The 69622-nt window shown below is 34.5% G+C and overlaps 8 protein-coding genes, 1 long non-coding RNA gene, 2 other non-coding genes and 1 pseudogene across 21 annotated transcripts; 10 read left to right on the top strand and 2 right to left on the bottom strand.

Moving 5' to 3' along the window:
* Positions 1-5886: 5886 nt before the first annotated feature.
* On the top strand, positions 5887-7134 carry LOC125575364 (pentatricopeptide repeat-containing protein At1g06140, mitochondrial-like). Its single transcript, XM_048750683.1, has 2 exons — positions 5887-6086; positions 6316-7134. The coding sequence occupies exon 2, from the start codon at positions 6332-6334 to the stop codon at positions 6896-6898; it is 567 nt and encodes a 188-aa protein (XP_048606640.1). The 5' UTR covers positions 5887-6086; positions 6316-6331; the 3' UTR covers positions 6899-7134.
* Positions 7135-14448: 7314 nt separating this feature from the next.
* LOC111212851 lies at positions 14449-17038 on the top strand (annotated as a pseudogene).
* Positions 17039-17939: 901 nt separating this feature from the next.
* Positions 17940-20467, top strand: LOC106348043 (fatty acid amide hydrolase-like). Of its 2 annotated transcripts, none has more exons than XM_048750682.1 (10): positions 17940-18108; positions 18391-18471; positions 18557-18640; positions 18733-18836; positions 18950-19042; positions 19333-19401; positions 19559-19623; positions 19701-19762; positions 19875-19985; positions 20160-20467. In XM_048750682.1, the coding sequence occupies exons 2-10, from the start codon at positions 18415-18417 to the stop codon at positions 20244-20246; spliced, it is 732 nt and encodes a 243-aa protein (XP_048606639.1). In that variant the 5' UTR covers positions 17940-18108; positions 18391-18414; the 3' UTR covers positions 20247-20467. The 2 variants fall into 2 exon arrangements, with proteins under 2 accessions (XP_048606639.1, XP_048606638.1); XM_048750681.1 differs by having other exon boundaries at positions 17945-18186.
* Positions 20468-20670: 203 nt separating this feature from the next.
* LOC106377247 (phosphoglycerate mutase-like protein 1) lies at positions 20671-38902 on the bottom strand. 6 transcript variants are annotated; one of them, XM_048750679.1, is made up of 11 exons: positions 38679-38902; positions 38155-38223; positions 37912-38019; positions 37740-37819; positions 37331-37493; positions 37170-37244; positions 36946-37034; positions 36600-36719; positions 36481-36525; positions 36349-36399; positions 20671-20835 (listed from the first exon to the last, which is right to left on the bottom strand). In XM_048750679.1, the coding sequence occupies exons 2-11, from the start codon at positions 38212-38214 to the stop codon at positions 20805-20807; spliced, it is 822 nt and encodes a 273-aa protein (XP_048606636.1). In that variant the 5' UTR covers positions 38215-38223; positions 38679-38902; the 3' UTR covers positions 20671-20804. The 6 variants fall into 6 exon arrangements, with proteins under 6 accessions (XP_048606636.1, XP_048606637.1, XP_048606633.1 ...); XM_048750680.1 differs by having other exon boundaries at positions 38155-38216; positions 38679-38887; XM_048750676.1 differs by lacking the exon at positions 36349-36399 and having other exon boundaries at positions 20671-20887.
* Positions 33733-36020, top strand: LOC106377249. 3 transcript variants are annotated; one of them, XR_007320570.1, is made up of 6 exons: positions 33734-34460; positions 34567-34660; positions 34944-35011; positions 35133-35292; positions 35421-35496; positions 35676-36020. It is a non-coding gene; the product is annotated as an uncharacterized LOC106377249 (long non-coding RNA). The 3 variants fall into 3 exon arrangements; XR_007320569.1 differs by having other exon boundaries at positions 34340-34460; positions 35231-35292; XR_002657128.2 differs by having other exon boundaries at positions 33733-34460; positions 34944-35292.
* Positions 38903-38982: 80 nt separating the features above from the next.
* Positions 38983-41039, top strand: LOC106377246 (protein trichome birefringence-like 12). 2 transcript variants are annotated; one of them, XM_048750675.1, is made up of 4 exons: positions 38983-39786; positions 39985-40104; positions 40211-40460; positions 40574-41039. In XM_048750675.1, exons 1-4 carry the CDS (start codon positions 39245-39247, stop codon positions 40607-40609), a joined length of 948 nt encoding a protein of 315 aa, XP_048606632.1. In that variant the 5' UTR covers positions 38983-39244; the 3' UTR covers positions 40610-41039. The 2 variants fall into 2 exon arrangements, with proteins under 2 accessions (XP_048606632.1, XP_022555489.2); XM_022699768.2 differs by having other exon boundaries at positions 40551-41039.
* Positions 41040-41167: 128 nt separating this feature from the next.
* On the top strand, positions 41168-41897 carry LOC106377248. Its single transcript, XM_048750684.1, has one exon. It carries the CDS (start codon positions 41239-41241, stop codon positions 41791-41793), a length of 555 nt encoding a protein of 184 aa, XP_048606641.1. The 5' UTR covers positions 41168-41238; the 3' UTR covers positions 41794-41897.
* Positions 41898-42338: 441 nt separating this feature from the next.
* On the top strand, positions 42339-45664 carry LOC106348039 (probable sphingolipid transporter spinster homolog 2). Of its 2 annotated transcripts, XM_048750674.1 has the most exons (14): positions 42340-42593; positions 43063-43194; positions 43318-43419; positions 43503-43607; positions 43707-43782; positions 43898-43972; positions 44051-44153; positions 44244-44378; positions 44473-44549; positions 44626-44739; positions 44807-44926; positions 45022-45150; positions 45234-45312; positions 45409-45664. In XM_048750674.1, exons 1-14 carry the CDS (start codon positions 42487-42489, stop codon positions 45504-45506), a joined length of 1452 nt encoding a protein of 483 aa, XP_048606631.1. In that variant the 5' UTR covers positions 42340-42486; the 3' UTR covers positions 45507-45664. The 2 variants fall into 2 exon arrangements, with proteins under 2 accessions (XP_048606630.1, XP_048606631.1); XM_048750673.1 differs by having other exon boundaries at positions 42339-42593; positions 44051-44378.
* A 74-nt stretch (positions 45665-45738) lies between these two features.
* TRNAV-AAC lies at positions 45739-45812 on the top strand. Its single transcript has one exon. It is a non-coding gene; the product is annotated as a tRNA-Val (tRNA).
* Positions 45813-45992: 180 nt separating this feature from the next.
* LOC106377243 lies at positions 45993-48248 on the top strand. The gene is made up of 3 exons (XM_013817443.3): positions 45993-46240; positions 46411-46749; positions 47260-48248. Exons 1-3 carry the CDS (start codon positions 46115-46117, stop codon positions 48076-48078), a joined length of 1284 nt encoding a protein of 427 aa, XP_013672897.1. The 5' UTR covers positions 45993-46114; the 3' UTR covers positions 48079-48248.
* A 6926-nt stretch (positions 48249-55174) lies between these two features.
* LOC125583072 lies at positions 55175-57844 on the top strand. The gene is made up of 4 exons (XM_048749619.1): positions 55175-55251; positions 55321-55483; positions 55538-57352; positions 57461-57844. The coding sequence occupies exons 1-4, from the start codon at positions 55175-55177 to the stop codon at positions 57842-57844; spliced, it is 2439 nt and encodes an 812-aa protein (XP_048605576.1).
* LOC125584631 lies at positions 55640-55746 on the bottom strand. Its single transcript, XR_007321542.1, has one exon. It is a non-coding gene; the product is annotated as a small nucleolar RNA R71 (small nucleolar RNA).
* Positions 57845-69622: the final 11778 nt, after the last annotated feature.

Raw genomic sequence — 69622 nt, 5'->3', positions numbered from 1 at the left:
CCTTCGGCTTGTTACTCACAGCTACGCGCTGTATAACTTCATGTTGTACCCTTGTCGCACGTCCCGGCGTGCTTCCTGACAAGCTTCTTTGGCTCCACTTTTTGATGTGCCTCTTTGATCAACCAACTTGGAACAATCACGTCGAATATGTCCTTGAACTCCACAAGAATAGCATGTTGGACCATGAGTCCTCATATCATATACTCTCTCAATATGTTGCTTCTCCCCCAATAGCCTGAAACACTTTGGCCTAATATGCCCAACAACTCCACAATGATGACATACATGTATGAAGGGTCGCTGAGATACACTCTTTACCTCTGGAATTTTTCTTGTAGCAGACGATGAAGCAGTTCTCGTTGCAGTTGCAGTCTTCACTGCAGTCTTTCCATATGAAGTAGTCTTTGCATACATCTTAACTACTGGCTTCATTGCAGACATGGATACACTCTCTGTTTTTCCTTTATGAGTTTCATCAGGTTTGATACGAACTTGTTTTGTTTCTTCTTTCTCTACTTGCAAGTCCTTCTGTAGAACTTCAATAAGTGCTTCAAGACGTCTCTGCTCTTTTACTAGCACCATATTCTCTTTTCCAAGCTTTAGTAACGTTCCACACACTTGTTTGTAGCACTCTTTGAGATCATCATCTTGTCCTTCATCATATTTTCCCTCCTCAGATTCAGAATTTGATTCAGATGATGTACTTGCTTCATCTTTGTGTGCACCAAAAGCAACTAGGTTAAGCACTTCGTCTTTTTTCTGATTCATTATCATCTTCCCTTATGGAGGATCTCTCTTTCTTCTGAATCTCACTGTGTCCAATTTTTCTCCACCTAAAGACTTTGAATCTTCTTCTCTTGGCCATTGGACATTCCCTTTTGAAATGTCCATATCCTCTGCATTTATAACATTTCACCTCTTTATTACCGCATGGCTCACCATCTTCTTGCCCTTGTTTGCTCACAGCAACTTTCTCACGTCCTTGCCACTGTATCACTTCCCATAGGACTTGGTGAAGCACACAAATCATCTTAACCATCTCATCTTCATTCTCTGATTTTTGACTTGTCATTTCAGAAACTTCCAGGTTGACTTCAGTATGATTGCCCACACCATCAAGCTCCATCTCATGAGCTTTTAACATACCCACAACTTCGTGAAAGCTGAATTTATCTATGTCAAGAGACACAAACATTGCTGCCTTATAACCTATAAATCTTTCTGGCAGACACCTTAAAAACTTTTTCACCAGTTTCTTGTCCTTGTATTCCATGCCCAGAACACGAGCCTCTTGTGCTAACGCACTGAGTTGAGAACTAAAATCTGATACTGATTCATGTTCTTCCATCTTCAAGTTCTCAAATTTTGATTTGAAAAAATCCATCCTTGAACTCTTGACCTTCTCAGTTCCTTCAAAGTGTAATTGCAGAATATCCCACGCTTCTTTTGCATTCTTGCAGCCTTGAATCAGATCAAATTGCTTCTTTTTGACTGATGTAAAAATACCACATAAAGCTTTTGCATTATACTTTGACATCTCCTTCTCACGCTTTGTCCATTTAGCCAATGGTTTGTTGACCACAACATCATCTTTATCTACTGTTTTGGGAACTTCATAGCCATCTTCCACTGATGCCCAAACATCCTGATCAATATTTTGTAAGCTTGCCTTCATCTTCACTTTCCAATGCCCATATTGTTCAGGATCAAGCATAAGCTCAGCCACCATGCTTCCTACTTTACTATGTCTTTCCTTCTTTTCTCTTGCCTTCGGGATCTTCACCAGTGACTTAGGTAACCCGCTCTGATACCAATTGTTAATGTAAAAGAGACACCACAGTAGTACTGCAGAAAGTAAACCGAGAGACAAAACACTACAAGCAAATACTTATGCTTTATTAGAATCTCTTTTAAACAATCTATTACAAGATCTGTTTAATTCAGCTTTTACACGTCTAGTGTTAACACCCTAACACACATTACTTAACGATTCCTAAGCTACAAAGCTTATGTCTCTCTTCCGCCAGTACTTCAACAACTGCTTCAGCACGACCAAGACAACACTCAAGAGCTTTTCACTCTCTATAAAATCAGCCTCCGTGTATCTGTCTTTTCCGACGATCCTCAGAGCTATTTTATCATTAACTCCACGTTCTGCAATGCCTTTTCTCCAAGGCATCAAGAATATGAACATCTTCCAAAACAACAAGTGCAACTTTCCTTTTCTTGGAATTGCACTTATTCCACTTTCTTTAGGTCGTAAACTTGCTACCCAAGTTTATTCCTCTTGCATTTTCTCCAAGATACTCTCTTGCTCTCCAAGTCTACACGACTCCAGCTCAGCACCTTGACTCCACATGGTCTTCACCACTCAATATGACGTCTGCTTCAGCAACTACGCCAGTGACTACTTCAGGGCAGACATCTTACATCTTCACGGAGTTGGTGCAGAACATACGTAATGATTTACCTATGTAATTATATAGTAAAAATGTTATATCTGCGCATTTTTAATCATATTTCGGGTTACTGCAGTTATTGTTGCATGGTTGTAGACTTGAGGATGTTCCCGAAAGATGGTCTTGCAATGACTGTGTTGAGGTAATCCATAGTATAAAAAAATTCAAAAATTTAATTTTCAACAAAACGTTTTAAAATCCTATTATATCTCATAATAACTTTTTACAGTGATATGATTAAGTTTGTCACCATCACCGCTATGTCAAAAGGGTTCAAGTACTTTTCATTTTCAAATTTTAATTCTAAATTTTTGATTTTTTTTTGAATTTTTATTTGTTTCCATATTTTTTTTTTATATATTTCCTATTTTCTATTTTTTATAAATTTCTACAATTTCTTAGTTTTGTTTTTGAATTTTTAAATTTTTATTTGTATTTTACTTTCTGTTTTTTCTTACTTATTTTTTCTTAATTTTTAATCGGTTTTTACAGTTTAGTTTTATTTTTTAATAGTTGTTTTGAATTTATATAATTTGTTTTTATTTTTATTATTATTATTTGAATTTATGAATTTTATTTTATTTTTCTTAATTTTTCCTGCATTTGTATCAATTTTTAGAATTTATATTGAATTTTATCTAATTTAATTTGTTTTTGTTAATTAAAATAATTAAAAATATTTTTTTTATAAAAAGTAAACTTTCATGTCACCGATTTTTACCTCGTAATGAACAGTATCCGGTCACAATTTTGACGTGTGCAATAAGTAAGTTAGTTTCGATGTTTATATGTTATTTAAACAAGTTCATTGTTTAAATTTTTATTAGTTGAGCTTTAAAGTTTAACTAGATTTTGATCCGCGCGCCCGCGCGTGTGTATTTAAAAAAAAACGATGTTATTTGTTTTTTATGTCACTATTTTGGGGTTGGGCAAAAAACTCGAATTCGAAGAACCGAACCGATCCCAATCCGAATAAGTAGTACCAAATCCGAACCGAAATTGATTAAATATCCGAATTATTCAAAATTTTGGTATTTGAAGAACTGAAACCTAGTCCGATCTGAACCGAAGTATTTTGGGTATCCAAAATAGATTTATATACTTATATATATTAATTATTTTTAGATTTAATATATATAAAAACATCCAGAATATATATGATACTTTTAAGTTCGTTTAAATACTTGAAAATATATACAAATAATCAAACGTAAATATCTAAAATAGTTTAATATACTCAAAACTCTAAAAATACTTAAATAGTTATTAATTCTCTATCCAATTTAAATTGGTTATCCAAAATTCGAACTTAATCCTTAAAGATCTGAACCGAACACGAAATCCAAAACAGATCCGAAAACGAACCCGAACGCCCACCCCTAATCACTATTATATATCTTATATGTATCATCATAGGTTACAAAAATATGTGTTATCATATAATTAATCTCATTTTATACGTCCCATCAAATAAGTAATCTTATAATTAATAATATTTTATACATACAATCATATAAATAATCACATATATTATATTTTTAAATTTCAGTGTGAAATATAAAAACCATAATTTAAGTTGGTGTTTTAAATTGAGCTTTGTATTGTATTTTTCTTATATATATTGAAAATATTTTTATAATGGTTATTGAAAAATATGTTAATAAAAACAAATTTTGAATATATGTATATTTTTGAATGAATTTTTGATATAAATCCTTTTTTAATTATTATTTTGATTTGAATATGTATATCAAGTAGCTAGGGGTGTCAAAAAAGATAAAAATTAATGGGTCAATCCAAACCAATCCAATCCATGGATCTTAATGGATACAAAAATTGGGTACAAATGGATTAATGGATTAAATGGGTTGATAGACTTAATGGATTGAGTTAAAATGGATTGGATTTGTAATGGGTGATGAGTTATCCATAACCAAACCAATAACAATTCATAACAAACAAAAAAATAAATCAAATATATTAAAAAATAACCAAACCAAATTTCTAAACCAATTTAACTACACCAAACTTTATTTATTTTCTCATATATAAAATTATATTTTAATAAACTAAATCTAACATAATTCTCATATATATTTTTATTAACACCCAATTCCTCATAATAAGCCAAATTTAGATTATATTTTGGTCTTTTATTAAATATATTTTGGTTTCTCATAATATATTTTGGTTTTATATTAAATATATTTTTCATAACATTAAATTTTTAATTATATTATATGTTGGTTTTTTAATAAGCCAAATTTAATCTTAATTTTTCTAAAACCTTAAAATCAAGTTTTTCTACCAAAATCGTAAAATTGAGTTTTGCCACCCGAACCACAAAATCGAGTTTTCCCACCAAAACTGCAAAAACGTGTTCCCACCAAAACCACATTTTTTCCGCCAAAACAGCAAAATCGACTTTTTCCGCCAAAACAAAAAATCAGGTTTTTTTGTTAAATATCAGGATTATCACAAAAATCACAAATTTTTTGTGTTCCGCCAAATATCAAAATTGTTTTTTCCACCAAAACATATAGGTGTGTTTTTAAAGTCTAAAAAATATTTTTATTTTCATCCCTAAAATAATATTTTTATTTAATAATTATTTTTCTTTTGTTTTTGTAATCCACAATAACCATTTAAACTATAAAATTATTGTTCATAGTTTAACCATTAAAACCGTTAACTCATTAATATAAATGAGTTATGGATTAACTCAATCCATTTGTCAAATGGATTGGTTTTATCCATTACCCATATATAAGACTAAAACTATTTGGATATGGTTTGGTTTGGATTGATTTACCCATTTTTACACCCTTACAAGTAACATAAACCCATTATTTTTTAATATAATGTGATGAGACTTCCAATTTTTTTTAATAGCATAAACCCATTACTTTTTTTTCCTAACTTATTGCTATACATGTTTTCAAACAACACTATTTTTTTTAACTGCTATCTATGTTGCCAAACAAATCTTAAAGTACTTCTACTTTAATAAGAAAGAAGTGCAAACTTTCACCAACTTCGTGGTTTTTTACGCGATTTTACCAATCCATTTCGGCCAAAACTTTTCACTTTCACTATTGATATTGTAGACTAGATAATACACATACTTTGATCTCTACTAGATCTTGAGCATGCTGATGAGTTTCTCAATAAGTAACAAATAGATCCTATAAATTCTAGTAGGGACTATACCAAATTCTGATTTAGTTCAGCTTAAGTAAACCAATACTTCATGGAAACCAAAAATCCAACTCGAATGCAATTTTAAAAATCTGCACCAAATCAAACTGACTAAACTAGTTTATGTATCCTAAGAAACCCCGAAAGGGAAGTAAACAAACCGATTATCGATGCTTTAGATTACCGGGGCCAAAATTATATTTTTATAGGATAAGGGGATGGTTTTGTTAATTTGAAATCTCGTTTCAACAATTCTTCTATTATTGGGTCGTTGGCTAAAGAGACAAGTTCATTTAAATCACGTAAGTACAGTATAATGCAAAAATTGGGTTACAAGTCTCCTACAACTTCAGCGCTCATCCGCACGACTCTGCGGCGAATCAAGTTGGTGGTGGTAAGCTTCATTACCTAATCCTCCGCCGATTACAGGTAATTTCGCAAGCTGAATTCTCCGTTTGTTAATCAGCTTGTGGAGTTTTTTTTTGTTCTACCTGATTGCTCGTAGCTTCTTTAGTTTCATTGCTTAGATGATTCGAACCAGGTTTTGTGTTTTCTCGGAAATTTCATCAGTTTCTGAAATTGTTCTGATTGTGGAATCTGGGATTCTTATGAGATAGTTGATGACTTTTTTTTTTTTTTTTTTTTTTTTTTTGGGGAGGCGCACTTCACCACCGATGCTTCCGGTGAACAGAACCAACGCTCTTCTAACCATCCTTACCCAAATCAAAGCACTGCGCCATACTCAACAGCTCCACGCGAAGGTTATAGTCCATGGACTCGAAGAAGAAGTCGTTCTAGGATCCAGTCTCACAAACTCCTACATCCAATCGAATCGTCTCGATCTCGCCACCGCTTCCTTCGATCGAATCCCTCCCCGGAAGAGGAACCGTTACTCGTGGAACACGATCCTCTCCGGTTACTCCAAATCCAAGAATCACTGCGAAAGCTTGCGTCTTTACAATCGCATGAGGAGGGATTGCGATGGCGTCGTCGCCAGTTTCAATTTAGTGTTCGCGATCAAAGCTTGTGTGGGGTTAGGGGTTTTAGAGAATGGGGTTCTGATTCACGGATTGGCGATGAAGAATGGGTTGGATAAGGACGCTTATGTGGCTCCGTCTTTGGTCGAGATGTATGGAGAGTTTGGTCGTATGGAAGATGCGCAGAAGGTGTTCGACGAAATTACTCTGAGAAGCTCGGTTCTTTGGGCGGTTTTGATGAAAGGGTATTTGAGATACTCGTGAGACTCTGAAGTGTTTCGTTTGTTTTATCTCTTGAGAGAGGCGGTTTGGGGGTCGATAATGCGCTTACGTTGATATGTTTGGTGAAGGCTTGTGGGAATGTCTTTGCTGGTAAAGAAGGTAAGTCAGTGCACAGTTTATCCATCAGAAGGGGGTTTATAGATCAGAGTGGCTATTTACAAGCCTCTGTTGTAGATATGTATGTGAAATGCAGGTTGTTGGATAATGCTAGAGAGATGTTTGAACGATTGATAAGACAAAGCTGATGTCTCTCTTTGCAAATTCAGCAACTGTTGAGAGACCAGACAGCACTCAAGATCTTTTCATCTCTATAAAATCAGCTTCCGTGTCTCTGTCTTTTCCGACGATCCTCAGAGCTATTTTATCATTAACTCCACGTTCTGCAATGTCTTTTCTCCAAGGCATCAAGAATATGGACATTCCAAAACAATAAGTGCAACTTTCCTTTTCTTGTAATTGCACTTATTCCACTTTCTTTAGGTCATAAACTTGCTACCCAAGTTTATTCCTCTTGCATTTTCTCCAAGATACTCTCTTGCTCTACAAGTCTACACGACTCCAGCTCAGCACCTTGACTCCACATGGTCTTCACCACTCAACATGACGTCTGCTTCAGCAACTACGTCAGCGACTACTTCAGGGCAGACATCTTACATCTTCAATCTCCCCCTTTTAGCTTTGTGTGCCAATCAAGCACAACAATCTTCTGGTTCAGCAACCACGTTGCAACCACGTTCCTCTCCTGGAAACTTCCACACCAAATGTGCTTTTCTCCCCCACGAGATGTGCACCACACCATGCTTTTCTCCCCCATGAGATATGCATTCTCTGTACCAGAACATCACTATTCTCCCCATGCTTGATTGCATACTAAGCTAAAACAGATGCTTAGATGTCAACCCTTACAGACCCAGCCATCTGCTTCTTCATGTATAATCATGACACAGCCCCTGCTGCAGCGGAATAACAAGTACTGCATCATGACCTGACGCACCTGTCGAACTACCTTTCGACCAGCTTCTGTTGAGGACCTGGCTTCCGTCATGTGTCGTCTTCTTGACCATGAGCCCTTCCCCATCCACGCCGAGTGCCCTCTGCACTCATTGCTATTGCCTTGGAGTGATTTCACTATCACCCTCCTGAAGATCATCTCGCATCACTTCCTGACGCACTTCGATCTCCTTCCCCTTTGTGCCACCAACAACCTCGTGTCCTGGCTCCAGACTTGATGCTCTTTGATCAACCTCAAGATCACTCCTACTTGAGCTGCATCCTTCTTATGATGTCTCTTCCTTGATCTCATCAAGTAAGCCACTCTTGGCTAAGAACACCTCCTCAACCCTCTTGGGTTTAGTGAACGTTTTGTTCACCTTTTTGGCCATGTTTCTGCTCTTCTCACGAGCAAAACACTCCACCTTCTTGTGTCCAACCTTCCCACAGAACCAACAGCACATCTGATGTTGCTTCTTTCTTGGCCTGACACAGTTGCTGACGCACCGATCAGTTTCCTTCCTTGTACCAGCTGCACAACCATGCTTCAGAACCTCTTGTCTGACTTTCATGTTGGTGCACTGATGTACAACCTTCGGCTTGTTACTCACAGCTACGCGCTGTATAACTTCATGTTGTACCCTTGTCGCACGTCCCGGCGTGCTTCCTGACAAGCTTCTTTGGCTCCACTTTTTGATGTGCCTCTTTGATCAACCAACTTGGAACAATCACGTCGAATATGTCCTTGAACTCCACAAGAATAGCATGTTGGACCATGAGTCCTCATATCATATACTCTCTCAATATGTTGCTTCTCCCCAATAGCCTGAAACACTTTGGCCTAATATGCCCAACAACTCCACAATGATGACATACATGTATGAAGGGTCGCTGAGATACACTCTTTACCTCTGGAATTTTTCTTGTAGCAGACGATGAAGCAGTTCTCGTTGCAGTTGCAGTCTTCACTGCAGTCTTTCCATATGAAGTAGTCTTTGCATACATCTTAACTACTGGCTTCATTGCAGACATGGATACACTCTCTGTTTTTCCTTTATGAGTTTCATCAGGTTTGATACGAACTTGTTTTGTTTCTTCTTTCTCTACTTGCAAGTCCTTCTGTAGAACTTCAATAAGTGCTTCAAGACGTCTCTGCTCTTTTACTAGCACCATATTCTCTTTTCCAAGCTTTAGTAACGTTCCACACACTTGTTTGTAGCACTCTTTGAGATCATCATCTTGTCCTTCATCATATTTTCCCTCCTCAGATTCAGAATTTGATTCAGATGATGTACTTGCTTCATCTTTGTGTGCACCAAAAGCAACTAGGTTAAGCACTTCGTCTTTTTTCTGATTCATTATCATCTTCCCTTATGGAGGATCTCTCTTTCTTCTGAATCTCACTGTGTCCAATTTTTCTCCACCTAAAGACTTTGAATCTTCTTCTCTTGGCCATTGGACATTCCCTTTTGAAATGTCCATATCCTCTGCATTTATAACATTTCACCTCTTTATTACCGCATGGCTCACCATCTTCTTGCCCTTGTTTGCTCACAGCAACTTTCTCACGTCCTTGCCACTGTATCACTTCCCATAGGACTTGGTGAAGCACACAAATCATCTTAACCATCTCATCTTCATTCTCTGATTTTTGACTTGTCATTTCAGAAACTTCCAGGTTGACTTCAGTATGATTGCCCACACCATCAAGCTCCATCTCATGAGCTTTTAACATACCCACAACTTCGTGAAAGCTGAATTTATCTATGTCAAGAGACACAAACATTGCTGCCTTATAACCTATAAATCTTTCTGGCAGACACCTTAAAAACTTTTTCACCAGTTTCTTGTCCTTGTATTCCATGCCCAGAACACGAGCCTCTTGTGCTAACGCACTGAGTTGAGAACTAAAATCTGATACTGATTCATGTTCTTCCATCTTCAAGTTCTCAAATTTTGATTTGAAAAAATCCATCCTTGAACTCTTGACCTTCTCAGTTCCTTCAAAGTGTAATTGCAGAATATCCCACGCTTCTTTTGCATTCTTGCAGCCTTGAATCAGATCAAATTGCTTCTTTTTGACTGATGTAAAAATACCACATAAAGCTTTTGCATTATACTTTGACATCTCCTTCTCACGCTTTGTCCATTTAGCCAATGGTTTGTTGACCACAACATCATCTTTATCTACTGTTTTGGGAACTTCATAGCCATCTTCCACTGATGCCCAAACATCCTGATCAATATTTTGTAAGCTTGCCTTCATCTTCACTTTCCAATGCCCATATTGTTCAGGATCAAGCATAAGCTCAGCCACCATGCTTCCTACTTTACTATGTCTTTCCTTCTTTTCTCTTGCCTTCGGGATCTTCACCAGTGACTTAGGTAACCCGCTCTGATACCAATTGTTAATGTAAAAGAGACACCACAGTAGTACTGCAGAAAGTAAACCGAGAGACAAAACACTACAAGCAAATACTTATGCTTTATTAGAATCTCTTTTAAACAATCTATTACAAGATCTGTTTAATTCAGCTTTTACACGTCTAGTGTTAACACCCTAACACACACTACTTAACGATTCCTAAGCTACAAAGCTTATGTCTCTCTTCCGCCAGTACTTCAACAACTGCTTCAGCACGACCAAGACAACACTCAAGAGCTTTTCACTCTCTATAAAATCAGCCTCCGTGTATCTGTCTTTTCCGACGATCCTCAGAGCTATTTTATCATTAACTCCACGTTCTGCAATGCCTTTTCTCCAAGGCATCAAGAATATGAACATCTTCCAAAACAACAAGTGCAACTTTCCTTTTCTTGGAATTGCACTTATTCCACTTTCTTTAGGTCGTAAACTTGCTACCCAAGTTTATTCCTCTTGCATTTTCTCCAAGATACTCTCTTGCTCTCCAAGTCTACACGACTCCAGCTCAGCACCTTGACTCCACATGGTCTTCACCACTCAATATGACGTCTGCTTCAGCAACTACGCCAGTGACTACTTCAGGGCAGACATCTTACATCTTCACGGAGTTGGTGCAGAACATACGTAATGATTTACCTATGTAATTATATAGTAAAAATGTTATATCTGCGCATTTTTAATCATATTTCGGGTTACTGCAGTTATTGTTGCATGGTTGTAGACTTGAGGATGTTCCCGAAAGATGGTCTTGCAATGACTGTGTTGAGGTAATCCATAGTATAAAAAAATTCAAAAATTTAATTTTCAACAAAACGTTTTAAAATCCTATTATATCTCATAATAACTTTTTACAGTGATATGATTAAGTTTGTCACCATCACCGCTATGTCAAAAGGGTTCAAGTACTTTTCATTTTCAAATTTTAATTCTAAATTTTTGATTTTTTTTTTGAATTTTTATTTGTTTCCATATTTTTTTTTTATAAATTTCCTATTTTCTATTTTTTATAAATTTCTACAATTTCTTAGTTTTGTTTTTGAATTTTTAAATTTTTATTTGTATTTTACTTTCTGTTTTTTCTTACTTATTTTTTCTTAATTTTTAATCGGTTTTTACAGTTTAGTTTTATTTTTTAATAGTTGTTTTGAATTTATATAATTTGTTTTTATTTTTATTATTATTATTTGAATTTATGAATTTTATTTTATTTTTCTTAATTTTTCCTGCATTTGTATCAATTTTTAGAATTTATATTGAATTTTATCTAATTTAATTTGTTTTTGTTAATTAAAATAATTAAAAATATTTTTTTTATAAAAAGTAAACTTTCATGTCACCGATTTTTACCTCGTAATGAACAGTATCCGGTCACAATTTTGACGTGTGCAATAAGTAAGTTAGTTTCGATGTTTATATGTTATTTAAACAAGTTCATTGTTTAAATTTTTATTAGTTGAGCTTTAAAGTTTAACTAGATTTTGATCCGCGCGCCCGCGCGTGTGTATTAAAAAAAAACGATGTTATTTGTTTTTTATGTCACTATTTTGGGGTTGGGCAAAAAACTCGAATTCGAAGAACCGAACCGATCCCAATCCGAATAAGTAGTACCAAATCCGAACCGAAATTGATTAAATATCCGAATTATTCAAAATTTTGGTATTTGAAGAACTGAAACCTAGTCCGATCTGAACCGAAGTATTTTGGGTATCCAAAATAGATTTATATACTTATATATATTAATTATTTTTAGATTTAATATATATAAAAACATCCAGAATATATATGATACTTTTAAGTTCGTTTAAATACTTGAAAATATATACAAATAATCAAACGTAAATATCTAAAATAGTTTAATATACTCAAAACTCTAAAAATACTTAAATAGTTATTAATTCTCTATCCAATTTAAATTGGTTATCCAAAATTCGAACTTAATCCTTAAAGATCTGAACCGAACACGAAATCCAAAACAGATCCGAAAACGAACCCGAACGCCCACCCCTAATCACTATTATATATCTTATATGTATCATCATAGGTTACAAAAATATGTGTTATCATATAATTAATCTCATTTTATACGTCCCATCAAATAAGTAATCTTATAATTAATAATATTTTATACATACAATCATATAAATAATCACATATATTATATTTTTAAATTTCAGTGTGAAATATAAAAACCATAATTTAAGTTGGTGTTTTAAATTGAGCTTTGTATTGTATTTTTCTTATATATATTGAAAATATTTTTATAATGGTTATTGAAAAATATGTTAATAAAAACAAATTTTGAATATATGTATATTTTTGAATGAATTTTTGATATAAATCCTTTTTTAATTATTATTTTGATTTGAATATGTATATCAAGTAGCTAGGGGTGTCAAAAAAGATAAAAATTAATGGGTCAATCCAAACCAATCCAATCCATGGATCTTAATGGATACAAAAATTGGGTACAAATGGATTAATGGATTAAATGGGTTGATAGACTTAATGGATTGAGTTAAAATGGATTGGATTTGTAATGGGTGATGAGTTATCCATAACCAAACCAATAACAATTCATAACAAACAAAAAAATAAATCAAATATATTAAAAAAATAACCAAACCAAATTTCTAAACCAATTTAACTACACCAAACTTTATTTATTTTCTCATATATAAAATTATATTTTAATAAACTAAATCTAACATAATTCTCATATATATTTTTATTAACACCCAATTCCTCATAATAAGCCAAATTTAGATTATATTTTGGTCTTTTATTAAATATATTTTGGTTTCTCATAATATATTTTGGTTTTATATTAAATATATTTTTCATAACATTAAATTTTTAATTATATTATATGTTGGTTTTTTAATAAGCCAAATTTAATCTTAATTTTTCTAAAACCTTAAAATCAAGTTTTTCTACCAAAATCGTAAAATTGAGTTTTGCCACCCGAACCACAAAATCGAGTTTTCCCACCAAAACTGCAAAAACGTGTTCCCACCAAAACCACATTTTTTCCGCCAAAACAGCAAAATCGACTTTTTCCGCCAAAACAAAAAATCAGGTTTTTTTGTTAAATATCAGGATTATCACAAAAATCACAAATTTTTTGTGTTCCGCCAAATATCAAAATTGTTTTTTCCACCAAAACATATAGGTGTGTTTTTAAAGTCTAAAAAATATTTTTATTTTCATCCCTAAAATAATATTTTTATTTAATAATTATTTTTCTTTTGTTTTTGTAATCCACAATAACCATTTAAACTATAAAATTATTGTTCATAGTTTAACCATTAAAACCGTTAACTCATTAATATAAATGAGTTATGGATTAACTCAATCCATTTGTCAAATGGATTGGTTTTATCCATTACCCATATATAAGACTAAAACTATTTGGATATGGTTTGGTTTGGATTGATTTACCCATTTTTACACCCTTACAAGTAACATAAACCCATTATTTTTAATATAATGTGATGAGACTTCCAATTTTTTTTAATAGCATAAACCCATTACTTTTTTTTCCTAACTTATTGCTATACATGTTTTCAAACAACACTATTTTTTTTAACTGCTATCTATGTTGCCAAACAAATCTTAAAGTACTTCTACTTTAATAAGAAAGAAGTGCAAACTTTCACCAACTTCGTGGTTTTTTACGCGATTTTACCAATCCATTTCGGCCAAAACTTTTCACTTTCACTATTGATATTGTAGACTAGATAATACACATACTTTGATCTCTACTAGATCTTGAGCATGCTGATGAGTTTCTCAATAAGTAACAAATAGATCCTATAAATTCTAGTAGGGACTATACCAAATTCTGATTTAGTTCAGCTTAAGTAAACCAATACTTCATGGAAACCAAAAATCCAACTCGAATGCAATTTTAAAAATCTGCACCAAATCAAACTGACTAAACTAGTTTATGTATCCTAAGAAACCCCGAAAGGGAAGTAAACAAACCGATTATCGATGCTTTAGATTACCGGGGCCAAAATTATATTTTTATAGGATAAGGGGATGGTTTTGTTAATTTGAAATCTCGTTTCAACAATTCTTCTATTATTGGGTCGTTGGCTAAAGAGACAAGTTCATTTAAATCACGTAAGTACAGTATAATGCAAAAATTGGGTTACAAGTCTCCTACAACTTCAGCGCTCATCCGCACGACTCTGCGGCGAATCAAGTTGGTGGTGGTAAGCTTCATTACCTAATCCTCCGCCGATTACAGGTAATTTCGCAAGCTGAATTCTCCGTTTGTTAATCAGCTTGTGGAGTTTTTTTTTTGTTCTACCTGATTGCTCGTAGCTTCTTTAGTTTCATTGCTTAGATGATTCGAACCAGGTTTTGTGTTTTCTCGGAAATTTCATCAGTTTCTGAAATTGTTCTGATTGTGGAATCTGGGATTCTTATGAGATAGTTGATTTTTTTTTTTTTTTTTTTTTTTTTTTGGGGAGGCGCACTTCACCACCGATGCTTCCGGTGAACAGAACCAACGCTCTTCTAACCATCCTTACCCAAATCAAAGCACTGCGCCATACTCAACAGCTCCACGCGAAGGTTATAGTCCATGGACTCGAAGAAGAAGTCGTTCTAGGATCCAGTCTCACAAACTCCTACATCCAATCGAATCGTCTCGATCTCGCCACCGCTTCCTTCGATCGAATCCCTCCCCGGAAGAGGAACCGTTACTCGTGGAACACGATCCTCTCCGGTTACTCCAAATCCAAGAATCACTGCGAAAGCTTGCGTCTTTACAATCGCATGAGGAGGGATTGCGATGGCGTCGTCGCCAGTTTCAATTTAGTGTTCGCGATCAAAGCTTGTGTGGGGTTAGGGGTTTTAGAGAATGGGGTTCTGATTCACGGATTGGCGATGAAGAATGGGTTGGATAAGGACGCTTATGTGGCTCCGTCTTTGGTCGAGATGTATGGAGAGTTTGGTCGTATGGAAGATGCGCAGAAGGTGTTCGACGAAATTACTCTGAGAAGCTCGGTTCTTTGGGCGGTTTTGATGAAAGGGTATTTGAGATACTCGTGAGACTCTGAAGTGTTTCGTTTGTTTTATCTCTTGAGAGAGGCGGGTTTGGGGGTCGATAATGCGCTTACGTTGATATGTTTGGTGAAGGCTTGTGGGAATGTCTTTGCTGGTAAAGAAGGTAAGTCAGTGCACAGTTTATCCATCAGAAGGGGGTTTATAGATCAGAGTGGCTATTTACAAGCCTCTGTTGTAGATATGTATGTGAAATGCAGGTTGTTGGATAATGCTAGAGAGATGTTTGGAACAAGTGTTGATAAGAATGTGGTGATGTGGACAACGCTGGTTTCTGGATTTGCAAAGTGTGAGAGAGCTGTTGAAGCCTTTGATCTGTTCAGGCAGATGCTGAGAGAATCTGTTCTTCCGAGTCAATGTACTTTAGCGGCTCTTCTTGTTTCTTGCTCGAGCTCGGGGACTCAGAGGCACGGGAGAAGTGTTCATGGTTACATGATAAGAAACGAGATTGAAATGGACGATGTAAATTTCACGTCTTTCATCGACATGTACGCTAGATGCGGGAACATTCTAATGGCTAGGAAGGTTTTCGATATGATGCCAGAGAGAAATGTGATATCTTGGAGCTCTATGATCAATGCTTTTGGGATAAATGGTATGTTAGAGGAAGCTCTGGATTGTTTTGGTAAAATGAAGTCGCGGAACCTAACTCCAAACTCCGTGACATATGTCTCACTTTTGTCGGCCTGTAGCCATTCAGGAAACATCGAAGGACGGAAGCAGTTTGTGTCGATGACAAGTGACTACGGGATTGCACCAGAGGAAGAGCACTACGCGTGTATGGTAGACTTGCTAGGTCGAGCTGGTGAAGTTGGTGAAGCTAAGTCTTTTATCGATAACATGCCTGTGAAACCAATGGCCAGTGCTTGGGGAGCTCTTCTGAATGCATGTAGAATCCATAAAAATGTAGACTTAGCAGAAGAAATAGCAGAGAAACTCTTATCCATGGGATCCAATGAATCAAGCGTCTACGTGTTGCTTTCCAACATATATGCTGATGCTGGGATGTGGGAGATGGTGAATAGTGTAAGATCGAAAATGGGCATGAAAGGATATACGAAACCCATGGGACTATCTGCTATAGGAGTCGCCTAGAAACATTCAGCTATTGATCTTGCAGCCTAGTCAAAATAATACAAATCGGGTATAAGTGAGCGAGCATTTAAGTTCCCAACCACTTCACCGCTCATCCGCACGGCTTCTTCAAATCCGCGTCGAAGCAAGTTGATAAGCTTCACTACCTAATCCTCTGCCGATTCAGATCACCGTCACAGGTAACTTCGCAGTCTGAATTCTACGTTTGTGAATCAGCTGAAAGAGGTTTCTGTTCAACCTGATTGCGCTTAGCTTCTTTCGTTTGATTGCTTGGATTCTTCTGTTTTCTCCTGAACTTTTTCTGATTGTGGAATCTGGGATTCTTATGAGATAGTTGAAGAAACTTTCATCAATTTTGTGTGTTGTGATTTTGCCTCGTTTTTGCAAAATGTTTCTCAGTGTTTAACGTATACAATAGTGACGTGTGACCTATTAGATGAATCGAAAGTTGATGACTTTAGTGCTTGCTTGTAGAGATGGGTAAGTATAAGGTCATGAAACCGGCGCAGGAGGTTGATGTTTCTGCTGTCAAATATAAAGAAGAAGACATCAAAGGTTCGTTCGTTACACAATGCTGATTTTGATTCTATGGATTTTTGTGACAATCAAGGACGATATTGATTGTTTTCCCCATACTACAAAGGGTGAGTATGTCATTCTTATATTTTATTTAAAACACCTCCAGATCGAGCAGACCTGTCATAAGGTTTTCCATGATAGGGGGAACAACATGGCTGCACGAAGATCGTTCTGTGGAGAATGATTCAGTAGTTGTTTGAAGACTTCGCAGTTGTGGTGCAATCTTAATTGGAAAGGCTAATATGCATGAGATAGGCATGTGGACAACAGGGAACAATTCGAATTACGGGTAAGCAAAGCATCAGAGAACACAAACCTCACTTGTATGAAAAATTTCAAACTGTTTTGTTACGATCATCGTCTTTTTTTTCCTGGTATGTTTCATTGCAGAACCACAAGAAACCCACACGCACCTGAAAGGTACACAGGCGGATCTTCCTCAGGTTCAGCAGCTATTGTTGCCTCTGGACTATGTTCAGCTGCTCTAGGAACAGATGGCGGAGGTACCAAAGTTATTTTGATATGACCTATGATATGCGTTGTCTGTTTAACGCGTGCTGGGTATGCAGGTTCTGTCCGCATCCCTCATCGCTTTGTGGTATAACTGGACTGAAAACAACATATGGTCGGACAGATATGACAGGGTAAGAGTTAAGATTCACTATTCGTAACAGTATTAACAGAAAACCATTGGTACTAGTAAAACTATCTGGCATGTTAAAACAAAATCTGAACTATGTGTAAGGCATGTGGTTTCTGTTTGACCACTGTCATATCTACAGGTCATTATGTGAAGGTGGAACAGTAGAAATTATTAGTCCACTTGCTTCATCGGTGGAAGATGCTCTCTTGGTGTAAGTTTTCTCTATTTTTTTAGCCTGGTGAATGACTAAGCTGTTTCAATCTTTCCATCATTGACATATTTGTAAAGCATTCAACAATAGTGAGTGGAGGTGCAACGGAAACCGTTCAATGCAAAGCAGACATTTGTTATTTCAGATGTTTCATTTTCGATAAACCTGAATTTTAGGTAATCTTCCTTTGTGTGTTTCTCATGTATGCAGCAATCTTGGGTTCTTCGTCTTCTGATAGACTTAACTTAAACCCGGTAACTTTTTCAGCCATAACATATTCAAGACCTCACTCTGAAAAAAAAACTTAACGAAAAAGCATAACAGATAGTCGTTTCTGGAAACGTCTCATTATCATGTGATGGTCATTGTATGCCATGTATTCATTTGACCATGGCAAATATTCCTGCACTGTATCCGTATGACTTGGTCTTTGATTTTTTTTTTTTTTGTGTGTGTAGACGCCACCCTGTTTCCCGAAGTTAATGTCTCACAACGGAGGCAATGCTATGGGATCTCTACGACTAGGGAAATATACAAGGGTGGGTTTTGTATCCCTGCTGGTTTACATGAGTTGGATTCTGTTATTTCAGTGGTATATCTAGTGTATTGTTTTTATTCATGCAGTGGTTCAATGATGTTAATTCAAGTGAAATCTCTGACAAATGCGAAGACATCCTTAAGCTCCTATCAAACACTCATGGTTGCGAAGTAAGCTGATCATTTGAATAGGTTTCTCTCATTATACAGGTTGTCTATCATTATCTTCTTTCAACGACAATCTCTGTATGATACTATCGCAGGTAGTGGAAATAGTGGTTCCTGAAGTAGAAGAGATGCGTGCAGCTCATGTTGTGTCCATCGGATCTGCGGCACTGCGTTCTCTTACTCCTTACTGTGAGGCTGGGTATGTCTTTACGCATCTTCTGATTTCACTAGCTGTACACCTTCGATTACCATCACTTACAAAACAAATTAGAACGTTGGTCTAACCATTCTCTTCGCTGTCGTACGTTTCAGGAAAAATTCAAAATTATCTTATGATACTCGCACCAGCTTTGCGATCTTCCGGTCTTTCTCTGCTTCAGACTATATTTCTTCTCAATGTATTAGGTAAATGACGACCAACAAGCTGTTCAATCACATGAGTGTCTAAAGTTTATGCATGCTTAAGGAGTTAATAAGTTTAACTAAGCGAGATCTCATAAGTCTTTGCTAGAGTAGCCATGACCTGGAATTGATTTATTAGCAGATATCTACCGACAAAATCACATGGTCTAACCAGAAAACGGATCAAGAATCTGTAACTGTATACAAAAGTCTGATTTGTGGCAAAGTAAAATGTTAGTACATATGATTGACACTATAGAGGCTGCTTGCTTGTGTAAAACTTGTTGTTGCAGGCGAAGATTGATGGAGTATCACATGGATATCTTCAAAGACGTTGATGTTATTGTGACCCCTACAACTGGGTACGTAAAACCATTCCATGAATAGACAGTTCATCTCCTAGCGACAAGATTTGTTAACAAACATTTGCTTCCAATGTCTTCAGATACATTACTTGTATATGAATGACTGATTGAACTTCTCTTACCTGGTTGGTGAAATGTTTACTTGTACAAACAGCATGACAGCCCCCGTGATACCCCCTGACGCTCTGAAAAATGGAGAAACCAATTTTCAAGTGACAGGTTTGCCAAACGAAACTCTTTAACTTCTTAACTTTTGGTTCAACTTGTAATAATAGAGATTGTTGATTTCTTCTCAGCTTATTTGATGCGATTTGTTGTAGCTGCAAACCTCCTGGGCTTCCCAGCCATATCTGTACCCGTAAGCGATGTTTTTGTATTTTTGGTTACTCTCTAAGCCGGCCGTGTACATATCAAAGGAACACGGTCCTATTCTTTGCAATAATCATTTTGTCTTTTTAACATATGGAAAGAAAAAAAAAACGCAGGTTGGGTATGATAAGGAAGGGCTTCCAATAGGATTACAAATAATGGGAAGACCTTGGGCTGAAGCTACCGTCCTTGCTTTAGCTGCTGCTGTTGAGGTACTCTGTCTCTCTCTGTTTCCTTCTATCATCTATCTGTAATGGTCCATCAATTTCGATGATGTTCTTCGTTTAGAGTTTTATCTATGAAAGTCTGATGTCCCTTTTGATGCTATAGCCGGTTATCGGGTCAGGTTTCTTAACCGAATCTTGAATTTTAATGTGGCATTTCAGGAACTTGCTCCAGTTACCAAGAAGCCTGCTGTGTTTCACAATCTTCTCAATACAAACAGAGTCCATACTGATTTGTCAGAGAAGTGAAAAGGCAAAGAGTTCTCTCTGAATGGGATATCATTTATCTCCATTACATTTGATTGATTGGTGTGTATTTTCAGGTTAAGTAACCTGACATTGTTTATAAAGATTAGAAGCAATAAGTTGTCTTGTAGCTGCAGATAAGACCAATGGACGATTGTTTTGCTATAAAACGTGTTGTATATTTATGATTGATAAATTTGAAAAAGAGATGTATACTGTGCGTATTGGTTTTTGTTTGAGTTGATGATATTGCGGTGGTATCCTCCAGAGTCCAGATTACACGCTTTCATAATAAACAGAAGAGGACAAAGTTTCAAACATGTCATCTATATCATTTAGAAAAGTTGCGAACAATCTTATCACACAAGTCTCAATTTAGCAAAGAGAAATCAAGTTTCCCACAAAGTAATCTTAAAGATCTTTTTTCACTCAAAGCGAAAGACTAATAAGAAGAGAGTTGCATACAAGAAAGAAGCTTGTTTTTGGCATGGGATGGAGATAGAAAGTTGGAAGACAATGCTTAAACAAGAATCATTGATTAACCTTTGATGTTATTATCCTCTACAACAGCATCACTTGGAAGATCAACCCCCTTTGGAATCTTCCCTGGATAATCAGTCACTGATATGTCCGATCCCAACATACTGTCAATTTCAACATGAAAAACGCATTATGATATATATGGTCACCTTTGATTGTATTTTTATATTTTTAAAACAACATTGCCAAAATTCCAAACCTTCTATCAACGATTATCATTGAACGTAGCTGGCAATTCGCAAAGCTGCAGACCAAATGCAAATCATAAACGCAGTAAATTTCACTCACTCACAAAAGGTTAGGGGAGCTTACTGGCTGCAAATTTCCTTTTTGACATCTGGATGGCACTCATTATGTAGAGCATTCAGGGCCGTCTGTAGAGCATTCAGGGCCGGTTGAGGACAAGCGGTGCGACCGGTCCGGGCTTGGTCCTCTCTCCGAGTATATTAATAGTTAAGGAGTCTATTTTTTTTTTATAAATCTATATTTTTATATTAAAAAAATTATAAATATAATAAATAAAATTGAAAAGAATCCAAAAATATTTAATATGCATAAAGTTTTATTTTCGTCACAAGATATCTAATATATTAAAACTGAAGTACAAATTGAAATTGACCCTTAGACTTACAACTTATTTACAATCCTATGCCATATGCCATTGAAGTAATTAATAGATTCTAATCTTATGTTTTATTTTTTGTCTTTTTTAATTTATTAAATCATTTCCTAAATCTAATATACAACAAAATCTGTATAAAATCTTTAAATTACTTATTGCACATCACCACTATGAACATTAATATGTAAAACACCTCCTGCCATAAATTCGTGGATAGCATAAACCGGGAAATCAATGTTCAAAACCAAACACTTATTGTTTTTTTTTTCAAATGACTAAAATTTTCAAGTCAAACCAAAAAATGACATTTTTTTAACTTTTTTTTTCTTTATTCATCCTAGAAGTTTGAATTATTCACAAAAATGCCATTACTTTTTTTTTTTGAAAATGAGTCTTTTACCTTATCATCCTCATATTCACCAAGTATTTTCAATATTGTCATTGCCATCAATACACTAACCACCATGAACAACCAATTTGAAGCTCTTAATGCATCAAAGTTTTGATTTTTACTCTTCATATCTCATTATTTATGCACACAAATCACATCTCTTTCACTTTCTCTTCAAATTCTTCCAAAAGAGAAGATTTTGATTTCAAGCTTTGTAAGGTTCATAGAGACATTGAAGCTTATGATTCACGGTCATTAACAACTTGGTAGCTTTTGTAGTGAAGTTCTGGGTGATTAGAGAAGCTGAGCAAGTCATCTCACAGGTTCAAGGTATGAAATCATTTTTTTCTCAGATCTGTTCGCGAAGACTTTCAGAAGACTTCGGGAAGACTTTCAGAAGACTTCGGGAAGACTTTCAGATGGCTTTGCTAGATGCGTTCTCCACCAAGAAGACTTCCCTAGAATTATTCTCAGATAAACATGTTAGTTTTGCAATTGACCGAAGTTTGTCAGAAATTTGACTTTTTATAGAAGACTTCCCGATCTCGGGAAAAACTTCTATAGAAGTCTTCTGAAAGTTTTCCCGAAGTCTTCTCACTGTCACAAGAAGTCTGCGTGAGTTACTTTTACAATTGAAAAATAGTAGTAAAACATTTAATATTAATGAGAATACTTTTTTAGAAGTCTTCTCAAATTTTATTTCGGGTTTTGGTCAAACCTTTAGTCACGAGAGAAGACTTCTATATAAGTCTTCTGACGGAAAACTTTTAGAGAAGTCTTCTCTGGAAAAGTCAAATATAGCCAACTGGAAAAGTATCTCAGGTAGATTTCTTGTGACATTGAGAAGACTTTCAGAAGACTTCTATAGAAGTCTTCCCCGAGAAGACTTCCCGAGAAGTCTTCTATAAAAAGTCAACTGACAAACTTCGGTCAATTGCAAAACTAACATGTTTATCCTAGAAGAGAAGTTTTCTCTAGCATTTTCGAGAATTTTATAAATTCAAAAGTAAGTCAATATTTACAAAGGAAGACTTCTCAAGATGTCTTATGTAGAGTAGACTTCCTAAGAAGTCTTCCTTCGTAAATTTGCAATTGCAAAATTGACCTAAATAGAAGACTTCTACGTCAATGTTTAATAAACTTTCATTTTCTCTACAATTAAAATGACTTTTTAATATTTTCTTATTAATTCATGTGTATTAGTCAATTTTGGGTCTCCTGGATGAAATTCCTAACTTATTTGGTGATAATTATGAGATTACAAATATTTATGTTTACTAATGTTTCTAGCTAATCCGAGGAGACTTCTTAAGAAGTCTCTTAAGAGATTACTTCTGGAGAAGTCTTCTACGTTAGATTTTCAAGAGCATTAAGTAACTTTAAGGTATGTTTTGAACTTTCAAAAGTGTCACGTAACTTCAAGAATTCTAGTCATGTGGTTTAATGTGTCTTTTTATATCATAAGATATACTTTTTAACTTACATGAGATTTAAAATTTCAACTTTCACTTAAAATTCAAATTTGAGCTTTTGTGAATTTGACTAAGTTTTCTTGTGAAGTTTTCTCTCTTAGTTTTAGTAAATTTCACTAAGTTTTTGTGTTGTTTTGTTTTATTATGAGTGGGTAGAATGATTAAAAAAATTTCTTGATATGTTGTATCATTAGCTTTAATAATGTCAAGTATGTTTGACAAAACATGAACATATTTATCTATTTCTTTTGATTAACATCTCTTCAAATTTACAAAATAGTTCACAACTAAAACAAGAGGTCTGAGTTACATGTGGAAGCCCCTTTGGTCCAGTGGTTTGACCAAGGGTTCATTAATGCTTCTACACCAAGAGGTCTGAGTTTCAATTCCCGGAGAATGCAGAATTATGCAGATTAAGGGAGAAAAAACTTACAAGAGATCTGCAGCATGGCGCAAGGAGTACCGTCAAACGTGGATCCCATAGGGCGGCTCTAGTGATGCAGTCAGACGTGAATCCTCATACGACATGTAGAATTGTCGACTGTAGAATCGTCTGTAATATTTCTCATGGTTGTAGTAGCATAATTATCCAGCGTTAAAAAAAACAAAACTATTACACATGGAGCTAGATATCATTTCTCAACATAGATAAGTTTGGACTCCACTTGACATCATTCATTTTACCACTTTGGTCAGAAGACTTCGGAAGACTTCCCGAAGACTTCCACAAAGTCTTCTAGCATAAAATACATTAGAAGTTTTCCAAGAGTCTTTCGAGAGTCTTTCAAGAGTCTTCTGAGAAATCTTCCAAAGTTTGACTCAGATCTGAAAAATATGCATATTCAAAAGCATTCAAATGGCTTCAAAACAAAGAAAGCTTCAAAAATAAAATTTTATGCTTAAATAATAAACAAAACAATCACATTAGGTTGAATCTATAACTTTTTAGAATCTAATATATAAAAAACACAAAATACATATCCAAAAATTGTACCACTTTTGGCAGAAAACTTCGGAATACTTCATGAAGAATTCTTGGCATGTCTTCTAATGCATTCCAAGAGTCTTCCAAGAGTTTTCTGATAAGTCTTCCAAAGTCTGACTCAGATCTGAAAAATTTGCATATTCAAAAGCATTCAAATGACTTCAAAACAGAGAAAATTTCTAAAATAATATTTTTATGACAAAACAATCATATTAGGTTGAATCTATAACTTTTTAGAATCTAATATATAAAACACACAAAATACGTATCCAAAATTTGTACCACTTTGGGCAGAAGACTTCGGAAGACTTCGTGGGAAATCTTCTATCATAAAATGCATTAGAAGACTTCCCAAGAAGTTTTCTGAGGAGTCTTCCGAGAGTCTTCTAAGAAGTCTTTCAAAGTCTGTCTCAGATCTGAAAAACTTGCAAATTCAAAAACATTCAAATGGCTTCAAAACAGAGAAAAACTTCAAAAATATAATTTTATGCTTAAATAATAAAAAAATAATCACATTAGGTTGAATCTATAACTTATTAGAAACTAATATAAAAAATACACAATAATACATATTCAAAATTTATAGATTTACCTTTGAAGGAGTGAAAGATAAGTTAGTGAGAAGACATAAGAAAAAGATGAGAAATGGATTTAAATTTTGGTGTTTTGATGTTCAAAGAGATTAAGGGGGGGGGGGGGGGGGGGGGGTTACTGGCAGTTAAATTTTGAAGGAGTTATAAAATTTAGAGATTTTATTGTTATTGGTTTATGTATTCTTACAATCTTGTTAGAATCCTTTGTTATTGGTTTATTGACTTTTAAATTTCATATAAAATCCTTTGTTATTCAAAAAGTCTAGTTTTTATTGATTTTGTAATTCTAGTAAACTCTCTTGTTATTGGGACATAAATTCTCTTTAGTTTTACTCATAACAATCAACTTTACAAATATCATATATACTCATAAGATTCTTAGAATCTATGTAACAAAAAACACAAATATACATGCACAAAAAGTTTTGTATTACATTCTTGTTGACTTGTAAAAGATAATTGTAAAAAGAAATTTAAAGATAACAAAAATTTTAAAGATAACATGATCAAGAACATAGGTTGACTTTAGAAAAGTTTAAAAAATCAAACAAGACAAATTCAAATATTAAAAAATCAAAAAAATTATTTTAACATCAAATACTATATTTCTTGAAATAAAAAAATTAGAAGTATTTTTATAGAAAGATAAATCTGGAAATAAAAACATATATGGGAATTCATGCTAATCAATCATAATCAATGAAAATTTATACAATACATATGGCAAGAATTCATCAAATCTACTTAACTCTTAAAAAACTTTGAACTTCAAAAATTTTCTGATTCCACACAAATTCCATTTCCAATAGGCCCCCCTAAAGAGAGATGGAAGAGTTTTGGAGTGAGAAACATTACATTTTATTGCAGCCATTTGAGAGGAAGAAAGATTTACATAAATTTTCTTTATATATGGAGACAAAAATTTCAATTAGGTTAAATATTTTCGATATAGAAGACTTCCCAAGAAGTCTTCTAGACTCTAAAATCAAATACATGAAAAGACTTCTAGGTCAATTTTTTTTTAAATTTAAGATTCCAAAATCTAACCCTAAATACAAACAATACTATAACATATGTTATTAAACCCTAAACTAAAGTCTTCTCAGAGTCTTCCAGATCATATAATAAAAAAACAAAGCAAAAAACACTTCCTTAAACTTAAAATAAACTTAGAAAGTGTTTAAATTAAGTTATTCGACAGTCAATAACCACATATATGTCAAATTAAAAGAAAATTAAAAAGAAAAAAATTTCAAAATCTAACCCTACAAATAACAACAATATTATAACATGTTACCAAACCCTAAACCAAAGGCTATCATGACTCAATCTACATTCACTCATCTATATTAAAAATAATTTAATTTTAGTAAAACTAAATTTTCATCATTTAGAAATGTTTATTAATACATGATTTCGATTTTTTCTCTTTGAAGTTATTTTTTAATAAAATTTCTTAATTACTTTTAAGATCTAGTACATGAGAAGACTTCCCTTAGAAGACTTCTAGAAGACTTCGATTTAGGTGGGAAACCTAAATTCTTCAAAAGTTTAGGCGGGAACCTAAATTCTACTAAAATTTAGGCAGGATATGTCAGAAGACTTCTCAAGAAGTCTTATGTGAGTCTTCCGAACCATATAATCAAATAATTAAGCTAAAAACATTTTCTTAAACTTGTAAGATACTTAAAAATTGTTTATATCAAATTATTAGATAGTCACTATATGTCACATTTTTTTTTTAAAAGAAGAAGGTAAGATTTAAAAATATAAGCCTAGATATACCAACAATACTATAACATATATTACCAAACCTTAAACCAAGGATTAATCTACATTCATTCATCTATGTTGAAAATAATTCAATTTTAGTAAAACTAAATTTACATCATTTAGAAATGTTTATTATTACATGATTTTAAATTTTTTCCCATCAAAATATTTTTATAATTTTTTTAATTATTTTAAAGATATACTGAACGTGTAAGTCTTCTCACACGGAGGGTTATAATGGTAAAACTCAATACAAGTTTTTTGTTAGGTCATAAGAAGATTGTTGTAATTTCACTAGACTTTTGGGTTATTTTTACATTTGATTGAATTTGGGGTATACTTTTGTATTCAAAATCAAGTTTTTAGTTATTTTTTGCAATTTCTCCACACTTAAATTTCCCAAGAATTGATATATTAGTAATAGTAGCTATAATAATTATGCCTGGCCAAACTAAACCAAGAAATTTAAATGAAATAACCAGAACAACACACATAAATTTGTGGGCACTTATTTAGTTAATGTAACATATAATAGATTAACAAAACTATCACCACAAGACTAAACCATGAAACTATAGGTTTTATACATTTTAATAATCAGTATGTTAATATATATGATTTAGATACCGTAACCGTTAAAGTGAATAACCTCTATTACATCACAGTTTTTTTTCTCAGTGACATAAACTTAAGATAGTTAAAAGAATTAAAGATTGTAATCTACATTCAGTAACAAAAATATTTGTTTTCCTAAATATAATGAAATTCTACAACAATGGTGATGATTGGTTCGACCGTAGCGGTAAGAATTTAGCTGTAAAAATTTAGCTGTAGTTAAGTTGGCTGTAGCTGTACAGTTGTTATTGTAGATGTTCTTGCAGAGACTTTTGCTGTACTTAAATTTGTTGTAGCTGTAAACTATAAATATTTCAAAATAAAATATGTGATGTATATATAAAATAATTAAATTTTGTCAACTAAAATAATTTTTATTAATGATTTTTATAAATTATAAAATTTTACTGTTATTTAAAATGTGATATGTAAATAATATTTATGTTTTTTTTAAAAAATCGATAATTTAAAAAACAACCAGAATTAAACTAAAATATTTATAGATGTTTTTATTATGATTTTCTAATTTATTTGATATTATAGATAGTTTTTCATTGTACAGTTTCTACAGCCTATAAAACAAAGATGTACGTTTTTTGCCTAAAATACGTAAGAAAAAAATTGCTTTAATTTTTTCTCTGTAGCCTTAAAAGTAAAAGTAAAGCATGATTGGTAAAAGTTAATAGAAATATGTTGTAGTTAATTTTTTCTCTGTAGCCTTAAAAGTAAAGGTAAAGCATGATTGGTAAAAGTTAATAGAAATATGTTGTAGGATTTAACTTACAAAAATAAAGGTACAACATAATTAGTAAAATTAAGTGCTTTAAAAATAAATAAAGCTAAAGTAGTGAGATAAAACTTAACCAATCACCTCCAATATCTTAGCTAGAAGATAATAAAATCACGTATTGTTTCTTTAAATTATCATTATAAATTTACCCCAAAATATATGATTATCATTATATTATTCCAGCCAAAATATAGTATTATCATTATATTATTCCAGCCAAAATATAACTATTATTCCTGCCGATGGCCAATAACAATGTTAAGCCGGCCGTGAGTGCATTCATCGTATGAAACAAGAAACCACTGTGTCACAATCGCTATCTCTTTTTTCTTTCCTTGTCCATAGCCTACAAAAATTCATCATACACAGTTTTGAATCATTAAGACTAATTGAGATTTTCACATCCAACACATAACGATATAAGAACGAAAAGTTACAAAACTTCTGAGAGCTACACAATCTTCTCTTATAAGAGATAGATACTATTGGATGCTTTCCCAAGTTTCAAGTTCTAACTTTCCTACATCTTCAGTCATGGTTAGTTAGGTTATAGGCACAGAAGAAAATATACCAGTTGAGGAATTTTTTGCCTCTAGCAGCTAGTTCTTCGATTGTTCTCTAACATCAGCCTTCCACAAAATATGTTCGTCGCTTTCTATCTGAAGACAAATTTAAATGTGAGGAGTCATTTGATACACATATGAGCCACCTTGTTGTACACATATGAGCTAATAGTCTGGTTGAGCTAGTAATAATCAATGTCAGACACATCTAATAAGACTCAATATTTTTTACTCGCCGGTGAAAAGTCAACTGTATGAGATTTTAACAAGTAGGAGAATAGATCGAAAGATCAGAGAGATTTAGAGAGAGATTTTCATGAAGAAGAGAACAAACTCCATTAATTATTTCTGTAAAACAAAGAGCTCATTGGCCAGAAGATTACTAGTAATAATTATCAATGTCAGACACATCTACCAGAAATTTTTTTTACCAGAAAATAGTTTTAACCATCCTTATGAAACATGCAAAAAATCAGATTCAAATTCGAAATATACTTTTTTTACATTAAAAATACTCCAGGAACACAACCAATGTCTACTGGTGACAGACTAAAAAAAATCGTTTGTCTATATAAAGGGTAGGCACTCTTCTGTGCCTACGCTGAGGGTGGGAGTCCGAATGGGTATGGGTAATGTCCGAGTGTTTGGTGCAACACAATCGATTGTTGGGTTGAGGTGACTTTTCCGGGGACATGTCCGATGGCCGGACTGTCTCCGGTGACTTTTCCGGGGAATTTTCCGGTGACTTTTCCGGCTGACCGTTTTGTCCTTAACATCAAATTTTCGTGCTTGTGTGGTCTTGGCCTGGTTTCATCCGTCTTCCAGCTGCTCTTTTGATTACATCTCGAGAATGGTTGGAAAGATTGATGTTAGCGGGGCAATTGAACGTGCGGCGTATGAGTGGTGATTGTATAGCTAGTGTTTGTAGGCTCCATGCTCGCGCATCCAACTACAGACCAACTATCCTTCTCAGTTTCTTCACTAGCATAGTTATGCTTGTTGAACTGATCAGAGGCATGTGTTGTGTACCTATCTATAAGGAATTGTTAAGCTTTGCTTAAAATGTTGTTAGCGGCATCTCCTTCAGTGGGGGAAGTCGTGAACAAATAAGCTGGCACTTGTGATCCTTGCGTCTTTGCATAATTTATGCATCGTTCACAAAGGTGAATAAGCTGTTTGCTGAGATCTCGGTTGCGGAAAGATTATGGCGGTGACTCGAAGAAATTTTGTCCCGCTAAGCATGTTTGTCTACGGACAAAAGATGACGGTCAAGTCTTCGTCTATTCACATTTTCCTTGTGTTTGAGAGAATATGACGTGGTATTGCCCTGATTTATGAATGCTACCTTGTTGATCCTGCCAGTAGTCATATACTTGTCTCAAAGATTAAGCCGCACATGTGTAAGTATGAACAAATTCAGACTGTGAAACTGTGAATGGCTCATTAAATCAGTTATAATTTGTTTGATGGTAATTAATACTCGGATAACCGTAGTAACTCTATAGCTAATACGTGCAACAAACCTGACTTATGGAAGGGATGCATTTATTAGATAAAAGGTCGACGCGGGCTCTGCCCGTTGCTCTGATGATTCATGATAGCTCGACGGATCACGCCAATATCTTCAGCTAAAAACATATATGACAGGAACAGTGATGAACTGAATGATACTGATGAGGAAGAAGTACATAAAGATTTTTGCTTATAGTCAGTTAACTAGGTCTATAACTTAAGCTATTGGTACCATGTTACATAGAATGATTTTTTTGGGCAGGTGAACGTATGTGATACCTGTGGTGTTCAAGGATTTACAAATAAGCTTGTCATTTGTGATAACTACGGAGTTGGTGCAGAACATACGTAATGATTTACCTATGTAATTATATAGTAAAAAAGGTTATATTTGCACATTTTAATCATATTTTGGGTTACTGCAATTATTGCATGGCTGTAAAACTTGAGGATGTTCCCGAAACAAAGTTATTGCATGGTTGTAATCCATAATATAAAACAAAGTTACGGAAAAAATAAACCATATTGGTAACTAAAAATAAAATAAACAAAGATCACTTTTGATTTGTTTCCTCTTGCAGATGGGAGAAAGTGGATTTCGAAAACAAAATGAATTAATCACTCAGAAGTCTTCTGAAACTGTAGGTCTAGACTTGAACATAGAGCCTAACCTAAACCTGAATCCTAACATAGATCTCAATCGAGATCCTTCCATAGATCTGAATGTGAACCCAAACCTAGACCTGAATTTGGATATGACCCTGGATCCAAACCTAGACCTGAGTGTGGATAATAACTTGGACCTTTCTTTAGATTGTGGTTCATATTATCAGTCGAGTTCTACTAGTAACTTCCAAGCTCATACCCGAATAAGAACATCTTCGAATCCTTTGCTTGGGCAAGGGTCCCTTAAGACGACGTGTGGATACACGACTCAAATGGATTTGAAAAACCAATATTTTAGTATTTTTCTATTATTCTGCAAAAGAAATGCTTTTTATTTGTTGATACTTTAAATTATAGTTTTATATATCTATAAAAACTGGATTTTATATTTATCGTTATAATAAAAGTAGTTTATAAAATTTCAAAAAAAAATATATAATTTAAAAAAAATTCAAAAATTTAATATTCAACAAAATGTTTAAAATCGTATTATATCTCATAATAACTTTTTACAGTGATATGATTAATTTTGTCACCATCACCGCTATGTCAAAAGGGTTCAAGTACTTTTCATTTTCAAATTTTAATTTTAAATTTTTGAATTTTTTTGAATTTTTATTTATTTTCCATAATGTTTTTATAAATTTCCTATTTTCTATTTTTATTCAATTTCTTAATTTTATTTTAATTTTTTGAATTTTTATTTTACTTTCTGTTTTTATTCTTATTTTTACATATTTTTTCTTAATTGTTAATCGGTTTCATAATTTATTTTTATAATAAGTTTTCGAATTTATAAATTATTATTATTATTTGAATTTATGAATTTATTTTATATTTCTTAATTTTTTCCTGAATTTGTATCAGTTTTTTGAGTTTTATATTGAATTTTTATCTAATTTTTTTTTTGTTAATAAAATAATAAAAATATTTTTAAAAGTAAATTTCCACATCACCGATTTTACCTGCTAATGAACAGTAACCGGTCATAATTTTGACGTGTGCAACAAGTAAGTTAGTTTCGATGTTTAATATGTTATTTAAACAAGTTTCATTGTTTAAAGTGTTATCACTTGAGCTTCAAGGTTTAAAGTGCAAACTTTTGCCAACTTCATGTTTTTTATGTGATTTTCCCGTTTTAAAGTTAAAGAACTAACCTTTTACCTTTCCTTGTTAATGGTGTTGGATATTCATCAATAGTTTTTTTCTCTAATTTAGGGATCTGGACTGCAAAAAACATCTTTGAAACAAGAAATTATATCAATGGTTTCAATCACTCATAAGGATGATCAGATTGTGGAATCCAAAGAGATCACGCCAATATCTTCACCTAAAAACACATATGAAACGAACAGTGATGAACTGAATGATACTGATGAGGAAGAAGTACATAAAGATTTTTGCTTATAGTCAGTTAACCAGGTCTATAACTTAAGCTATTGGCACCATGTTACATCGAATGATTTTTTTTGGGCAAGTGAACGTATGTGATACCTGTGGTGTACTGGTGTTCGAGGATTTACAAATAAGCTTGCCATTTGTGATAACTGCGGAATTGGTGCAGAACATACGTAATGATTTACCTATGTAATTATATAGTAAAAAGGTTATATTTGCGCATTTTTAATTATATTTCGGGTTACTGCAGTTATTGTTGCATGGCTGTAGAACTTGAGGATGTTCCCGAAAGATGGTCTTGCAATGACTGTGTTGAGGTAGGTAATCCATAATATAAAATAAAGTTACGGAAAAAATAAACCATATTGGTAACTAAAAATAAAATAAACAAAGATTACTTTTGATTTGTTTCCTCTCGCAGATGGGAGAAAGTGGATTTCTTAAAACAAAATGATTTAAGCACTCAAAAGTCTTCTGAAACTGTAAATCTGGACTTGAACATAGAGCCTAACCTAAACCTGAATCCTAACATAGATCTGAATGTGAACCCTAACCTAGACCTGAATTTGGATACGAACCTTGATCCAAACCTTGACCTGAGCGTGGATAATAACTTGGACCTTTCTTTAGATTGTGGTTCATCTAATCAGTCGAGTTCTACTAGTAACTTCTAAGCTCATACCCGAATGAGAGCATCTCCGAATCCTTTGCTTGGGCAAGGGTCCCTTAAGAAGACCATTGTGCAAAGAGACGTCGTGTGGGTACACGACTCTCTGCTCTGTATGAAATGGATTTGAAAAAACAATATTTTAGTATTTTTCTTTTGTTCTGCAAAAGAAATGCTTTTTATTTGTTAATACTTTAAATTATAGTTTTATATATCTATAAAAACTGGATTTTTATATTTATCGTTATAATGAAAGAAATTTCAAAATAAAAAATAATAATTTAAAGAAAATTTCAAAAATTTAATATTCAACAAATTGTTTTAAAATCCTATTATATCTTATAATAACTTTTTACAGTGATATGATTAAGTTTGTCACCATCACCCCTATGTCAAAAAGGTTCAAGTCCTTTTCATTTTCAAATTTTAATTTTAAATTTTTGATTTTTTTGAATTTTTATTTGTTTTCCATATTTTTTTTATAAATTTCCTATTTTCTATTTTTTATATATTTCTACAATTTCTTAATTTTATTTTTATTTTTGAATTTTTTAAAATTTTATTTTATTTTACTTTCTGTTTTTTCATTCTTATTTTTACTTATTTTTTCTTAATTTTTAATCGGTTTTTATAATAATTTTTCGAATTTATAAATTACTATTATCATTATTATTTGAATTTATGAATTTATTTTATATTTCTTAATTTTTCCTGAATTTGTATCAATTTTTTGTGATTTATATTGACTTTTTATCTAATTTAATTTGTTTTTTTAATTAAAATAATTAAAAGTATTTTTTTTAAAAGTAAACTTCCACATCACCGATTTTTACATGCTAATGAATAGTAACAGGTCACAATTTAGACGTGTGCAACAAATAAGTTAGTTTCGATGTTTAATATATTATTTAAACAAGTTTCATTGTTTAAAGTGTTATCAGTTGAGCTTCAAAGTTTAAAGTGCAAACTTTTGCGAACTTTATGGTTTTTTATGCAATTTTCCTGTTTTAAAGTTAAAGAACTAACCTTTTACCTTCCGTTGTTAATGGTGTTGGATATTCATCAATAGTTTTTTCTCTAATTTAGGGATCTGGACTGCAAAAAACATCTTTGAAACAAGAAATTATATCAATGGTTTCAATCACTCATAAGGATGATCAGATTGTGGAATCCAAAGAGATCACGCCAATATCTTCACCTAAAAACACATATGAAACAAACAGTGATGAACTGAATGATACTGATGAGGAAGAAGTACATAAAGATTTTTGCTTATAGTCAGTTAACCAGGTCTATAACTTAAGCTATTGGTACCATGTTACATCGAATTATTTTTTTTGGGCAGGTGAACGTATGTGATACCTGTGGTGTTCAAGGATTTACAAATAAGCTTGCCATTTGTGATAAGTGCGGAGTTGGTGCAGAACATACATAATGATTTACCTATGTAATTATATAGTAAAAAGGTTATATAATGAATAAGTCCTCTATCAATATATAGTTTCATCTAATATCTCTATATGGTACTATCGCAGGTAGTGGAAATAGAACTAGAAGAGATGCGTGCAGCTCATGTTGTGTCCATCGGATCTGCGGCACTGCGTTCTCTTACTCCGTACTGTGAGGCTGGGTATGTCTTTACGCTTGCTCTGATGTCAGTAGCTGTGATTACTACCACGTACAAAACAAATTAGAATGCTGGTCTAACCATTCTCTTCACTGTCGTAACGTTCCAGGAAAAAAATCAAAATTATCTTATGATATTCGTACCAGTTTTGCGGTCTTCCAGTCATTCTCTGCTTCAGACTATATTTCTGCGCAATGTATAAGGTAAATGACGACCAACAAGTGTAAACCTTCCAGATTTGCCTTCAATCACATGAATGTCTAAAGTTTTTGCATACTTAAGGAGTTAATAAGTTTGACTAAGCAAGGTCTGTTAAGTATTAGCAGATATCACTTATGATCTACCCACAAAATGACATGGTGTAACCAGAAAACGGATCAAGAATCTGTTACTGTATACAAAAGTCTGATTTGTAGCAAAGTAAAGTGTTAGTACATATGAATGACACTATTTCGGCTGCTTGCTTGTATAAACTACTTGTTGCAGGCGAAGATTGATGGAGTATCACATGGATATCTTCAAAACGTTGATGTTATTGTGACCCCTACGACTGGGTACGTAAAAACATTCCATAAATAGATAGTTCATTTCAAATACGTTATTTGTATTTTGTATATGAATGACTGCTTGAACTTCTCTTACCTGGCTGGTGAAATGTTTGTCTTGTAAAAACAGTATGACAGCCCCTGTGATACCCCCTTTTGTCAAGTAACAGGTTTGATTGTTGATTTCTCTTCAGCTTCTGATAATAGAGATTGTTGATTTCTTTTCAGCTTATTTGATGCGATTTGTTGTAGCTGCAAACCTCCTGGGCTTCCCAGCCATATCTGTACCCGTAAGCGATGTTTTTGTTTTTTGGTTACTCTGTAAGCCGGCCGTGTACATATCAAAGGAACATGGTCCTATTCTTTGCAATAATCATTTTGTCTTTTTGAGTAACATATGGAAAGAAAAAAAACGCAGGTTGGGTATGATAAGGAAGGGCTTCCAATAGGATTACAAATAATGGGAAGACCTTGGGTTAGCTGCTGCTGTTGAGGTACTCTCTGTCTCTCTCTGTTACCTTCTATCATCTATCTCTAATGGTCCATCAAGCATTTTATCTTTGAAAATTTTGTTGTCTCCTGACCCGGGAAAATATGGTAGCACTGTAGCTGGTTGGTTCTCGGGTCAGATTTCTTACCCGGATATTTGTATTCTATTTGTGGTGTGTTTCAGGAACTTGCTCCAGTAACCAAGAAACCTGCTGTATTTCATGATATGCTCAATACAAACAGAGTCCATACTGATTTGGCAGAGAAGTGAAAAGGCTTCGATCATCTCTGAGTTGGGGTCAAATATCTGTGTTACATTTTCATCGATTGCGTGTATTTTTCAGGTTAACCTGACATTACATTTTCATTGAGTGTATTTTCAGGTTAACCTGACATTAGAATCAATAAGTGGGTCTTGTAGTTGCAGATAAAACCAATTGACGAGTGTTTTGTTATAAAACGTGTTGTATATTTATGATTGACAAATTTTAAAAGAGATGTATACAATGTGTATTGGTTGTTGATAATATTTGCGGTTCTTCTACCAGATTAGACCCTTTCAAAACAGAGGGCACAACGTTTCTAAAATTCTTCATCTACAGCATTTAGAAAAGTTACAATTTTATCATTCAATTCTTAATTAAGCAAATACTTTTGTATAAATCAAAGTTTGTCACAAAATATCTTAGAGATCTTTTTAACTCAATGCGAAAGACTAATAGGAAGAGAGTTGCATACAACAAAGAAGCTTGTTTTTGGCATGGGGATAGAGAGATAGAAAGTTGGAAGACGTGCTTAAATAGAATCATTAACCTTTGATGTTATTATCCTCTACAACAGCATCACTTGGAAGATACTTTGGAATCTTCCCTGGATAATCAGTCACTGATACGTCCGATCCCAACATACTGTTGAATTTCAACATGGAAAAACATTAGATTTATATACGAAATGTTCTATTAAGAAACAACATTTTTGAAATTCCAAACCTTCTATCAACGATGACCATTGAACGTAGCTCGCAATTCGCAAAGCTGCACATCAAAATGCATATTATCAACGCAATAGATTTGAAGTTTTTCACTAACAAAAGGTTAGGGGAGCTTACTGGCTGCAAATTTCCTTCTTAACATCTGGATGACACTCATTCTGTAGAGCATTCAATGTGTGAAACAAGAATCCACTATGTGTCACAATCGCTATCTCTTTTTCTTTCCTTGTCCATAGCCTACAAAAATCCATCATACACAGTTTTGAATCTTTAAGACTAATTGAGATGCTCACATCCAACACAACGATATAAGAACGAAAAGTTACAAAACTTCTGAGAGCTACAACAATCTTCTCTTATAAGAGATAGATACACTATTGGATACTTTCCCAAGTTTCAAGTTCTAACTTTCCTACATCTTCAGTCATGGTTAGTTAGGTTATACACACAGAAGAGAGTGTACCAGTTGAGGAATTTTTTGCCTCTAGCCGCAAGTTCTTCGATTGTTTCTCTAACATCAGCCTTCCACAAAATGTCTTCGTCGCTTTCTATCTGAAGACAAATTTAAATGTGAGGAGTCATTTGATACACATATGAGCTAATAGTCTGGTTGAGCAGAACCAGAAGATTACCAGTAATAATCAATGTCAGACACATCTAATAAGACTCAATGTTTTTTTTACTTGCCAGTGAAAAGTCAACTGCAGGGAAAAGAAACTGATAGTCGCTGATGCTTCTTCTCTGATCGCATGGATGCACACCCTGTGTCCACAATTAAATGGAATTCAAATGTTAAAACCGGATGCAGCTACAAGTTACCAAGTATGTAGTAAGCTGAAATGGCATACCAAATGTTCTCTGCAGGACTCCTCTGTAATGATTGGTGGGCAGTTTGAACTCGATATAGCTGCACGGTTGCTGTTTCCTGCATTTGCTACCATTAGAGGTAGTACATCGCTCATATCCGTGTAGCCATCTCCACCAAAAACACCAACAGCAGTCTGCATTGTTCTACATATCAAACAAAACATTTGTTACAATGTTAGCATCTTCAAAGTTTTATCAAAAGGAAGTTTTCTGTTCAAAATAGAAAAAAAAAAGTTAGTGCAAATGAATTGCAGGACACAAGTCTCACACAATGTATTAGTTAGTATAAGAGGAAGTTAATAACCAGTAACTCTATTAGCCACATGATAAAACCACAGGCCATTAATAACTAAAGATCTTTGGTAATCACACATTGTCTAAAGGGGGTACCTCATGAGTGGAGACGAGATGACCAACTCAATCTTCTTGTGAAGTCCACTGGAACGAACATGCTTACGCAAATTATCTACCTGTAACCAACAGAAACTACTAATATTCAGGGAACTAAAACTGAAGTGTTAGATGTGTGTTTTACATCAGCTAAAGAGGTGTTTCATGGAACCTGTTGCCAGCCAAGTTGGGTTAACTCAGCATCAAAGTAGTCATGAGACATGTAAGCCTTATAGTTCTTGTCCCCATCAACATTGTGAATCCCTTGAGCATGTCTCACCTGATGAAGAAGAAAAAAAACAAGTCAATACTTCTGATCCGGAAACTTAGATACAGGCTAACATTATATCATCTTGAATCTTTTTTTTTTTTTTCTGCATAATCAAAAAGAAAAACAAAAAAAACAAAAACTCACTAGGTAGATGTTTTTGCAGCGGTGAAGCGGGTACAAACCAATACCAGCGCCAGCCTCCATCTCTGCAAACTGATTCAAACATTAATCTCAGATACGAGGCGCAGAAACAACAAAAAGGACATGATTCAGTATCAACCGTAGAAAATGACAAGCAAGCAGAGTGTTCTAAAAACAAAAGTTTCGCCCTTTTCAGACAAAATCAAATCCAAGACCTAAAAAAGGTAGAAGAATCAAGTAACTTTGTCCAGAAAAAAAAAAAAAAAAAAGTCAAAACTGAATCAACACAAAGGGAAAGATAAACAACATTTGAAAAGAACTCAATTCAGAGATGACCAGAATCGGATAAGATCTTGTGGCTAAACCAAGATTTGAGCTAAATCTAACGCCAAAAAACACAAACAAAATTGAAGAAGAAAACAGGAGACAATGCAGGAGATTATGATTACAGATTTCCAGAAAGTAAGCGACTTTCAGACAACTACTAATTCATTATAGGTAGTAGATGCATACACATGTTGACTTACAGGAGATTGGTGGAGGAGATGAACCAAAGGAGATTGAGGGACGAGAGAAGATGGGATTATGAAGTAGGAGAAGGAGAATATGGATTAGCGGATCATTATTATTCTACTAATCACTTATTTGATCTACAATTATCATTTTATTGTAGCAAGAAAAATAATAAAAATAATGTCAGGAGAAGAAAAATCGTAAACCACGGATTCAAACCAGCTGGGTCCGCTTCTTATGATTACGTACAACGAACCAAGCCAAGCCAAGCCAAAAACAAAACACTCTACAATAACCAAACTTGAACCATCCATTTCTATTATCCACATCTCTATCCATTTAATTTAATTTCAGTTTCCACCTTCAAAATATCTTTTCTTTTCGGTTTACCTAATTAATTCTGTAGATAAACCAATAAACCCTTCTGATCGAAATCAATCGAAACCGTGAAACTAAAACCAATTTTTAAACCAAACCAAAAACCGAAATCGAATTTTAAACGGAGAAAACAAAGAACCGGTTTAAACGCGAGATAGATCGCAGTGAACACACACACTCTCTTCTCCTTCGTGTGATCTCGATGGAGTTCGGATCCAGACGAACCTACACGACGATGCCGTCCAAGCTCCGATCCTCACGTCTCTTACTCATTTCTCTCCTCCTTCTCCTCTTCTATTCCACCACCCTTCTCCGCCGTCCCACCACTCCAAACCTCGTCTCTCCTCCGCCGTGCGATCTCTTCTCCGGCCGATGGGTCTACACTCCAGAAACTCCGAAGCCCCTGTACGACGAGACGTGCCCGTTCCACCGAAACGCTTGGAACTGCTTAAAGAACAGGCGAGAAAACATGGGTGTCATCAATTCGTGGAGATGGGTCCCCGATGGGTGCGGGCTGAGTCGGATTGACCCGACCCGGTTTCTTGAGAGGATGAGGAACAAGAACATCGGGTTCGTTGGGGACTCTCTGAACGAGAATTTCGTGGTTTCGTTGCTGTGTATACTTAGAGTGGCTGATCCGAGTGCTGTCAAGTGGAAAAAGAAGAAAGCTTGGCGTGGTGCTTACTTCCCTAAGTTCAACGTCACTGTGGCTTATCACAGATCCGTTCTTCTCGCTAAATACAAGTAAAGATCTCCCACTCTTCACTAAAGTTTGTGCCTTTATGCTTTGAAACAGGCTCTTCAAAGGACCAAGTTCTAGTCTTGTCCCAAGTTATAAGCTTGTTAGGTGTCTTTGAATGCCATTAAAGTTTAATGTATAATGAGAATGTGTATTTGTATGTGTTGAATTGTTGCTCTAAACTGATATGATAAAGGTCGCAGCCGAGAAGCTAATGAAGACGGGGTTAAAGGAGCTTATCGAGTTGATGTTGATGTTCCTGCTGATGAGTGGATCAATGTCACTAGCTTCTACGATGTTCTCGTATTTAACTCTGGCCATTGGTAAACATATAATATCCTCAAGGACCTTAACCTATTGGATTTTGTTTCTTACAACTTTGTGAAGAATAAGCATTAAGCATTCAAAGTGTATTTGGTTGGTTGTTAGGTGGGGTTACGATAAGTTTCCTAAAGAGACACCTCTTGTCTTCTACCGAAAGGGAAAGCCGATACATCCTCCTCTTGATATATTGCAAGGGTTTGAAGTTGTTGTTCAACAAATGGTTTCGTATATCCAACGACAAGTCCCGGCGAAGACCCTTAAGTTCTGGCGCTTGCAATCACCGAGGCATTTCTATGGCGGTGATTGGAACCAGAACGGTAGTTGTTTGCTCGATAAACCACTCGACAAAGACCAGGTACTACGCTAACTTGTTTTATTGAGGAAGTTCTGTTTATTTCAATCTTGCTTATTATCTGGATTCTCTGTGATGCTAAGACCTAGACAGCTTGACTTGTGGTTTGATCCCAGGAACAATGGAGTGAACAAAGAAGCAAGAAGGATTAATCAAATTATCAAGAGCGAGCTGCAAAACACAGAGATCAAGCTACTTGATCTGACCCATCTAAGCGAATACAGAGCTGATGCTCATCCTGCTATCTGGTTAGGGAAACAGGACGCGGTGGCGATATGGGGACAAGACTGTATGCACTGGTGCCTACCTGGTGTTCCAGACACATGGGTCGATATCTTAGCTGAACTCATTCTCGGTAACCTAAAAACAGAGTAAAGACTGAGAGACTTGCTTGGGCATGGAAAGTCGAAATATATCTAAAAGGATTCACTTTTTAGTTTTTACTGTAAAAATGATGAATTTTGTAGGGTTTCTTTGTTCTTTTTCCAAGATACACACCACCTTCACAAAACACAAACATTTAACCTGTACTGTGAATCTGTGATGGTTCTATATTATAGAGTTTTAAATTTGTTTTTCTGACTTCATGTGTCAGTTACTTGGGGCTTGTTTGTGCTGTGGAACGGTAACTAAGCTCCCAAGTATCCTAAAGGGTTCCACCTTTGGCTTAAGACAGTAAGTACTAGTCCACGTGGATGTCATAAACGGCTTAAAGGATTAACCTTTATAGGATAAAGCCATAAAGGTCAGAAGAGAGAGAGAGAGAGAGAAGAGCAGAAAGATGTCGCTGAGGTTACTTCATCTCCTTCCTCAAAACACTTCCTTTAACCGGAATCTCGAGTTTCGCTGTCTATTAACCCGACCCGTAACCCGGATTCAGTGCATCAGGAGAGAGGATGAAGACGATGGCATCATCAGCAACAGGAGGACGAGGAAGGCCAAGAATAAGAAGAAGAAAACAATGAGCGATTCGGAGCTGGCGAAGGATCTGGCGAGAGAGATCGGGAAGGCGAACACGGTGTCGGAACAGAGAAGAGAAGCGATGAAGAAGAGCGGTGAGATTCTGTGGGGAGAGTTCTGTAAGCATGTGGGTTTGAAAGAAGAAGAGATGAGGGTTAAATGGAGGAAGATTGGAGAAGAAGAGAAAGTGGTTTTGGTTAGAGAGTTTGTGGATGAGTGGGGTGTTGATTTCCAGCCTTTGTCTGTTAGATCTGTTAAGGAAATGGTTGAAGAAGAGTGTTTGGTTGCTGACAAAACAATCGAACCTTCTTCTTCGGCGATGTCTTCGTTTTCTGGGTTGTTTCCTGGTCTAAAGAGAATCATAGGCTTTGAGTAAAAAAAGCTTCTTCAATCTTTTTTTTATAAATCATGTTTTTGTTTTGCATATTTTCAGTAAAGATGGCAGCTTTTGTTGCATATATGATCATGTTCTTTAGTGTATATTGTCTGTTGAGCTGAAATCTAAAGCAACAACTCTGGCATTGGGCATAATTAAAATTGTATATAAATGTTTAATCCTGCAAGAAATCCTTCTGACATGTTTTTTGTTGGGAGGGTTATGTGCATCTAAATGGGTAAGGTTAGTTGTTGTTGATGATGAGATTGTTCATCTAAATGGGTAACGTTTGAACAAAGGAGAGAAGTGACATAGTTCTATGGTGAAATGGGTTATCTGTCATCTACTGAAAACTATTATAACTTCCTCATGTTTTAGTTCCAAAGGCACATTGAGCAGATAACAACAGCTCAGTTTTCATCTAAAACCTTAGCCACAACCATGATTCAAATTGTCATTCCTAATTAAATGAATTATTGAAACAAGAAAAATTCAAAATGTGAGAGAGATGGTTTGAATAATAATAACAAAATAACTAGAATTTTTTTAAAAAAATTAAATAGATAAGACGGGAAAAAAAAATCGAAACTTGAGAAGACCGACTTGTATCTTGCCTTTGAATTCAGTTAATTACAAGAATAGCCTCCTGGGAATATCCGAAATTCGCATCTTTTGGAGCTTCCTCCCGTCCCAATGGATGTTGTAGACGGAGGAGTTGATCGGGGACAAAACCCTAGAGCAACTATGGAGAGGGATTCAGATGATAAGATCGCTGAGCCTTCTTGGTTCTCTCCTAAAAAGTAATCCTTCTCTTCTTTCTTTATTCTTCATTGTATATGTTTCTTAGGTCAACATCATACAATTTAGGGCCAAAGGTAGAAGCTTTGACTTCATGGTCTCAATGATGTGTGAAACATTACAATCTGCTGATTAGTTCTATTTAAGGGAAGTGTTATGTACATTTAAGGATCGGTCAATCTTTTTGATTGAAAGCAGTCTACTTTCTTAGTATATGTTGTATAATCAAACTCTGGGTCACATTTTAGTTTTCTGGAATTAGCAGAGACCAGCCGATAGTACAGATCAGAATAAGAATTTGCTGTTAAATGGGAATGAAGATTCCACTTGTTGTTGTTGTTGCTGCTGGATAAGATAAAACTCTTTAATGTATATTGTTAAAAAAACAAGAAAGCTCAAGTGGCTGTTTGATTGATGAGTGTTTTTATTTACTTAGCATTGATTTTGTCTCGTTTGTGTGTTTATATGCAGGCTTCTCTTTGTGTTTTGTGTAGTCAACTTGATAAATTATATAGATCGAGGAGCTATCGCAAGTAACGGTGTGAATGGGAGTCTTGGTACTTGCACCTCGACTGGTACATGTTCAGCTGGCAGCGGAATACAGTAAGAATAGTCTGACTTTGATCGGATTCTAATTTAAGCTCGACCTGACCATCTATCAAGAATATTAGACTATTCTGTGAAAGCAGTTTAGTTATAATAAATGCCCATGGTTGTGCTACACAGGGGGGATTTCAACTTGAGCAATTTTCAAGATGGAGTTTTGTCTTCTGCTTTCATGGTTGGCCTTCTTGTCGCCTCTCCTATCTTTGCTTCTGTAGCCAAGAGGTGTGTAGTACTGGTTTCCCAAAAAGTTTTGAGTACATAGGCTTTGAATATACATTTCAATATCTTTATGCTCTGTGTTGCAGTGTTAACCCGTTTAGACTTATTGGAATTGGATTATCCATCTGGACTCTGGCTGTGGTTGGCTGCGGTTTATCCTTTGATTTCTGGTCCATCACATTCTGTCGAATGTGAGTGTATAAGTTTCCATTTACTTCTCAATTATGTATCTTTCCTGTCCTATTATTATTTTTCAAAAATCATATACTTAGATTTGTCACCTTATTCAGGTTTGTTGGTGTTGGTGAGGCATCATTTGTAAGCCTTGCTGCCCCATTTATCGACGATAATGCCCCTCAAGCTCAGGTAGCTACTTCTGGAATGTATATGTTCACTGCAGAAAAAGGATGCTAATAATTTAACTAAGATCTTCTGTTGTCTGATTATTCACAAGTCGCTTTTGTTTTTTTGTTATAACTAGAAATCAGCGTGGCTTGCTATGTTCTACATGTGTATTCCGACAGGATATGCTCTTGGCTATGTATATGGTGGACTGGTGAGTTATTAAACGGTATTCTTACTAAACGGTTTCGCCAGTGACCTCAGTTACACTCTTTCCGTTGTTTTCGTGTAGGTGGGGAGTGTTCTTCCGTGGCGTGCTGCATTTTGGGGAGAAGCTATCCTTATGCTTCCTTTTGCTGTTCTAGGTTTTGTTATCAAACCCTTGCATCTGAAAGGTGCGTCTTCCAAGTTACAAAACACACACACTATGTTGCTCATAGACTTGAACCTATTTCTTATGAGTCTTCTTGTTTGGTTACCTTCAGGTTTCGCTCCAGATGATAAAGGAAAAAACCGGACAGATAACTTAAACGTTTTACCAACTGGTTATGGGTTCTCAGCTGTCTTGAAAGACTTGAAACTGCTTTTGGTAGATAAGGTTTATGTTACAAACATTCTCGGTAACCATTACTTCCTTCTAGAGTGTGTTCAAGAGCATTTGTGTCGTTTCTATGATTGTTATTTACCTGTAACTTTTTTTTTCTTTTTATTCAGGGTATATTGCTTACAACTTTGTCTTAGGCGCATATTCTTATTGGGGTCCAAAGGCTGGTTATAACATATACAAGATGGTAATAAATCACCAGAAGGTTTTCGTTTCCATGTGTGTGAAAAGTATATGATGTGTTGATCCGTTTTGCTTTGCAGGAAAACGCTGATATGATATTTGGAGGGATTACAGTTATCTGCGGAATCGTTGGCACATTGTCTGGAGGAGTTGTCTTAGATTTCATGGATGCTACAATCTCAAATGCTTTCAAGGTAAAAATCCTCACTTAGAAGACACACTAATCTAAAAATTCTTGAACCTCAAATGTTGTTTCTGCAGCTACTATCGGTTTCAACATTTATAGGAGGGTTGTTCTGCTTTGCTGCTTTCTGTTTCAAGAGCATGTATGCCTTTCTAGCTCTTTTTGCTGTTGGTGAACTTCTCGTCTTTGCCACTCAGGTAAATCTCGGTTTCTGCTAATATTCAAATACTTGATTCTTGCTATGTCTTACAAAAAGCCACCTCTTTTGAATTTATTTTCATCATGTTTTAAGGGTCCTGTGAATTTCATAGTTCTCCACTGTGTCAAACCAAGTCTGAGACCACTTGCAATGGCCATGTCTACTGTCTCTATACATATCTTTGGAGATGTTCCTTCCTCACCACTCGTTGGAGTTCTTCAGGTTTTAGTTTCTCAGATGTAGCCACAAGCCTTGGTTTAAGCCATCAACAGTATTAAATTTTCATTTGCTCTCATCTAATGCAGGACTATGTGAACAATTGGAGAGTGACTGCTCTTGTTCTTACGTTTGTTCTCTTTCCAGCTGCTGCTATTTGGTTCATAGGTTCGGTTTCTTAGCCAGACACTGGGAATTCACAATTTTCTTTTTTAGTTTTAAATGGGAAAGTAATTGGTTTTTACTATGTTTGGGACTTTACAGGGATCTTCCTAAACAGTGTGGATCGTTATAACGAAGATTCGGAGCCTGATGCAGTGACCAGAGAATCAGCCGTTGCACCCCTTCTCGAGGAAGCATGAGACAACAACAAAATACAAACTAACAATGTCACAGTGTACTAAGAATCAATCTATGTAATGGTTTATTCATCTCTTTCTCTATTTTCTTGTACAAAGATATGTATTTAAACATAAACAGTTTACCTTCAAGTTGTATATTACCTCTTGTTCTTTTGTTATGTTTCACACTTGCAGCAATATTGAAATTTCCATCATTTAATTTGGTAACTAGTTGTTTCCTGGTAGTTGTAAAGGTTTCGTGGTGTAGTTGGTTATCACGTCAGTCTAACACACTGAAGGTCTCCGGTTCGAACCCGGGCGAAGCCATTGTCTTTTTTTTTAATCCGAGCTTCTTAAAACGACGTCGTTACGTATAACCGTTTCCACGTCACACAACTTATAATCTCGCGCCACATCACTTCCTTCATTCTTATTGGTTACTTACCTACACGTCATCATCCCCTCCCTCGAGAACACGCCGTTTTAAAGGTCTCCAGAACAATCCACACCCTTCTCATTCGAAAATAACCAGAAAAAAAAAAAAAGATCCAAGTCCCTTCTAATTTTGCACTGGTCTTGTAATTATATAATCTGGAGGTTCTGATATCTTTTTTTTTTTATTAGAATCCATGATGGGTCGCAGATCATTGGTTGGTGTCGGAGCTCTGTTTCTGATTCTCTTAACAACGTTTCCATCGTCTAGAGCTTTGGTTTCGTCTCCTGAAGCTAACCATCATTACCCTAAAGCCATCTCGGTAAGAAGCTTTCTGGGTTTGTGATTAGTTATCTGAAAGTCATAACCTTTTTGTGGTTCTGATGATCAATAGCGTTCAAAACCCTGACAAATTCATCAAAAGTTTTGTCTTTTTAGTCTCTTAGAACAGGAAAGTTGATCCCTTTTTTCTTGGTATACACGTTTTGTTAGGATTTGAAGGAAGCAATTGTGAAGGGACTTGGGTTCCAATCAGAAGAAGTCAAGATCTCTGGGTTTGATGTGAGGGATGCATTGGTAGGGCATGCTGTTTCTTATGAGTTTGATCTTGAGATCGATAAGAAAGTTCTTCCCATCAAGCTTCTTGAAGATGTGAATCGATGGGAGTATGTTGACCTCCCTATTTTCCAAGTGGAACAACCTAATGGTTTGGTTCCTATGAGGAACAAGAAGAAGTCTGGTGATGTTTCGCCTGTTTTAGCTCCGTTTCAGCTTGCTGGCCCCATGGAACTGTGGATCCAAGATGCTAACGATATGCGTCTTTCACTGCCTGTAAGTAAAAATGATCCACACTGTGGTTTATTCGGTTCGGGATTCGGAGCCTGATGCAGTGATTATAACGAAGATTAGGCCTACGGTTGTGGTTTATTCGGTTCGCGTTTTTTCGATTTTGGTTTATTCGGTTCGGCCACGATCCCTCCGAAGTAAACCGAAAAATTGGTTTGGTTCGGTTTTCAGTTCATTTTGGTTTTATACTTTTTCCGAAAATAACCATTTTGTTGGATTTTGTTGGATTTCGGTATTCTAAAAAAAAGCTCGGATAGTTTTTGGTTATTTTTGGTTAATTCGGTTAATTTTTGATTTTTCGGTTTTAAAAAAACAAACTCACCAAAACGAACCGAACCGAAAAGACTTAATATTTTGAAATCTTTCCAAACTAAACCGAACCGAAAACCATTTTCGGCTTGGTTCGGTTCGGACAAAATCCCAAGGGCTAGTTTATATGTTTTGAGCATTGGAGATGAGACTTTTTTATTGATTGTTCTTGTCGGGAATGTGCAGTATGATGTTGATGCTGGTGTTTTGAAGAAAGTGATATTAGGAGATGGTGCTGTTGTTACTGTCAAAGGAGCTAGATCAGTTAGTCTGCGCCACCCTATTGATTTGCCACTTCCATTAAACCAAAGCTCCAGCGAGTTTGCCTCTGGTCTTCTCTCATTAGCTGAGCAGCTTCGACGTGGTGCTTCATCAACTGATCAAGAAACCCCACTTCTCTCTCTCCGCATTGTTGGTCCTACTTCCCTTGCATCGACCTCGCAGTCTCCTGAGAGCAAACTCAAGCTTAAGCGCCTTGCGCCTGGACTTGTGGAACTATCCTCCATGTCTAAAGACAAAGGTAGTAGTAGTAGTAGTGTCACAACAATTGACGGTGTTACTACAACTGTCCTCACGCCAAGGGAGTTCACAACCATGTGGCCAATCACTTCAATCAACGGCTCCAACGCTAACTTACTCGGCTTTGAGAAGCTGTTGACCTCTGTTTTAGGTCCCAAAGCTCAGGAAGAAGGTTCTTTTAAGGTGTTGAAAGCAGATGTTGCAGCTCAAACGTTTATGAAGATTGGTTTTGGTGTAGAGAGGAAGCTGAGGGAAGGTGATCTTGAAGGATTAAACTTTCCAGAGTGGAGAACAAAACCCAAAACAATGAGAATGCATTTTGAGGTTCTTGCTAAGGTTGATGGTGACAAGGTTGTGCCAGAGAACGTAATGAGGGTTGATCCTATACCGTTGGAGGATACGGTTGCGCAGAATGTGATTACCGGGAATGTAACCATGTCGAAACTTCTAATCGTTCAGCCTCCTCCAAGCCCTTTCACCTTGTAAATCATGTGGGCATAGTTGATGTTTTATGAGAAAATTTAATGACTTGGCATACACGTCTTTGTTTTCCTTAATTTACTAACCGTAACTGCAGAAGAAGTGTATGTTATATACTTCACTGCTACTTGTAATTACTACTCTTTTTGGTTTAAATATGCACGATATTATGATAATGGCTTCGTTAGAGTGGGTGTCAAAATGTGATCGCTTAGTTTATAGTAAGTTCAGATTTTTCCTGTGCTATTTGAATTTAATTCATTTACTAGATTTTGATTAGCGCTTAAAGCGCGAGATTTGATTCATTTGTAAATATTTTATTTTATAGTTAATAAATTTTATATTATATTTTGGTTTATGAATCATTATTACTATTTTAAATTTGTATGAAAAGAAATATAGATGTATTTCATGATGCATTTTATATTATATCTGATTTTAATTTACTATATTGAATCAATTTTCAATAATATTATAATTTTTTATATAATTATTTCTCAATATTAATTTTTTTTTGGCGGTGTAATATTTTTTACTTATGAAACACCTAATTTATAAATTAGGAAACAAATAAAAATGTGGATTTAATATATTGATTGGTCTCTGTAACCTATTTTTAAATTTTATTTGAATACACTTAATATACAATGTGTATTATGTTATATTTATATATGGGTCATATGTGTATGTATGGTCAATAAAGCAATATAGAATATATAATTTTCAGAATAATTGATAAGTATTAATTTCAAATTCATTTTACGTGGCAGAATATATAATATTATTATAATAATTGATAATCATTAACTTTACAATTTTCTAATATTTTCTGTCAAATATTATCTAGTGTGGAATCAAATCTTTTGAAAGTACAATATATATATAACTTTTCTACGGTTTCAAAATATATATGTAATATCTATAACAAAAATTACAATATCAATAAAAAAATTCTACAGTTTCAAAATATATATGTAATATCTATTTCCCACACATTTTAGTGATGTTTTTCTCTGTTAATATGACTATATCAAAACATGCTATTATTTTTTTTGATAGATGTCTAATATCAATACTAAAATGAGAATGTTCATATTTATATATTGATTATATTATGCATATCATATAGTTGTATATTAATAATAACATCAATAGTTGAGAATATTATAGGCATATATTAATTATAAGTAATATCAACTTACGGTTTGAAGCATGTATTAATTTGTTTTGATGTTTGTCTTTTAAGCTAATCAATAAATTTCTAAATTGTCCAACATAAGTATATATTGTGAGATATGAGCATTAATAGGGGAAGTAAGGTTTAGTTAGTGTCGTGTATTAGTTTTAGGAAATTCTGGTTTTTAATTAATTAGGAAAATCGTGTATGATATTTCAAATTTTTTCGAAAAATTAGTTAAATTTAATTGCAGTGGCATTAGCTTGTAAATATTTAGGAAAAGTCAGGGTTAATTCAAATTTGTACTCATGTTTTAATAGATTAGATTAATAGGGGAAGTAAGGTTTAGTTAGTGTCGTGTATTAGTTTTAGGAAATTCTGGTTTTTAATTAATTAGGAAAATCGTGTATGATATTTCAAATTTTTTCGAAAAATTAGTTAAATTTAATTGCAGTGGCATTAGCTTGTAAATATTTAGGAAAAGTCAGGGTTAATTCAAATTTGTACTCATGTTTTAATAGATTAGATTATATGATCTTTCCTATGTAAATTCTAATTCACATCATCTGGATCATGAATTAAATGAACTAATTCACGATTAAATATAAATTATAAAAACAATTATAAATAAAATATAGAATAAAATATTTTTCATAATATAATTTAAAATTAAAATATTATAAATCCAAAAATTAAATATTAATACTGAATAAAACCAAAACCTAATAATAAATTAAATAAAAAGCTAAATTAGTATCCAAAAATCTATTCAACTTAAGAGTCTTAAGATGATTCATTCAAAGTCTTCATCTATTTAAATCATAAAGATATATATTTCGTATGAGAGTCTTAGAAATATTTTGTTTTACATTTTATTTTAAAGATATATGATATTAGGATTGATATCCATTTTTTTACATTTTATATATATAAAAAACTTTTTGGTTTACATTTTAATTTTAGAAGATAAATATGATTAATATGAAAACTATATTTTCTTACATAAAAAAATAGAAGTCATCCACGTGTATTTATAAAAATATAAAACGACCAAGCTCATGAGGTAACTCATATTTGTTAAAGATCGGGCATAATCTAATTTAAACTCGATCATTAAGCTTATTTATTAAATGAGCCTAAAAATAAAGTTTATGCTTATGAAAAAACGAGCTAGGCTGAGTCAACTCATTAGTTATAATTCATTTTGACACCCCTAGTTAGATATGTATCAGTAAGCTGATTCATAAAGATGAGAAAGAGAGATAAATAAATTGCTTAGAAGATGACTTAAAAAAGTAGGAAAATAAACATTGAGCCCATTTTGACATTGTGAGACTAAGGCTCATATAAGGGTTAACGCATATATATCATTTCTAGGCCCATGTAAGGCACATAATATTCTTTTCCAGGGCCCGCCAATGACAATATAAAGGTTGCTACCAGTTGCATTCTTCCGGAAACATGGAACGGCATGGAGGAACTGGGGACAACGAAGTATGTCGGCATATTCACTCGAATGATTACCATTGTTATAATCTTAATGCATGAACTCAAATATCAATAAGAATAACTTAACTCTTATTAACTCAAGAAAACTTTTTCAGAAATTTAAGCTCTCACAATAATCTATCTCAAACTCAAAAGTTATGCTACACATTAGCATCTCTTTATATAAGTATATATTTATCCTAAACACAAAAGGAAACCTATTTTATCCTAAGCATAACTCGAATAGAATTAGGTAAGTTCTTCTCCAACTTAACATTCAAGTTTACTCCCAACAACTACAACTTACAATCGCAACTTAGTAGCGGAGTCCGATTCATAGAGACGATGTAATTTATCACAACCCTATCAAGTCTAGTAAAACTTTTTTAACCTAAAGCACACTCATATCATGTTTCCCGTTTCGTCATCTCATACAATCTGGTATGGTGATTTCTCTATTAGAGCACACATTTACTAACATTTATGTTTATGATTCCCTATATTTCATGTCTATTGTATGGTAGCAATAAAAAGTTCACTACAAGAAAATAGAAGCATAACGACTACAGATTTAGTTGTTAGTTCATCGTAATATGTCAATTATGACCAACTAACGACGAAATGAAAACAGTTGTTAACAGATCGTCGTGATGGAAAAATTGTCGTTGTCGTAATATTTATGACTAATAATATTCGTCGTTATTTCGATGTGAAAGTTTTCGTCGTAAACAAGACGTAACGTTACATCCTTTTCCTTAGTTGATATCTTATGTATTTGCATAGTTTTAACAATCATTTTAGTTCTCAATTTGTCCATTTAGATGCATTTAGAGTAGATTTAGATGCGTTGCATATACATTTGTCTCTATTAGGTGATGGAGATGCTATTTGGTGAGTTTGGAACCTTTGGAGATGGTTTAGAGACAAGAATGGTGATTTTGGTTCACAAGACGAGGTCCCAACTGTCCCAGCGGCCAACTGCAGCGGCCAAGCCAAACCGCTGGGAAAATGCACACGCCCCTGCCCCATATGTACTTGTTGCAGCGGCCAAATGACATGTCGAAAGCCAGCTGCGACACTTAGAAAAATCTGCACTTCTGTTTTTACCAACTTTTTACCCAAATTATCTTGGGTCAACCCAAGCTTGTTTGGTCGACCCAGCTCGTTTTTAGACCACTATAAATACTTTTTAGACTTAATTTTAGAGGTTATCTTGTTTTCTATCTAATCAAAAGCCACTTTTGGGTGAAAGATTTAATCTTGATCATAATTTCTTATCTTTGCTTGATTATCTTGCTCTCTAATCATGTTTAACCTTGAATCATCCATGGTTTTGGGGTTATTCATGTCTATTAGTGAGTAGACTAATCTTGGATTCATGGGCTAGGGTGATTAAGGGTGATTAGAGAAGATCTAGGGTGTTTAGTGTTAGATCCACTTGTTTCCTTGCTTGTTGAGGGTTCTCAATGCTATTTTAGTCTTGATCATACTAAAATAGATCTCTAGGCATTTCCTACCCACAAGGTGTATGATGAAATGCCTAAACCAACTCTTCAATGCTTTTAGCTTGCTTTACCTAAGGGATTAGTTGCTAAAGGAGTTAAGATTGCTATTAGACTTGTTCTCCATGTTTGCTTTAGTAACATTCAACCTAAGGGATTAGATGCTTGAGTTGCTTTAGCAAAAGAACATTCATCTAGGGATAGAGCTTGTTTAGCTTAGTGTCTAGGCATAAGGAAAGTGTTTGATTGCTAGCTTGCCACCCTTAGATTGGATCTACATCACCCAAGATCAAATGCCTAGTCCCATGAGTCCTCTTGCTTCATATTGAGAAAAGAAAGATCATTACTTTATTGCATTAGCTTATTAGTTCTTAGTTCATACCATCTTTAAAACCGGATTGCACTTAGCTTAAGCATGAACTTGCATTCCCTTTGCTTTAGAATCACTTAGAACTGGTTCGACAATCTTTTATACTACATTGATTTGATCTTGGACCCTTGAAAAGTCTAGCATCAAATTGGCGAGTGGGGTCTTTGTTCCTTAAAGGTTTATATCTTGGGTTTGGGAAGTGATAAAGTTGAGATTGATGAACAAAAGATTGTCATGAGAAAGAAAAGCCCTAGGGACCTAGAAAAGAAAAATAAGAAAGCTCTTGATTGTATTGTTTGAGACCTTCCCCCTCTAAAAAAAAAATGGAGAAAAAGAAAAACGAAAAAAAGAAAGATTCAATAAGATAGTGGGGAAGGGATAATAAAAAGTGTTAGAGCTTAGAAATGTGAAAAGTGAATAAGAGGTCCTTAGTGGTTGAGTCTTAAGAAAAGAATGTTGTTCATTGGGTGAGTGATGTGAGTGTTTTTCATTTTGGGTTATGGGATGAATGAAATGGGTGTAGAATTTGTAATCACTTAGGAATGGGGTAGAATGATGAGAATGAATCTATGTATGCATGAGTTGCTTCTAATCTTAGATAAATTTTGCATAATGATCAAGCTCCTTGTTTTGAGTGATAACCACCCTTAAATGAAAACATTTGAACCCATCTCTTCATTCATATTAGACCATTGCTTACCTAGCCAAATGATTGAGATCATGTGCCCATTTGTGAGAGTTCACCTTGTGTGTGTGTGTGTGTGAATCAATGTGAGAGCTGATTGAAGGAACTTGTTGGTAAAGAGTATTGCAACTTGAGTAGAGGCAAAAGAGTATGGATAGGCCTAGAGAAGCTAGAGTATAATAAGGAAGATGCTCATGCTATTTGCAATGTTTTCTTTGGGATGTTACATTGAAGGTTAGAAAGTGTGTCTTTTGGTTATGAGTTCCCATTTTCAAACTTTTCTTCTAATTGACCTTGAAAGTTTACTTGTGGACAAGTAAAGTTCTAGTTTGGGGGAGTTGATATCTTATGTATTTGCATAGTTTTAGCAATCATTTTAGTTCTCAATTTGTCCATTTAGATGCATTTAGAGTAGATTTAGATGCATTGCATATACATTTGTCTCTATTAGGTGATGGAGATGCTATTTGGTGAGTTTGGAACCTTTGGAGATGGTTTAGAGACAAGAATGGTGATTTTGGTTCACAAGACGAGGTCCCAACTGCCCCAGCGGCCAACTGCAGCGGCCAAGCCAAACCGCTGGGAAAATGCACACGCCCCTGCCCCATATGTACTTGTTGCAGCGGCCAAATGACATGTCGAAAGCCAGCTGCGACACTTAGAAAAATCTGCACTTCTGTTTTTACCAACTTTTTACCCAAATTATCTTGGGTCAACCCAAGCTTGTTGGGTAGACCCAGCTCGTTTTTAGACCACTATAAATACTTTTTAGACCACTATAAATACTTTTTAGACTTAATTTTAGAGGTTATCTTGTTTTCTATCTAATCAAAAGCCACTTTTGGGTGAAAGATTTAATCTTGATCATAATTTCTTATCTTTGCTTGATTATCGTGCTCTCTAATCATGTTTAACCTTGAATCATCCATGGTTTTGGGGTTATTCATGTCTATTAGTGAGTAGACTAATCTTGGATTCATGGGCTAGGGTGATTAAGGGTGATTAGAGAAGATCTAGAGTGTTTAGTGTTAGATCCACTTGTTTCCTTGCTTGTTGAGGGTTCTCAATGCTATTTTAGTCTTGATCATACTAAAATAGATCTCTAGGCATTTCCTACCCACAAGGTGTATGATGAAATGCCTAAACCAACTCTTCAATGCTTTTAGCTTGCTTTACATAAGGGATTAGTTGCTAAAGGAGTTAAGATTGCTATTAGACTTGTTCTCCATGTTTGCTTTAGTAACATTCAACCTAAGGGATTAGATGTTTGAGTTGCTTTAGCAAAAGAACATTCATCTAGGGATAGAGCTTGTTTAGCTTAGTGTCTAGGCATAAGGAAAGTGTTTGATTGCTAGCTTGCCACCCTTAGATTGGATCTACATCACCCAAGATCAAATGCCTAGTCCCATGAGTCCTCTTGCTTCATATTGAGAAAAGAAAGATCATTACTTTATTGCATTAGCTTATTAGTTCTTAGTTCATACCATCTTTAAAACCGGATTGCACTTAGCTTAAGCATGAACTTGCATTCCCTTTGCTTTAGAATCACCTAGGATTGGTTCGACAATCTTTTATACTACATTGATTTGATCTTAGACCCTTGGAAAGTCTAGCACCAAATTGGCGTCGTTGCCAAGTTCTAGGTTGATTGTGACATTGGGATTTAGTCACTTGTTTGAGACTAAGTCACTTTTTCTTTTATTTTGTTACTGGTTCTCCTTCTTCTTCTCTCTTTGCATTTCAGGTGTATGAACTTGAAGAGCAGAGGTTCATCAAGCCTAGTTCCAAGAGTTGAAGACATTAGAGCACTTGAGAGGGAGATTGCAAGACAAAGAAGAGAAGTAGAGCAACAGGCTCACTTGCAAAGGTTGGGGTTTGATATGGAGAATCTGCCTCAAGATGGTAATGTCCTAGGAGGAATTGATCCAAGAGCTGATCATCTTAGACCACAGCACCGGCAACAACATCCACAGCGCCAAGCTAGAGCCATTGGAGCCTATGATTAACCTCACATTAATGGTCATAGGTTGGGAATCAGAGCACCAGCTGTGGAGAACAACAACTTTGAGATCAAGTTAGGGCTGCTCAACACTATAGAGAACAACAAGTATCATGGTCTTGCTGTTGAAGACCTTTTTGATCACTTGTACAAGTTTGATAAGTATTGTGGCTTGTCCAAGATGAATGGTGTTTCTGAAGATGCTTTCAAGCTGAAGCTATTCCCTTTCTCTTTGGGAGACAAGGCACACCAATGGGAGAAGACTCTTCCAAGTGCCACTGTCACTACTTGGGATGAGTGCAAGAGAGCTTTCCTAGACAAGTTTTTCTCTACTTCAAGGATAGCTAAGATCAGGAACGAAATCTATGGGTTTCAACAGAAAAGTCTAGAGAGGTTCAGTGAAGCATGGGAGAGGTTCAAGGGCTATTGGTCTCAATGTCCTCATCATGGTTTCAGCAAAGTGAGTTTGCTTAGCACCTTCTATAGAGAAGCTCTATCACAGTGCAGAAACAGACTTGATACTGCTAGCAATGGTTTCTTCTTGGGAAGAACTGAGGAAGAAGCAGAGGAACTGGTAGAGAACATGGCCAAGAGTGACTCAATCTACAGTGAGGAGCATGATAGGATCAACAGAAGTGATGATCGGCAGACAAAGAAAGAGCTGAAGTCTCTCCAAGCCAAGTTGGATCTACTTCTTGCAGAAAAGGCTAAGCAGGAGAAGATGAACTTTGTTGGTGACCAGATTCAAGAGGCACCTCCAGTGATCAATGAGGTTGATAGTTTAGAAGGCCAAGAGGAGTTGTGCTTCATCAATGCTAATGGCACATGGTACAAGAAAGAGCCCAACTTTCAGTACCAAAACAACTACCAGCAAAGGCCACTCTACAACAATCAGCAAGGAGGTTACCAAGCCAACCAGTCTCCTCAGACTCACGAAAGCTCTTCTCAAACTCAAACTCCAGATTCAAGTGTGGATTTTATGTTCAAGCAACTCTTGGAATTTCAGGCCAGAAATGAGAAGACCATGATTTATGAGTTCAAGAACATCCATGCAAAGATTGATGAGAATTATTCTGACCTCAACAACAAGTACATGCAACTTGCCTCTCATCTCAAAGCTTTGGAGAATCAAGTTGCTTCTATGCCTTCATCCTCCAAGCAGCCAATGGGGTCTTTACCAAGAAAACTAGAAAAGAACCTCAAGGAGTCTTGCAATGCTGTCTTCTCCACTACTTCTCCAAAGATTGAGCTGAGTGATCATGAGAAAGAGGAGGATGAGATTGAAAGATTAGTATGTGGAGCTGAGTTTGGGGAAGTTGAGAGATTTGTTGTAGCCACAGCTGAAGCACAAATTGTGAAAGATGCTGCCACAAAGGTTGAAGCAACGAATCTGCAAAGAACTGAGCACAAGGCTGACAACAAGCTGAAAGAGGTTAAGCTAGAGGAAGCAACTAAGGTTGAGCTATCACCCTATGATAAACTCCCTTTCCCCCAAAGAGTTCTCACCAAAGCTCAGAAGAAGGTGCTCTCTAAATTTAGAAAAGATCTTACTGATGTTGGGGTCAGGTTTCCAGAAATCTCGGGTATGCGTGAAGCTCATGTCCAGATGATGCTCATCAATGACATTCTAGACCACCAAGCTGAAGTGGCTGAGCTTTTGGACATCTCCATTATGAAGATTGATCCACCAATCCCTCCAAAGTTCCTCCCTAAGATTAAGTCTCAAGGGATGTTCACCTTGCCTTGCAACCTTGGCAAGTTCACTTTTGATGATGCTCTTGTTGATTCTGGTGCAAGTGTAAATGTGATCTCAATAGAGATGATGAAGAGCCTAGGGATTGAGAGCATGGAGCCAAACATATCTTCACTACAGTTTGGAGATTCCTCTTCTACAACTCCTATTGGTCTCATCAAGGACTTCCCTTTGAAGATTGGAGCATGCATAATTCCTATAGACCTCACTGTTCTGAAGATGGCAACTGAGAAGAGAGTCCCATTGATCCTTGGCACTCCATTCCTTACAACAGTGGGAGCTTGCATAGACTTTGCCAACAAGAAGGTCACACTCCTAAATGTGAACAAAGCTATCTCCTATCCACTACAATCCCCAAAGATGAATGCTGAGTATTGTGGAACAATCACTTGTGGAGCATCCTAAATTGAGAAGACAAAGGCTGAAGGGGTTGGTATTGAGAAAGAAAGTCTTGCTGGAGAGTCCTCTAAAGAGCTGTGTGATGCGCACTTGGAAAGTGCTAAAAAGTTGGAAGTGAGTAGAGCTACAAAGGTTGCTCATGACAAGAAGAAGATTGTGAAAGAACCTCAACCTCCACCTCTTGATAAGACTCTTCACACTCTCACTCTCCACCCAATGAAGCTTAAAGATGGGGCCATTGAGTACAAAATCAAATGCAAGGGGAGGTCTAAGTCATTCTCAAGTGCAAGGGCCATCATCACTCCTCAGCTCCAAGATGATCCAATCAAGCTTCAAGAGCTTCTCTCTCAAGTCCTCACCATCACTCTTGAAGGTGGGAAAGATCCTCCTCTTCATTAGCCAATTGGAAGGAAAGTCAAGCTAGAGACTTAAAACAAGCTCACTTGGGAGGAAGTCCCATGGTATCCTTTGTATATATCTTTATATATCTTTTTCTTGCTTTAGTGTGTTTGAATAAGCTTAGGGACAAGTTTGGGGGAATTGTAAAAACATCCCAAAGGTCATGTCGAAAATTCCAAGGTGACAACAAGTCCTCCCTCCTCATTTCCCTTCTCTTATGACAGGCAACTTCAATCTCATGCATTGCATTGTGAATAATTATTTGCATAGAAAATCCACAAAAATTGAAAAATTTCGAAAATCACAAAAATAAGCATTTAGTTGCATCATTTGCATCTTTAGGATTGAGTCTAGAAGCATTTAGATTGCATTCATGCATTGGGAGAAACCTTGTAAAGAACACATGTCTAGAACTCAATTTGACATCTTAGCTAAACATATCAAGTAGCTTAAGCATCTTTTGAAAAAAACTTGTAAGCTTCGAGCCTTGAAAACTCTTCTTGAAACTTGTTTGCTTGCTTGATGTTGGCATTGTTCTTAAGATCAGCTCCAATCTTAACTTGGCTTGAATGAACTTAATCTCTCTTGCATATGGGCACTTGCATACTTGATCATGGATCTCATACACATTTGGGTTATCTTATTAGTTCATGCCAATCTTTGTTAACCCAAATGACACTCCATACCCTACAACCCTAACCATTCTTTGAGACCAAACATTGAATTGCATGAGTGAGGCCTCTTTTGATAGTTTGTCATGTGCAAAATCTTGAGAGTATTGGGAGCGACATGGATTTGTTCTCATCTCTTGCTAGCATAGGGTCATCATTTGAGCTAGCTTCTAGGATGGTGAGTGGGGTCTTTGTTCCTTAAAGGTTTATATCTTGGGTTTGGGAAGTGATAAAGTTGAGATTGATGAACAAAATATTGTCATGAGAAAGAAAAGCCCTAGGGACCTAGAATAGAAAAATAAGAAAGCTCTTGATTGTATTGTTTGAGATCTTCCCCCTCTAAAAAAAAAATGGAGAAAAAGAAAAAGAAAAAAAGAAAGATTCAATAAGATAGTGGGGAAGGGATAATAAAAAGTGTTAGAGCTTAGAAATGTGAAAAGTGAATAAGAGGTCCTTAGTGGTTGAGTCTTAAGAAAAGAATGTTGTTCATTGGGTGAGTGATGTGAATGTTTTTCATTTTGGGTTATGGGATGAATGAAATGGGTGTAGAATTTATAATCACTTAGGAATGGGGTAGAATGATGAGAATGAATCTATGTATGCATGAGTTGCTTCTAATCTTAGATAAATTTTGCATAATGATCAAGCTCCTTGTTTTGAGTGATAACCACCCTTAAATGAAAACATTTGAACCCATCTCTTCATTCATATTAGACCATTGCTTACCTAGCCAAATGATTGAGATCATGTGCCCATTTGTGAGAGTTCACCTTGTGTGTGTGTGTATGTGAATCAATGTGAGAGCTGATTGAAGGAACTTGTTGGTAAAGAGTATTGCAACTTGAGTAGAGGCAAAAGAGTATGGATAGGCCTAGAGAAGCTAGAGTATAATAAGGAAGATGCTCATGCTATTTGCAATGTTTTCTTTGGGATGTTACATTGAAGGTTAGAAAGTGTCTTTTGGTTATGAGCTCCCATTTTCAAACTTTTCTTCTAATTGACCTTGAAAGTTTACTTGTGGACAAGTAAAGTTCTAGTTTGGGGGAGTTGATATCTTATGTATTTGCATAGTTTTAGCAATCATTTTAGTTCTCAATTTGTCCATTTAGATGCATTTAGAGTAGATTTAGATGCATTGCATATACATTTGTCTCTATTAGGTGATGGAGATGCTATTTGGTGAGTTTGGAACCTTTGGAGATGGTTTAGAGACAAGAATGGTGATTTTGGTTCACAAGACGAGGTCCCAACTGTCCCAGCGGCCAACTGCAGCGGCCAACTGCAGCGGCCAAGCCAAACCGCTGGGAAAATGCACACGCCCATGCCCCATATGTACTTGTTGCAGCGGCCAAATGACATGTCGAAAGCCAGCTGCGACACTTAGAAAAATCTGCACTTCTGTTTTTACCAACTTTTTACCCAAATTATCTTGGGTCAACCCAAGCTTGTTGGGTCGACCCAGCTCGTTTTTAGACCACTATAAATATTTTTTAGACTTAATTTTAGAGGTTATCTTGTTTTCTATCTAATCAAAAGCCACTTTTGGGTGAAAGATTTAATCTTGATCATAATTTCTTATCTTTGCTTGATTATCTTGCTCTCTAATCATGTTTAACCTTGAATCATCCATGGTTTTGGGGTTATTCATGTCTATTAGTGAGTAGACTAATCTTGGATTCATGGGCTAGGGTGATTAAGGGTGATTAGAGAAGATCTAGGGTGTTTAGTGTTAGATCCACTTGTTTCCTTGCTTGTTGAGGGTTCTCAATGCTATTTTAGTCTTGATCATACTAAAATAGATCTCTAGGCATTTCCTACCCACAAGGTGTATGATGAAATGCCTAAACCAACTCTTCAATGCTTTTAGCTTGCTTTACCTAAGGGATTAGTTGCTAAAGGAGTTAAGATTGCTATTAGACTTGTTCTCCATGTTTGCTTTAGTAACATTCAACCTAAGGGATTAGATGCTTGAGTTGCTTTAGCAAAAGAACATTCATCTAGGGATAGAGCTTGTTTAGCTTAGTGTCTAGGCATAAGGAAAGTGTTTGATTGCTAGCTTGCCACCCTTAGATTGGATCTACATCACCCAAGATCAAATGCCTAGTCCCATGAGTCCTCTTGCTTCATATTGAGAAAAGAAAGATCATTACTTTATTGCATTAGCTTATTAGTTCTTAGTTCATACCATCTTTAAAACCGGATTGCACTTAGCTTAAGCATGAACTTGCATTCCCTTTGCTTTAGAATCACCTAGGATTGGTTCGACAATCTTTTATACTACATTGATTTGATCTTAGACCCTTGAAGAGTCTAGCACCATTAGTCGTACATTAGTCGTTACATTCGACGTTAAATAGTCGTAAACTGGCCGTATATATTACGACGAATTAACATCGATCTTCGTCGTAAAAGGGTCGTAAGTCGAAAATCGATGTTAGTTCGTCGTAACATGCATGACCATATTACGTGTGTGAATATAATTTTGGGAAAAAAATATTTTTAAGTTTAAATTAAAAATGTATAAAATTAGAAATTTATTTAAAAAAAATTAAAAATCTAGAATTTGGAAAATTTAAAGAAAAATCTAATATATCATAAAACATAATATCCAAAATATAATAATATTCAAAATATAAAACCGAAATAAAACCTAATTATTAAGGTTGATCTCATCGAAGAGCTGGGAACTATGGTGCTCGGTCTGTTGCGCTATATCCGCCTGCTCTTCCGGAGTGGGGTCGGGGCGTACAGTTTGCCACATCTATGCAAGAGTCGGGTTTGTCTCTACAATAACATCGAACATCACCGCCACGTCCCTAATGTGGGTCATGTTGGCCCGGTTGTCCGTCCAGAGCTCCGATATGACTTGGTTGGCAGACGTAAAATCTGTCCGGAGTTGAGAATCATCCTGCATTCTTGCACCATATTCAGATCTCGCCCTCGGGAAATCATTCATTGTACCGATCCCGACCATCCGTCCCATTTTCTTTGGAACAACATTCATTCAATTAATGAAATGAATATTAGTACATATATAAAATTTAAAAATTAAAATGTATATAAACATAGATTTAAAAGATTGAATACTTTACATGCTCAAAAATTTTATCTTGTTCGACGGTGGACAACTGGACCGATTCGCCTTCCGGATTTTGTTGCGACATTTTGGTCTGGAACTCCTGGATCCGAGCCTCCACATCATTGTAGATCATTTATGCTTGAGGATGCACAAACATCCCATCAGAATGCTGGTGTTTCATCTTGTAAAGCCGGGAAAGAGATGGTGGTGCTCCTTCTTGAGCAGCCTACAAAAATATTTAAATTAATTAAACTCATGCATTCAATAAAAAATTAATTAATAATTTTGAAATTTAAGAAAGATCGAAGATTTACATTTTGTAGGACCTTCCCAGCGTGTGGGGTAAGTGTGGGGGTATAGGAAAATTTCCATGAGCATCACGCGTCAACCCAGACGCGGAGCAACAGAGGGAATTTTGAACTGACTTAGGCCAATTCCAATAAGCCTTCAAGCCAGTCCAAATGTCATCGCTGACGTAGACGGGTTTTGCCTTATCCCCTAAAACCCTCCACTTCTCCTTCCAATCCCCGAAATTGTTCTTCAGGCGAGCCATCGCCTTAGCGTTGAACGCTGCCTTCACCTTCTTGTTGACATCAATAGATCAAACCTAATTTAATTACATACTAAACTAATTTCAAGCCTTATCTAATTTCATCCTAATCTAATCACCTAAAACTAAAAGAAGAAAAATTACATGTAGAGAGAGGAGGGGAATTCGATGTTAGAGAGAGGAAGGAGCAACGAAATGGCTTTGGCTATCCGGGTTTATATAAGGATTTAGGTTACGTCGTAACGACGTCGTAAAGTTACGACAAAAAAGGGACGTAACTGGAATTACGACGAATTAAAGACAACACATGCTTTGATATTACGACGAAATAACGACGACATGTGTTTTCCCATTACGACAAATTAAAGACGACCCGTGTTTTTTTTTACGACGAATTAGGGACGACTAGATATTAACAACTAATTTACGATGACCTTTTTTATACGAAAAATGCTCTGAGAGATTTATCAAACCCTGAGGATTCATCTGAAAAAACTAAATTTTCGGATTCATCTGAAGAAACTAAATTTTCTCAAGTTTCTTGTGAGGAATCCTCAAGCGTCAGTTAAATCTCTCAAAGAGATTTGAAATCTATTTTAAGAGTTTTAAACTTGTGCATTTTAGGAATGAGAGTGGTCCATATTTATAGGCACGAATCTAAGCGGTCGTCGTAAAAGCAAAGTAAATTTACGACGAAGTAGAGACGGATCATGTATATTCGTGCCTATGTCGTCGACATCAGGACAAATTTATAGGATTCATCTCTACTTCGTCTTAAATTTACTTCGCTTAGATTACGACGAAGTAGGGACGATTTGTGTTTATACCCTCAAACCGAAACCCCAAAAACTATAAGTTATACACTTCTAAATCCCAAACTACAAAGTTTCATAACTTGTTTGAACGTTTAATTTTTTTTTTAACATTAAATTCATATTTAAGCAAGATAATGAAAATGATAATGCAATATCAATGAGTCTAACAAAAAATTGAAACACAAATTAAGTTGTAAACTGACATAACTAAAATTACTCTTCATGAGAACCATCATTCGGGTCATCATTTTCTTCAAACTCATCTCATGAAAAGGAATTCTCTTTCCATACACATCTCTGGTGGAAGGTTGTATGGCGTCAGGATGACTGGCCACAGTGATTATTGTCTTCCAGATATTCCAAAAGGACTAAATCCATTTATGCACAATCCAAGATAAACATTGCGAATGTTGCTTACAAATCTTTGTGTACCGAATTCAAATGTTTCCATGCTTTTACATCTGACGGATGATTGATCTCGCCTTCCTTCTGAGTATGTTTTGCATGCCATATCATCGTTGCTGCAGTCTTTTCAAATTGATATAATCTCTTCAGTCTATCCGTAATAGGTAAGTACCACATCCGCCCTATTCTGCCCACGTCCTTGCGGTTTATATCGTGGCTTCATGCAAAATTTACACTCTAACAATTCTGCATCTTCCCTCCAGTAGAGCATACAATTGTTTATATACACATCTATCATCTCTGAAGGTAAGCCAAAACTATGAACCAGTTTCTGAATCCCATAATAAGATACAACACACAAATTATCTTCAGGATAATACTCTTTAAACAACTCAGCCCATGCATCCATACAAACTTCAGGTAAGTTATGATCAGTTTTTATATTCATCATCCTAGTTGTCAATGATGATTTAGAAAGACCTTCTCTACAACCTTCATAAATTTGCTGATTAGTTACGGCTAGCATTTCATAAAATCTTTTTGCATCCAAGTTAGGCCATTTTACATTTTCTACTTCCTCTATTACTGAGGTTATTTCACGAAATGCATCCTATCATGATCTACCATCTGATCCTCTCAAGGGTAACTTTCAAAAGGCAAATGGCTTGGTTCATTTCTATTATGAACATTTTCAAACTGATTACTACTACTAGTTTCATTCCTACTATCTTTGTGTGCATACATCCAACTCCGAAGCTGGAGTATATCCTCTATTTATTATATGTTTCCAAATCATTTCACTAAGAGCAAACTTAGTATTCTTGCATTTACGACACTGACAAAACATTTTATCCATTTTTTTTGCGTGAGAGACGTATTTCCGGCCTGGTACATGAATATCTCAGCCCTATTGAGAAATTCATTTGTCACTCTTCCCGCGTAATCTTTGTGTGCATACATCCAACTCCGAAGCTCATAGATATCTCGAGACATTTTTTTAACTCATCTTTCGGTTTTTTCTTCTGCATCTTAAGAATGAGAAAAGAGATAGCATATTTATAGAAAAATTTCGATTTTGGTAGGTGGGAATGTCTCTACCAATTTACATTCACCATAAATTTTAGTACTAATTTACAACTACATGCCTCGTTATAGGATTGTTAACTAGATGGAAACTGTTCGACGTAAAATGGTTATAAATTAACGACTTTGTAACGACGAATTTAATAGGTCGTCGTAAACTAGTTGTGACTCTACAACTAATTTACGACAAAACGCTTTCGTAGCAAAATTATGATTTGATCGTCTAAAAGTCGTTATTTTACGACTAATTTACGATGGAATTTTGTTGTACCAAAATTAGACGATTTCAATTTTCGTCGTTAGTTTGTCGTAAAATTACGACGCCACAATTGTAGTCGTAACGCGTAGTTGTTATGACCATATTTTCTTGTGTGAAAGCCCCTTTGGTCCAGTGGTTTGACCAAAGGTTCATTAATGCTTCTACACCAGGAAGTCTGAGTTTCAATCCCCGGAGAAAGCGGAATTATGTGAATTAAAAGAAAAAAAACTTACAAGAGATCTACAACATGGCGCAAGGAGTACCGTCAAGCGTGGATCTGATAGGGCGGCTCAAGTGGTGCAGTTAGGCGTTAATCCTCATACGGCAGATAGAATTGTCGGCCGTAGAATCGTCTATGAAAAAATAAAAAAAAAACTATAAAGGTAAATGTGTGTTTCACTTTTTTTTTAATCGTTGTTGTTTGATTAGGTAAGGTTATTGTTACAGTATTTGGGTAACCTTATCTTAGATATTAAAAGAACGAAAAACACACTTGCACACGTTTTGGATTCGAATTGGAATGTAGTATCTTTCTAAAACTGTCAAAATCTATTTCTCATGATTTGACATCAAAGACTTGAAATTTCAACTGCACGTGTTACTGTATTACCTCATTCCTAGAAAAGCATAACTTTTTTAACTGTTGTTAACTTAATGGGACATCAACTTCTCAGGACTTAGCACTAGGAGTCGTGTTGGATTTTTTTAGACATCGGTTTCAATTATCATATGATAGCAGCTTTGCCTGTGGAGTCTGTCTTATTATACAGTCACCAGTTTATGGTGGTTACTTTTCTTTTCACATATATTATTATGTCTCGTTTTCACCACATTTATCTTTTCTTTCTGGAGTAAAAACTATATCTTGAAGTTTAGCAGATAATAGTCCTGTCTCATTTTATATCCTTCTTGTTTCTTAGTCTCCATCTCATGGAAGATTAGTATGATAAACTTGGATTTAGAAATGATTACTGTTTGATCTAATAATTAGGTCTTACCAGGAGTGGAAGTAGTCAAATCCTTGGGATACTTGATAAGATAAAAACAACAGTAATACTATTTTAAACTTGTTTATTTAAAAATCTGAAGCATATTCATAGGACTTCTTCCACTAGATAACATTTTTATATGTTGGATATGATATGTGATGTGAAACTAAAAACAATGTTTCTTCTTTAGATTGTGTGGATTAATTTCCACATTGTCTCCATATTTTAACATATGATTTGATAAATTATATTCACATTATTACTTATATAAAAGTATTACATAAAATAAAGAAAACACATTTATGACAATTATAATTTTTTTTTTAAGTTTTGTATTATTATAATTGTTAACTAAGTTCAAAATTTTTATAAAATATGTCTAATTGTTCGAAAAAATTATTTCGTATGTCTCAGAAGCATATCTAATTGTTCGAAAAAATAAATTTCCGTGACATACGAAACAAATCACAAATACCTTAAAAAATCCGGATATCCGATCCGTGCCCATATGCCTAACTGCACACAAAGAATTAGCGGAAACTATATCCAATCTCTTCTCCTCTCATCCATTAATTAAAAGCTTAATTGGATAAAGGCTTTCTTTATTATTAATATCACAAAGTTTGATTTGATTCATTGCTTCTGTTTGTTTCTTTTGTTGGTTAGTACAGATTTCACACGTGTCCATCATTAACACCACGTAGTCCCTGTTAATCGAAGACAATTAGTACACCTTTTTATTTGTCATATTTGTTTAGATCCTAGTTAGTTTTTCTTTTTCTTTTGCTTGTGTTGTTGAGTCTTATATTTGCAATCGTAATTTTACAAATCTAATTACTTTTCTATTGTTTTGAGCTCAACAGCTTTAAAATATATATGAAACATATTCATTCATAACAAAGGGAAACTTGTTAGAATGATAATATGACTCTTCATACATTCATCAATCTTAGTGGTGGTTTTTAATCCAAAAATGTTATTTTTATGTGTTTAACTAAATCTGATTAGTTTGTACCGGGGATGTGATCTTAGTCAAACCATTACCATTAAATTTATATGATCCCATTTGTTCACGAGATATCAGTGTCCTATATATATTAATTGAGAATCATTTAAAAAATTTAACATATATTTTGTACTAATTACAAAAAAAATTTAATGATGTGTCACTTAATTAGAATGTCAATTTGGCTTACGTGGCATCATAAGAATCAATTGAATAGTTTGTAGGTCCAAAATCCAATTGATAGAGAACGTTATATTAACCCAAAATATAAGAATCGTGTATTATTTTCTTAAATAAAAGCTATGGTGTTACCTAATATGATTAATATATATATGACAATTAATGATTATGAATAATAAAGATTTGATAACATTTTTTGTATCCTTTCTCATTTTTGTTTAATTTTATATTGTTAAAAGAAATTAAGCAATCACATTAGCCATTTAATACAAAAATATTTTTTTTCTTATATGTTATATTTTAATTTTTTTTAAACTATAAATTACAAAAAATGTTAAAAATCTCATTTTGAAAATTTTATGATCAATGACTTAATTGTTTTTGTTATAATAAGATACAAATTATCATAAAATCGTATTAATATGAATTTTATTTAGTAGATATTCATATTAAATAATATATATAAATCTATTTTTATATCGTTTAATTAGACTATTTACCATTTAAAAATACATAAATATGCTCATTTTAAATTTGCACTGAAAAATTATTGAGATCTTATTATTTTAATTTTGACATTTGCATCTAAAATATCACATCGAAAATTTTAGGATTAATGGTTTAAATTTTTGGTTACATCAAATATACAAATGTTAATAGAATCATTTGAGTAGGAAGTCTCAATAATAAATATTTATATTAAAATATACTATATATTTATGTCAATATCATTGAAATTTAATTATATACCATATAAAATAAATAAAATGATTAGTTTGATATATTAACCATAAAAATATTGTAAATAAACAAGAGGTATATTTTGATTTATGTGATTATTCTAATCTCCTATATATTAATTGAGAAACAAATGATTACTCTAGCAAGTGTAAGATTTTATTAATTAATATTGCTAGAAAATCTTATAAGAGATCGATACAACGAAGATTTATTTAGAAGCTATTGAAATCACCTAACGAGAACATGGATTGCACAACAAGTTTTCTTTCCTAACCCTAACTCCCTTTCTATTCATCACAACACCGGCAGCGAGTATATGAAAGTATTCATTGACAATTTGAAATGGTAACGTCTTTTAAGTTCAGCCCATTGTTTTCCTTAAATGGGACTAGAACATGTTTTAATGATTAGCTAAATGAGCCACGTACATACTAAAATATGTTTTGGTTTAAAAATTGTTGCATATCCAAAATCAATGAACCATCATCATTTTCGTTTAAAATTTTGTTACAATAAAAATATAGGGTTGGGCAAAAAATCCAAATCCAAAAAACTGAACCAAACCCGATCCAAAAAAATAGTACTGAATTTTAACCAAAATTGGTTAGATATCCGAATGGATTCAAAATTTTGGTAACTAGAGAAGTACTGGAACCGAACCGAAATATTTCGGGTATCCGAATATATCTGAACCAAATGTATATACTTAAATATATTAATTATTTTTAATTTAATATCTAAAAAATATATAAAATATATAAGATGTTTTTAAGTTGTCCAAAATACTCGAAAATATATACAAATAGTTATAAGTACATGTTTAAAATAACGAAACGATATTTAAAATATCTAAACTACTTAAATATCTATTGATTTTCTATTTTTCTATCCAAATATTTAAACTAAACTAAATTATATGTTAAGTTTAAGTATTTTGACATATATTATTCAAATTTATATGTTATATATTATATATTATTTTTATATTTTGAAAAATTTAAAGTATATATGAATTTTAATTTTTGAAAAAATAAATAAATAGGTTATCCAAACCAAAACCCAAACTAAATCTGCAAAAATTTATATTGTTTATATATTTTAAATACGAATATATTTCAAAAATGTTATCATCTAGTATTATTGGAATTATATTTTTTAACCGCGCTACGCGCGGATAAGATATTATATATATTTCTCAATTCTAAAAAAATAATGTATAATAGTATATTATATTATTTAAAGAATACAAAATAAGACTACATAACATAAATATATTTTTTAAATTTTCTTTGTGGAAATCGTTATGTTGTTTGATTGTTGTACTTGATTCACATATTTGTATAGATATTTGTGATAGATGAATAACTATATTTTTATTATCAGTAAATAATATATATTTATTATATAATATAAGAAAAATGAAATTATTTACTTTTTAAACAAACTTGTTTGATGTTGGGGACTCGGTTATAGACATATCATATTCGAAGGAGACATTTTTACAGTTATCAATCCTCTTAACAATCAAAAAACAAATCTGAATATCAAAACAATATCTCATACGATCTCTTTGTGGAATAACTGCTCTGAAGAAATTGAATTTATGCATCAAAAATGACTGGAAATGGATGTGCAGATGTGTTATCTAAGTCAGCTTTACAAAGTACTATTCATAGTTCATATATCATTTATGTCCATCATTTTTTAAACCTCTTGAAATAACTGATGCTAATTAATATTAAACTTTTGGCTGGCAAAAAAAAATCAAATTTGTCTAATTATCGGTTAATTTGTCTAACTGATATATGTATTTCTCAATTCTAAAAAAATAATGTATAATATTGTATTACATTATTTAAAGAATATAAAATAAGACTACATAACATAAATATATTTTTTAAATTTTCTTTGTGGAAATCATTATGTTGTTTGATTATTGTACTTGATTCACATATTTGCATAGATATTTGTGATAGATGAATAACTTTATTTTTATTATC

The sequence above is a fragment of the Brassica napus genome, chromosome C3 (assembly GCF_020379485.1).
Source record: "Brassica napus cultivar Da-Ae chromosome C3, Da-Ae, whole genome shotgun sequence".
In the NCBI taxonomy this organism is placed as follows: Eukaryota; Viridiplantae; Streptophyta; class Magnoliopsida; order Brassicales; family Brassicaceae; genus Brassica; species Brassica napus.
Note: the sequence above shows the minus strand (reverse complement) of the source record. Positions and strands in the feature narration are given on the sequence as shown.

Coding starts and splice junctions, on each gene's coding strand:
- LOC125575364 (XM_048750683.1), top strand. CDS start 6,332: ATGCTTCCGGTGAACAGAACCAACGCTCTTCTAACCATCCTTACCCAA.
- LOC106348043 (XM_048750681.1), top strand. CDS start 18,133: ATGTATGCAGCAATCTTGGGTTCTTCGTCTTCTGATAGACTTAACTTA. Junction 19,043..19,332: donor ATTTCTTCTCAATGTATTAG/GTAAATGACGAC, acceptor TTGTTGTTGCAG/GCGAAGATTGATGGAGTATC. Junction 19,624..19,700: donor AACCAATTTTCAAGTGACAG/GTTTGCCAAACG, acceptor ATTTCTTCTCAG/CTTATTTGATGCGATTTGTT.
- LOC106377247 (XM_048750676.1), bottom strand. CDS start 38,214: ATGGAGGCTGGCGCTGGTATTGGTTTGTACCCGCTTCACCGCTGCAAA. Junction 37,820..37,911: donor CCCAACTTGGCTGGCAACAG/GTTCCATGAAAC, acceptor TGTTGGTTACAG/GTAGATAATTTGCGTAAGCA. Junction 36,720..36,945: donor GGCAAAAAATTCCTCAACTG/GTACACTCTCTT, acceptor GGATTTTTGTAG/GCTATGGACAAGGAAAGAAA.
- LOC106377246 (XM_022699768.2), top strand. CDS start 39,245: ATGGAGTTCGGATCCAGACGAACCTACACGACGATGCCGTCCAAGCTC. Junction 39,787..39,984: donor GTTCTTCTCGCTAAATACAA/GTAAAGATCTCC, acceptor TAAAGGTCGCAG/CCGAGAAGCTAATGAAGACG. Junction 40,461..40,550: donor AACCACTCGACAAAGACCAG/GTACTACGCTAA, acceptor AGACCTAGACAG/CTTGACTTGTGGTTTGATCC.
- LOC106377248 (XM_048750684.1), top strand. CDS start 41,239: ATGTCGCTGAGGTTACTTCATCTCCTTCCTCAAAACACTTCCTTTAAC.
- LOC106348039 (XM_048750673.1), top strand. CDS start 42,487: ATGGATGTTGTAGACGGAGGAGTTGATCGGGGACAAAACCCTAGAGCA. Junction 43,420..43,502: donor TTTGCTTCTGTAGCCAAGAG/GTGTGTAGTACT, acceptor TCTGTGTTGCAG/TGTTAACCCGTTTAGACTTA. Junction 45,151..45,233: donor CACTCGTTGGAGTTCTTCAG/GTTTTAGTTTCT, acceptor CATCTAATGCAG/GACTATGTGAACAATTGGAG.
- LOC106377243 (XM_013817443.3), top strand. CDS start 46,115: ATGATGGGTCGCAGATCATTGGTTGGTGTCGGAGCTCTGTTTCTGATT. Junction 46,241..46,410: donor ATTACCCTAAAGCCATCTCG/GTAAGAAGCTTT, acceptor ACGTTTTGTTAG/GATTTGAAGGAAGCAATTGT. Junction 46,750..47,259: donor ATATGCGTCTTTCACTGCCT/GTAAGTAAAAAT, acceptor GGGAATGTGCAG/TATGATGTTGATGCTGGTGT.
- LOC125583072 (XM_048749619.1), top strand. CDS start 55,175: ATGGAGAATCTGCCTCAAGATGGTAATGTCCTAGGAGGAATTGATCCA. Junction 55,484..55,537: donor GCTTGTCCAAGATGAATGGT/GTTTCTGAAGAT, acceptor TTGGGAGACAAG/GCACACCAATGGGAGAAGAC. Junction 57,353..57,460: donor TAGACTTTGCCAACAAGAAG/GTCACACTCCTA, acceptor TAAATTGAGAAG/ACAAAGGCTGAAGGGGTTGG.